The sequence below is a fragment of the Dasypus novemcinctus genome, chromosome 12, assembly GCF_030445035.2.
Source record: "Dasypus novemcinctus isolate mDasNov1 chromosome 12, mDasNov1.1.hap2, whole genome shotgun sequence".
Classification (NCBI taxonomy): Eukaryota; Metazoa; Chordata; class Mammalia; order Cingulata; family Dasypodidae; genus Dasypus; species Dasypus novemcinctus.
The window spans coordinates 32310318-32379271 of NC_080684.1; the positions used below are offsets into that span (position 1 = coordinate 32310318).

Below are 68954 nucleotides of genomic sequence, written 5' to 3' on the forward strand. Positions count from 1 at the left end.
AACGGTCTGTAACTCCTGGGGAGAGGGGGGCGGAGAGGGGGGAAATGCGGGAGAGAGGGAAAGAGCTAGACAACTCAACTCGGGGCTCAAAACAGTCAAATTCAAATTAAAAGGTCAAGACACGATTCAGGTACTTCTTTCCCTCCCCTCCCCTTTCCTTTTTCTTCTCCTCGCACCCCCTCCCTCCCCGCTTCTTCCCCCCCGGGGTGGGAGTGGGGGGAGGTTTTGCGGGGTGCTTCGGTGAGCAGAGAAAGGGAGAAAAGTTAAGGAATTCCAAACAGGATGAAAGTTTCTGCGCCTGCCTCCTGGTGCCTGGCTTGGCCCTTGCGCCTGGGCACCCCGTGGACCGCCTGTCTCGAAGGTCGGTTGAGTTGCAAGTTGACGGTGGGGGGTGGCGGGAAAACTCCAGAAGCAGGGGTCGACCAGTGAGGGGGGTCACGGTCACTTTAGGGTTGCCCGGGGAAAGAGGTTCCGAGCGGATTTAGGGGCCGGGGACGAGAAGCCCGGTGACCAGAGGCGTCAGCTCTCAGACCACTGGACCCGTGGCCTGGGCCTGGCTTGGTGGGCGGCTCCTGGGCCATCTCAGGGGTGGGCAGGCTTTGGCCTTGGAGCCCGTTCAGCGGCTTTGCCCCAGGCCGCAGTGGCCCTCTCTTTCCGCTTGACCTTGTCCCCACTAAAACGGGGAATATTTCCTGGAGAGAATGTGGGAATCCGCCTGGCCCCGGCTGGTTTGGGAGAGCCACGTTAACGCACGGGAAATCGGGACCAGAGATGGACCAAATTCGACCCAGAGAAGGGTCCTTTACAGAGCGAACAGGTCGGGGGCATTTTTTAAAGGAGAAAAGTGGTCAGTCTATTTTTGTTGTTGTTATCGTTTAATAAAGGGAAGCGAGAAATAAGGGGAAACGTGTGCTCCAAAGAGGTTTTTTTTTTTCCCTTTCCGTTTCTCCATCGCCCTACTCTCCAAGCGAACTAAACTCTCCACCCCTTCCTCAGGAAACGGAATCTGGAGAATAAGTTGTCTTTCCGGTCGCTCCTCATTTTTCCCGGGACCGAGCCTACGGTTTGGACTTTCGGAAGGGCAGGAGCCTGGCTGGGAAAAGACCGGAGCTCCAGGCGCCCTGGCTGGAGGCTGAGGAGGCTGGACCGCAGCTAGAGAAGCCCAAGCCGGCAGTTGCTAGAAGGGGACCGCAGAGAGAAATCCGCCGAATCCCCCCCCTCACCCCACCCAGGGGACAAGAGAGAAGGCGGAGGGCTCCCCGAACCCCGGGAAAACTGGAAGGAAACGCGGCGCGCGCGTGTGACTTGCTTGCAGGGCGGGCCAGGGGAGATTCGAAATGGTTTTGTGTTTTCATTTGCAGGGGTCGCCGCGGGCTCCGCATGGGGGGTTGGCCTGGACAAGGTTAGGCTGCTTAGGCCCCGAGACGCGGCTTGGGACAGCCCCGGCAGCAGCAGCCAAGCCGGGGAGCCATTTGTCCCACCGCCCACCCCGCGGGAAGCGGCTGAGACTTTATGGCCATTCTGTTTGTATTATCTGCATAAGTCTTTCCCTACCAGTTTGATCGAAACCCTTCGCTTTTACGAGGACCCAACGAAAATTCCCCATCATATTTATCAGCCGGGGATAAAAATTTAGTATGGGAACTGATATTTCCTCATTTATGGGGCGATGAAATTAAAGACCAAAGCAATTGAGAATTATATGGCTTTAGGGGGTTCCCTCCCCCCTCTTTTCTCATCTCCTTTATTTTCCTGCTTGGTGTGCCTGGCCCTGGAGTTTGGCCAACCAGTCCCCTGCTCTTGCCCCCAGCCCCGTTTGGGGGTCTGGTGGGCCCTCTCCCCCATCGCTAGGTGCCGTCTGGCCACCTCAGTGGCTCCTGGCTAGTCTGTCCTTGTTGGTAGCTGGGGGCCAGGGCGGTGCGACCGGAGCCTCCGCCGAGGTCAGACGGGGCCCGGGCTGGGGGGCTGGCCGGCCGGGGAGAGCCGCACAGGGGACGAGGCTGAGTGGAGCCTGGGAGAGGTGGGGGAGGCAGCGGAGGAGGTTAAGGAGACAAACTCCAGATTACTCCTTGAAAACAACCAGTCGGGAGGCTTAACCTCGGCAACCAGCAGGAGAGGACAGGAGCCACGCGGCCTTGGGGCCTGTCTCCCCTTCCCAGCCCACCCCCTGCTCCAAGCCTACCCCTCACCTCAGCGATGAGAAGGGATGGAGTCTCTTCAGAATCCTTGTCATTTTGATGGCAATAATTCTCCCCCCCCCCGCCCCCCCGGGTGAAGGAGCCTTCCGCCTTGACTCCCACCTCCTCACAAGAACAAATAGTGTTTAAAGTTGAAATAATTAGAAGTATGATAAACACGGCCCATTAATGAAAAAAGAAATCAAATTCATCAGCCTAAGTGGGACCCCCGGTGGGACAAATGTTTGCCTCTAATTACGCAGGATAAACGCAAACCCGGCGCCGTTAAACGAGAGCCAGAGCGACCACAGACTTGAATAACTTGTTGGTTTTTCGCAGACTTTGGATTCTGCCCGCAGCGAAGGTAAAAAGAAGGAAGTGAGCCTGCAGACCGCGCGAGGGGCGCCCTGGTGCTGGTCCTGGAAAATCCGGCTGGGCCTGGGTCCCAGCCCTGCCCCCTTGGGCTCGGTCTTTTCCGAGGCCATGAGCAAAGGGCCATTTCAGTCCTATTGTCCCGACCTGGCGTTCAAAGGCACGCGGTCCACCCGGGCCACCCCGCCTGCCACCGCTGCCAGGAGCCCAGAGGCCCTGCCCCACAGAGCCGAGAGCCTCCCTCCTGCACCCCTGCGGTACCTGGATGGGGTCCCGGGGGGACGTCTTTGTGTTGCTAGGATCACCCCCTTACGTTCGGACCCTGTTAAGCTATTTCCCCAACTCTCCGTGGGGCCGAGAAAACTGCGCCTCCGCCTGGCTCCGGGGCTCCCCTTCATGCATCAATCTGGGAATGTGAAAATTCAAGGTTTGCTGGGCCATAGAGGGGCTCAGGCAACACCTAGGTCTGGACAATCCCAGTCACCCCAGGAGTCCTTGCCGGTTGCACCCTTCCTTCCGCTCCTATAGGGACCCAGGGCAGCAGGGAGGAGGCCCGGCCTGCTGCCGCTGGGAGGGCTGAGAGGGCAGAGAGGAGACGCCGCTCCCGGGGTCCGGGCGCTCCTGGCAGGCTTCAAGAGAATTCGGTGGGTTTGCAGAGGGCTTGCGGGGGGCATGCAGGGGTGGGGGCGCGAGGGGTCCCTGAGTGAAAGCAGAAGAAGGAAACTGTGGTACTCCACAAACAGGAAGCTCGGCTGATTTTGATTTTCTTTTTGGGGGTGGGTGGGTGGGCTGTTACCCTCAAAGTACCCCCAGAAGCACCCAGATTTCTCCATCGAAAATTAGCGTAGTGACCCCATGAGGTTAAGGAAGCCAAATGAGAAATTCCAAAGATGAAGTGAAAAAGGAAGAGTGTCTCTGCCTCTTCCTTTGAGGTTAGATAATAAAATAAAATAATAATCAAGTGTGTATCGATATCTCTTCAAGCGAATAGGGAAACAAAATCACACCAGTGGTGGAAATTGCAGAAAATTCTCCCCTCTCGTTTTGGAGGCCCAGATAAATCAAGCTTTTCTCAAAACTTGAAAGAAAGATTTGCTTCTTTTCTTCACCAGCACTGGGCTGTGCTGCGGCCGAATCGAAAGCGGGGAGCTCCCAGGCGAAATGCAGTGTGCTCGGAGGGTCGCATAAAAAGATTTTTTAACAGGTAGAAGAGGGAGCGGGAGGCACCGACGCTCGGAGTGCCTCCTGGGTCTACTCTGGATCTTGCAGGCACGCCGGCAGCCCCACCCGCCTAGGCGGCTATCACAGCCGGACTTTGCACACACTTGCACCCAGACAGTCTGGAGTTGTGCATGTGTCTAGCTGGCACTTAATTGTGTGTACACGGCCACACATATTCACTTTTACCCAAAGCGCTCCCTAAGATAAGATCTCGGCAACCCGAGGTCCGAGATCCCACCCCAGCCCGACTGCTTCCTGGCTCGGCCGAAGCCCGCCAGTTATTTAACTTTTGCCTCCTGAATCGAAACCAGAAAGCAGACACCTCAAAGAGAAGCTTTGGGAGGGGGAGATGGGTGGGAGGATATCTTGGGGGCTGAGGGGGGAGGCTTCTGCTCCCCACTTTGATGGTTTGCGTCCAAGTGGCCGCAGTAGGCTGGGTTTCTGGCCGTGATGGGGGCCGCGGCTGCACTGGCTGGCTGTGGCGGAAAACCCGCTCCTCCTTCACCGGCTGAATTCCTTTCAGGAGATCCAGGGACCTAGCCAGGCGCCTCAGCGCAGCACTTCCCTGCTTCCTACCGCCTTTCTTTCTTTCTCATTTCTCTCTTCCTCATCCCCTCTCTTTATTTGCTTCTTTCTCTTTCTGTTTCTTTCCTTCTTCCTTTTTTTTTTTAAATTCTTTTTTCTTCTCTTTTCCGGATCTCTTCTCTTTTCTTTCTTAATTTGTTGTCTTCCTTATTTCCCTCTTTCCTCTTTTCCTTCCTTCTTTCTTTATTATACAATTTACTCTTTGATCTTTTCTTTCTTCCCCACTTTCCCCCTTCCTCTCGGCTGTCCTGTTTTTCTCTGTTGTGTTGGGCTCGGCGAGGGGAAAGCACCAGGCTCAGCGGCATTGCTTCCAGTCCTGCTGCTGAGGCTTGGAGTTGACCTTCCCCGGGCCTCCAGCCTCCGCTCGGGTCCTCACAAGGCGAAGTGGAGGGCTGTCGGCCTCTGGCAGCCAGGCCTCAGCAGTCGCCATTAGAAGGGAAGAAGCGGGGGCTCTGGGGCTCTTCCCACTGACACCGGTGGCTCCCTGAAGCTCCGGGTGCCAAGGGTGACGTATCTCCAGTTCCTTTGCCCCAAAGGAGCCTCGTCCCACAGGCCTGCCTTCGGAGAAGCCGCCCGGTCTGTGTCCGAACTTCCAGAGTCAAACACTCAGTTGGCCCCAATTTGAGCCCAGCTGGTGCCCCCAAGGCTGGAGTTAGGGGAAAAGAGGGGAGTGGGATTCTTTGGGTGCCAGGTGGAGGCAGGCCCACAGGTCCTGGTGAGCTTGGTGGCCCAATGCTCTACTGCCTCTCGGGCACCTTTGTTGTGGATCCCGTCTGCAGCCTGCCAGCCCTCTCTCCCTCACTCCTGCAGCCAGGAGTTTCTTAGCGTTTAGGACTCTGCCTGTCTTCAAACCCGTTGTTGACTTCGCATGCAGAGGGGATGCAGGGCTGTGTGCGCAGACCCTCTCAAACTGGCGGTCTGGGTCAAGGTTATGGGTCTCCACTTTGTGCAGTGGATTGGGAGTGTGCAGTGGATTGAGAGAGAGAGAGAGCATGGTGCGTGGATGAGGACAAGAGGGTGTGATGGGAGGAGTCTGGCCATGCTGATGTAGAGTCTTTTTCATTCTTAGGCAACCCTAAACTTTGGGGGCCCTCAGAGCGCATCTCAAGGGCAAAGTCGACAGGAATCTCCCGAGGTCTGCAGCCCCTGCCAGCTGGTGACCCCCGAAAGCTGAGTTCAAAGTGGGCCTCTCGAAGGACTGATCCCAACCTTCAAACCTTGTTTGCCTTAGGCAGAAAGAAGCAGCCTCAGACCCCCTCTGGGCCCCAGAGCTCCTCTTTCCCCTCCTTCCCAAAGATCCTGAGATTTCATTCCGTGGCAGGACCAAATTTTTATGTCAAAAAAAAAAAAAAAAAAAAAGAAGAAGGGGGAGTCTTGTAAAACTTTTATGCCAAACAAAGTTATAAAAACTTGCCAAGCATTGCCTTTTTCCAAAGGTTTATATGAATAATAAAGAGTGCGGTCGCGTGTTCACGGCTCTGGCAGGCTCTGAGCAGGAGGGGTGCCGCAGAGTTAGCCTTCCCCAGGGCACCAGGAATCCTCAGGGGCCGCCCCCTGCAGGGAATTCTCGCCCAGAAGGGAATTGTCCTACAGATTCCAGAGAAGGGCGGAGAGAGGAAAGGGGAGGCGCCCTTGACTCCCTTGAAGTTCAAAGTTTTTCTTTGCCTGGGTGAGGAAAACCCTCTCTGCTCTCAGCCCACTCGAGAAATTAGCCCAAGGGAGTTCCTTCCCCTCTGCTGGATCTAGCTATCCCCAATTCAGCTCACTTTGCAGATACCTGGACTGGACCTTTCTGGCTTCCCTCAAAGCAGGGTTCCCCTATCCCCTCCATCTAGGACACCCAAGACCTGTGGGCTTTCTCTCAGATGCTCAGTGGGGGCTGAGAGCCTTCTTCCAAGAGGCCTTTGCATTGCCCTTCCCTGGCAACCTAGGGGTCTGAGAGACAAAGAAACCCCAAGCATAACGCTTCCCCCCACCGATTTATCCTTTCAAGTCCTCCAGGTTCCCCTGTACCCCCAAAGCCCATCGAGGGAGGGGAGGGGCGCAGGACGCACTCTCTCAGCCCACACCACTTAATACCCTTGTAAAGTCCCACGTGCGCTATAAACTTGGATTTTTACAACCAGCATTCCTCCTTAGCTCCAGGAAACTTTGAACTCGGCCTCGGGTTTATTTACTGGGGGTGGGGGGCGGGTTGGGGAGGTTGGGGAGCTGGGAGCTGAGAAAGGCGGGAGGAGAAGAAGGGAAATACGGGGCAAGGGTGGGGGTCCCGGGTGTGCTGGGGGAACCAAGACCGTCCACTGCAGATTTGTTTACTATTTAGGGCGGAAGCGTTTTCTAACACAGGCCAGACTGGGTCGTTAAGGGCGAAATGAAACTGGGTTTAGAGGCGCGGGGGGGAGGGGGGGCGCTTTATGGCGGCGTCTAGACGAGGTTCTTTTGTTCCCGGGCAGCGCCGCGGCTGGAGGGGATTACCCAGAAAGGCTGAGCCCAAGGCAAGGGGGGTTGGACATCCTAGGGACCAGAAGGTGGGTTTGTTTGGGGGACAGAGACCCCTTTTTTCTCCTTTTCAGAGGGTCGCTCAGGACTGGCAAGTTGCTGGGCCTGGGTCACAGAAGCCTTTGTTTTACCCTCAAGATGACCCCCCACTCCTTCCAAAACCCATCCTGGGGGCTGCACAGGGCAGGGAAAGTGATAACTGCGGGGCTTCAATATTTTTTTTTTCCAAAATCAGGAGTCAGCTGGAGATTAATATTTTGCTTTATAAACTGCTCCGGTCTACAAAACTATCTCCTATTTTGCAAGAAACATAGCTGGCAGGCCAATGTTCCCCATTCAGGCCGGTGGATACAGATACCCAGAGAATTGTCACACACACAACACACACGCACACACGCACACGCTATTCACTTGCATTCCTGCAGGCGATGGTCACCCAGGCCGGAGGGCATAAGCCGCAGTTGTGCATGTGTTCAGATTTACTCCACATCATAGGCAAAAGTGTGCAAAGAATATTCCTTCTCACGTGCACCCATAGGCACATGGACTGAAAGAAACCGGGAGAGCGCATGGGGAAATTGTGGGGCCACGTATACACACCCTGGTTTGTGTATCTTGTCTGGAAACCCACATTTGCACATTAGGGATTCAGACACGAACCGCGGGATCCTGGCCATTGAAAACGATGAAACCCAGATGCAACAGCCAATGGTGCGTTTATCTTTCATCTGACAGAGTTATATTGACAAAAACATTTTCTGTGAATGACACAAGAACAGTTCTCAAGAGAGGGAAACAATGAGAGACCTGGTCCCTAAGCCCTGCCCCCAAATAACGAATTCGGTAACGCCACCGCCCAAGTCCCCTTCCTGAAGCACAGAAAGGACCACAGGTACAGAAGAAACATGCAGTGAGGATAGATGGGTGTGGCAGCTGTGACAGGGGCCACCTCCTCCCCAGGCCAACCCCTACAAAACGAATCTCTGGGGTTTGCTCCTCCAGGACACCCAGTGTATAAACATCGCGGCGCCCCCAGCCCAGGCGTCTGCCTGTGTCTGGAGGAGCCTGGCCATTTGTGCCGGAGGGGAAGGGCCTGGCCCCACCTTCCCACCCCCAGGGGCCTCCGGGAGGAAAAGGAGGGGGCTGGCTTCTCCTCCTCTCCCCTCCTTCCTTCAGAACTGTATATTAAAATTCCAATACAGCCATCTCATCGAGAGAAAAAAAAAAACAGGAGAGCCCTCTCCTCAGCCCTACGCATTTAACAGGGACAGACGGAGACATCTGGCAGGAGGGCGGTGGAGCCAAGAAAATTCCTATAAATTTAAATTCGATGATGGTTACAATTAACTCCACAACAAACGTGTACTTAAACGGAAAGCGTCGCCCGGGCGTTTGGACACAGCTCGAGCTGCACGTGAGAAAGGCGAGCGGAGCTGCGGGACGCCCTCAGCCCGGGAGCGGCAGGCAGGCTCCGCCCGGCCCCGGCCCCGGCCCCGGCCCCGCGGGCGGCGAGGTGCTGCAGGCCGGCCGGCGGGGCCTCCCTCACCTCCTCGGGCCCGTCCTCGCCGCCCGCCCCTGCCCGCCCGCCTTCTCCTCCGCCTTGGGAGCACCCAGGGTTTTAAGAGGAGAAGGGCTAATAAAAGGGTCAAATAAAATAATAATATTGAACAGAATGAAATATCTTTATTTGCCACCAAAAAAAAAAAATTCACAGCAATCCCTCTGGGACGGGAGCAGGATAGGGATTGCACACGGACACACTCACTCACGCCCACGGAGAGAGGTGGGCGATTGGAATCTCCCTCCGGGCGCGGCCTTCCCCCACCCCACCCCCATCCCCTTTGGGTAGAAAGAAATGCTCCGTGAAAAATATTTACAAATCCTCAGGCCCCAGCATGGGGGAGGCGCCCAAACCCAACTCCCTATAGCTTCCTCCACCCAGGACTTTTTTTTTCCTTAAAAAAAAAAAAAAAAGGAGGTAACAACTGCATAGACTATAGCTATGATCCCGTGGAGTGGGGCACGGCTTGGGAAAAGGTCAGGAAACCTCAGTGCACCAGTTAAGAAATTTCCAAGGAGGGCTCTACACGTTTACGGGGGAAAACAACCAGGCACGGGCGGAGGTAGGACACGGACTTTGCACACCAAACATCAGGTCGAAGGTACAGAAATTTCACAGCAAGGCAGGATCACATTTAGCTGCCCCCTAGCAGCGGGGCGAGGTGGGGTAGGGGGGGAGCCCGAGAGAGGTCTTCGCTCGCAGACCCCGTGTCCCAGCGAGCCTCTCCCCTTGGGCCAGCGGAGGCTGTTAGTTCAAGGGTGGCGGGTCTCCGGCGCCCACTGCGCTCGCCCCTCCCCCACCCAATTCGAGCAGCAAGACATTGTCGCGAGGTGTGTTTCCTGTTAAATAGAGAGTCTCGGCCTCGGCGCCAACGGTGTCCACTCGCCGTGGGTCAGGCACTTCCCTTCACCGCCTTCAGAGCTGGTCCCTGTCCCACAGTGAGAGTGAGCCCGGAGGTGAAGGAGTTCCCGGGAAGAAGTGCCGGCCCGGAGAGCGGGGGCCAGGCCGGGCCACAGTCTGGGTTTCCACCCGCGGAAAGAAGGCGAGTTAGGAAATAAAAATAAAAATAAAAAATAAAATAAAATAATCTCCCCCCTCTCCCCCCCCTCTCCCCCGAAAAAGGGCCCGGTCTGCGGTTACAGCAGAGGGTTTCCCGAGAAATACTGCAGCCGGTCTCTGCTCAGTTTTTTTTCTTTCATCCTTCTGTTCTGAAACCAAATTTTCACTTGTCGGTCCGTCAGGTTCAGCATCCGCGACAGCTGCAGCCGTTTCTCTTTGTTGATATACACGTTGAAGAAAAACTCGCGCTCCAGTTCCCGGATCTGGAATTTCGAATAAGGACAGCGCTTCTTGCGGGTGCGGGGGGCGTCTGGAGGGAGGGGAGGGGGCAAGTGCGAGGAGAGGGGGAGAGAGACACGTGAGACCCGGGCGACCCCAGCCCGCCGAGCGCTCAGCGGCCCTTCTCCCCGCCCGCGCGCCGGGCAGCCCTCCCGCCAGGCCGGCCTGGGCTCCTCCGCGGGCCCGCAGCGCTCGGGGCAGCCGCGACCACCCTGGCAGGGCCAGCCCACCCCAGGCCCGGGCGGCTGCGGGACCCGCGCCCCCCTTCGGTCCCGCGCGCCGTGGCCGGCGGGGTCTGGGGGAGAAGGCGAGCCGCCGGGGCCACGTGCGCGCCGTGGGCCCCCTGCCTGCCGCCCTCCCGGTGGCTCCGGAGACCAGCCACCCCCCAGAAATCCGGGGGAACCGCGGAGAACGGGCGCGAAGAAGTGAGAGCTGGAGCAAGCAGTGGGGAGCCCGGGGAGGAAGCGAGCGCACAGACACCAAAGACCCCCCGAGAGCCGCTTCCGGGGGCCCCGGCGCGCCCTGGGCCTCGGGCCCGGCCGCTCCTGCCGCGCCGCCGGCCTAGGCCAGCGCCGAGGCGCGGGACCCCGGAGAACCGCTGAACCCCGGCCTGGAGCCGAGGGGCCGCCGAGCCCCGGGCCCCAGGCGCCGCCGACCCCCAGGCTGCTTGGGTTTCTGGTGAAGGACCCGCGGACACACAGTTTGAACATTTTCAAAAATGGCTTTTAAAAGCAGCAGAGCGGCCCTGGCTCGCCTCGCCGGCCGCAGGTTCTGCTCCGTCGCCTCTCCCCCACCTCTCCCCCTCTCTGGGCTTCTCCCTGTGTCTTTCCCTCGCCCTCCCCTTTCTCCCCCTCCACCCCTCCCCTCCCTCCCACCCACCCCACGGCAGCCCGGCTCCCCATCCTTCCTTAAATGCTCCTCTAAGTTCACGATCAAAGTTAATATCGCCCGCGATGGCGGCGCTTTAAAAAATTTCACAGACCGAGGGACATAACGGGGGAGGGGGGTTCACCCGGCTTTTCCAAAGAGCCCCTTTCCCTCCCTCCCCACCCCTTCTCCATCGTAAAAAGTCGAGTCGTTGGGAGAGAGGGCTTTGTAGGTTATAATAAAATCCTTTGAATGCTTATAAAACTCCACATAAAATCGGACTGACCCAAAACACGAGGCCGTCCCCACTCCCCTCGCCTCCCCCCTACTTTCGCCCTCCCTCCCCGGCTCCCTCCCTCGCTGCCCGCCGGCTCCCGGGGCCGCGGCTACCTACTGGGGGCGGCTCCCTTGACCGGCTCCTTGGCGGCGGAGTGGGCTGACCCGGACGAGCTGGGATTCGTGTTCTCCTCCTCGGCGTCGGCACCCGCCTCGGCCCGGGACGCCAGTCCCGAGGCCGGGGGCGCCTCGGGCTCCCCCTTGGCCTCGCCCTTGCCGGAGCAGGGGGGCTCGGCGGGCGCGTCGCCGCCGCCGCAGTAGGCGTTGTCGAAGAAGCGGTCGAAAGCTTGAGGCAGGACGCTGTTCTTGTTGACCGAGGAGTAGAAGCCGGCGGGGGCGGCGTGCGGGGCGCTGGGGTGGTGGTGGCCGCCGTAGGAACCCTCGTTTTTCATGAGGATCTCGGTGACGGTGGAGGGAGGCAGGCACTCCCGGTGCATGAGCTCGTCGGCCGCCGCATAGCAGGAGGAGTAGCTGTTCCGGTGGTGCCACTTGCCGGAGGGCTCCAGGCCGTAGGAGACCTCCCGGACCGGGGGCACTTGGGCCGAGTAGGGATAGGAGATCTGACGAGAGGGGGCCTGGGGCAGGAAGGAGGAGACCGTGGAGAACTCGGGCACGTAGTAAGTGCAACTGGGCAGATAGAGATTGGAGGCGCAGCTCCCTCGCTCGCCGAAATCGGCGCCCCTTTCCTTGCGCGACGGCGAGCAGAAGTTGCCCAGGTTGACCGAGTTAAACATCGTTCTCCTCTCCTGCCGGCTCCGGATGGAGGTTTTGGACCCGGTCTAGCGAGGGGGGAAAATTTGGGAAGGCGAGATGACGCGTTATCCGTCTTAGTCTCTCTCCCCGAGCACGTGATCCAAAGTAGATATTGTCATATATCAGTTCGGAGCACTTCGCAGACGTAGGAGGGGTTCTCTCTTAGGTAAGATCGGGGACGTTCAGGCGATTGGTTTGCAAACACCGCAGAAACATTATGAAAATCAATTGCAGATTTGTATTCGTTTTTCTTACCTCACTCCCCTCCTCTCCATTCCACAGAGCGAGCAAAGGAGGAGAGAGAGGGTTGGGGTGGGGTGGGCGGTGGGATGGGCGGGGGCGGCGGCTGGGAGGGGGTAATTGTAATTTTTTTCCTAGCTGCTGCTCTCTCTCCTTTTTCCAGGATTGGGGGAAGGAGGGGAGCGCTCAGATATGGGGGGGTCTTGCCTCCTCCCAGTGATCAGCTCCCTACTGGGGTGGGGGCGAGGACTTCTTTCCCCTCTGCCTGAATCCTTATCTCCCCATCCCAAGTCTCAGGGTCTCTTACCCCTCCGGTCGTGCAGAGGAGGGTCAGTGTCTGTTTACAAGAGTTTCGAGCCGGTTCTTCTCCAGGCTGCGCTGGTGTCAAGACTCCCCTGTCTCTTTGAGGAGACTCCCTGGGAAGAGTATCTGAAGTTTCCCAAAGGTGAGGCAGCCCAGCTGCAAGCCAGTGTCCCAACTTTGCCTGGCTGGCTGTGCTGCCGCCAGCCAGGGACTCCGAATTAGTCATAAACCAGTTGTGAGCAGTGCGCCAGCCGCCCAGCCGGTGCCTGGCGAAGTCTGGGAAAAACCTTCTCTAATGTTGTGTTAAATATTTAGTATGAGAGAGTGGCCCTGGGTGAATATTTCATGCCTGCCTTTATTGTCAATCAATGTGCAGAAAGCTACATCCACTGTGGATTTTAAAATCCCAAGCCCCAGAGAAAAAGATTGGAACCAGAGCTATGTATCTTTTCTGTGGGGGCCCTGTGGGTTGGGGGCTCAGCCTCAGTCGATGGGCTGAAAAGGAGCCTGGGGTCCTGACCCAGGGAGGGGATGGTGGAGGAACTTGGTTTGAGACTCCCGTTCTTCGCTGATTTGGGGACTATGCGATGAGCAGTGGGGCCAGGACTGGGTCTCCAGGACAGACCAGCAGGGCAGTAGAAGAACACTGTGGACCCTGGGTAGGCAGGGCAGGGCCAGGGGCCACCCCCTCGTGAAAGCCCCCAGATCAGCTCCCTAAAGGTGCAGCTGCTCCCCGGTGCCTCCTTCCTGTCACTCGGCCCTATCCTGCCCTTCTCCACATCTGCCTGCCTCCTGGATGGCTGTAGCCCAAGCGGTGGACTCTGGTCCTGCCCTCCCTTGCTCCCCATCCCTCTGGGCACCGCAGGACACAGCTGGACAGCTGAAAGTCACTCTATTGAAAGGCTTCGCACAGAGTCCAAGGAGCCAGGGCAACCAGCACAAGCAAAAAACAACCTTGGATCCAAGGAGGAGCCGCTCGGGCACAATTTGTTTGGGAAGGAGGGGAGGAACTGAGGCCCCCAGTGACTGCCCTAGTGCTCCCAGGGAAAGCAAAAAATGGCCCAAACCCTCCTTATAGTTCTAACTCTTGGTTAAAATTGGTTTCCACTTTCAAATTTGTATTTGGGTTTGATTTTTCTTGCCGAAAGCAGTAGGGGGTGCCGAGGCCCCAAGACCACAGAGGGAGGGCACAAAAAATGGTATCTTGTCTTGTCTCCAAAGGCAACCCTCCAAATTCATTCCTCCTCAATGCTTCTGCCTCCCAAAACTTGATTGTCCTTTAGAGCAACAGCTAGGGTGGAGTTTCCCTTGGCCGTGGGGCCCCATCCTTGGGGAGGAAGAGGCACCTCAGAGCCGCTTGGGGATACCTGGAGATGGGCCTCTCTGACCCCCCTCTGTCCACTCAGTACAGGGCGCTGCTTCCCAAGCCCTTCCTTACTTAACTGAAGGCATAGAGGAATGAGTTTAGGGGTTGCTCAAGTGTGGGACTGTCAGCTGGGAAGGGGCCTCGAGAAGAAAAATTGGTTGCTTGTCCTCCTTCCTCTAGTCCTTTTTATAGGGTGAGCTGGGGCCAGCATTTTAAATTATAATGGTGGGGAACTATGGACCGTGCCTTTTATGGGGTTCACACTGACCTCATTAAACTCGAGTGTATTGGAGGCGAAATGTTCCCCAAACAGTGATATGAATCAGCAAGAGGGAGGTGAGCGATACCCCCATCCCTTGCAGAGGTGTGTGTGGGGCTCTAGAGTCTCAGCTCCTGCTTTTCCCACGTGCCACCCGAGGCCCTCCTTCCTTCCCCCTCCCGCCTCAGGGCCACGGAGGGCTCAAGCCCCCTGGGTGAATTCTACCCAGCCAGGGCCGACGGTTGGTGGGGGGGGGGCTTCCTGTGAGGAGACAGCTGTGGGCCTGAGCACTTGAATTTGACCACCAAAGTTTATTCCAGGGCCACCATAAAAGTGACCCGGGCAGCTGCAAGGAGCTGCTGGCGGCTCTGTTTCCTTGAAACAAAAAGAAAGGGAAGAAAGAATGTCAAAGATGCTGATATCCAGGAAACTCTGAGATCTCCCAACTGAGGCTTCTGGGAAATGGTATTCTTTCCCCCTAAAGTAAGGCAGAGTTTAATTTTTTTTTCTATTTTGGTCTAACTTAAATTTTCAACAACTTTAAGGAATTCCAGCCACTGGCGGTTCCTGCTGGGGTCAAGAAGAGAAAGCCCTGGCTGCTGAGGTCAGCGAGGTGTTGATTGGCAAAAATGCCGGTGGTGTGGGGTAGCGGCCTCCCCGCCAGGTACGAGGTCCAGGCCACCGCGAAGCATTGGCTGAGCTGCCTGCCCCAGGCTGCACCCTCTCACAGCCGCATCTGTCTGCATCTGTCCAGGGCATCATGCCTCCCCTGACATGGGACCCATCTATGGCCCCTCCAAATTCCTCCCCAAGAGCCAGGGAAGCTCCCACTCCCTAGAGTGGAGGTGGTTGCTTTTTGCTTTGATTTCACTTCCTTGGGCCTCAGGCCCCTCCAAGCGCCTGGAGTCACAGCCCTCACCTGAAATCCGCCGCGGCAGGACCATCCTGCCTGCCCTACTGACTCTTGGTGGCCTCGGACAGCACACCCGCCTGCTCTGCCGCTAGCAGGCGGTTGTGGTCTGGGTGGCTGCCGTGTGAGTCTGTCCAGAGCCACGATGGACTCCAGAACCCTTGCCCCCCCCCCCCCCCCACACCAGGGGCGGCTTGCGAAGGGGTCAGTGTTTCCTGAATTCCGGCTTGGGTGGTTCCCAGCGCAGCCTCCCGCACACAGCTCTGGAGCCGCCTTGCAAACGCTCTACCTCCTCCCTCTGCTCTGGGTTCTAGAAAGCAGATCTTGGTAGAGAAAGGGGCCCACCCCATAGACCACGAGCTGGGAGGAAAACTCCGGGACAAGGAAGGGGCTGTTAGAGCCCCCGAAGGCTTGGGCTGCAGGTTCAGCCCCTGCATGGAGTCAATAAAAAGATAAGTAGAGAGAGTCCCAGGCTCAGGCGCTCTCAGCGGTGAAGAAGCTGGGGGGTGAACCTGCGTTAGAAATCGGCTTGCACCTTTTTGCGAATATTTCTCTCCCTCGGGGAATTACCCTTGCGATTAGTAATCCCTTTAGTAGGCCTGGGGATTTTCAGGCCAGAGGTTTATCCTGCCTTTGGGACACTGCCGGCTCTCAGTCGGTTCGAGGCCCCCACCTCTCTTTGGCCCTGGTCCCTGGTCATGGTTCCAAGTCTGAGGCCCCCTAGGCAGACCACCTAAGCCGGTGGGCCGAGCGTCCAGGTTCCCCCGGCCCCTGGCCGGGCTGAGGGGTGGGGGGAAACCACAGCTACTCCGCCCCCGTGGCCCCACCTAGCGTCCTCCGCAGAGGGACTGTCCCAGGAGGCTAGCAAGCGTCCCCATTTCTCCCCATAAAAAAAAAAAATTTACGAGCCAGTTTCATTGGCCCCCTCGCCAAATGCTCTAAAAAGAAGGAACTGTCTTTGAAACGGTCTGAAAACAGAGCCGCGATCACTGGGCCTCGGTTCCCAAACCCGGCTGGAGCAGCACAAGCAGCACAGAAAATGCCTTTTCCCGGCGGGTTTGCCTCGCTGGGCCACCCGGATCTCCCGCCTGGCCGGGGCCGGATCGGGGCCCGCTTGGCCCGAGCCGCCATTCCCAGGCTTTAGCGCCTACTTAGGCTCGGACCCAGTCTGAGCTGATCAAAGTGAGCTCGCGGCATTTTTATGAGATCAACTTCAGTGCCTCTTTAGTTGTAATCAGACGCCTGCGTCGAAAATGCAAAAGGGAACAGCCCATCAATCCAAAAAGGAAAAGGGGGAGAGAGAGCGAGAGAGACATGGGGTGAAAAAATTCAGGTGACACATAGTAAGAAGATCTCCGGTCAGCAACCAAAAAGACCCCTTGCGCCCAGCAAGAACGGTTTCTGAGTCTGTCCCCGTCTCCGGTGTCTGCCGTCCGCCTGTACATTTCACCCTGATTTCCTGCCGGGAGCCTGGAAGCCAGGGCCGGCAGGCAGCCGGGAGCCCTGGCTCGTCTGTCTTCTGAGGTCCGAGTCGAAAGCTTCCACAGTGTGGAGGCGCCCCGAGGTGTGAGCGGCCGAGTGGGGCCGCCTGCGCTAGCCCCCGCGGGGAAGGCGTCTCTGCTCCCGATTTAAAAGTCTCCCCCATGTCGCTGCTTTCCTCTCTGCGGTCTCCGCGGATCTCTCGTCACTACAGCCAGAAGTTGAGTTACAGGAAGGAAGATTCGCCAGAGATTTATCGCCCAGCCCCAAACTTGGAGAGCCTCGTTGTCATAAACAGCCATCTATTGTCTAGACTTTTATCTCCGGGTATGGATCTGGGTGTATTAGCTAGGCTCCGGAGACCCGGGCCTGGCTCTGTGGGGCGTGCCTGCAGGGGATGCCCCCCCCCCCCGGCCCCGGGGATTCTGGGGGTAGGGTTAGGGGACTGCACAGATGTGCGTGTGCTCTCGGTGGGCAGGTACACCTGAGGGCCCCTGGGTGGAGGCCTGAGGTGGGGAAGGTCTCTGGTGCCTGGGAACATTTTGGTGCATGGCCTTGTGTGCTGGGTGAGAATTTGTCACGGTGGGCTTTGTTTCTGGGCATTTTAAGTGTTCCTGTCTGGGCTTTTGCGGGGTTTTATGAACCTGCATCCGCTGGGCCTGTTTATATCCCTTGGAAGCAGATCATCTGGTGTTTTTCAATATGGGGGTCCATTGTGTCTGGCCTTCTCTGAGGAAATGGTTTTGAGTGATACCTTGCCAGCCTTGCCCCCTCAGATCCCCCTAGCCCACCCTGGATCACACCTCAGCCTCTGCCTTCTCTAGGGTGTCTGCCCCACTCCCTGCAAATCCCCAAATCTCCCAAGTGGCTGACAATCTTCCCCCCACTCCCACCCCCCGCCCCAGACACCAGCATATTTTTTGTAGGGTGAGGTCTGGCTGTGTCTGTCTTTCCCACACTAGGGGGAAGCTCCCTAGCTCCGAAGCCCCCTCACTCCCAGGCTTGAGGGGGCATCAGAGTGTCTCCCCAGTCCATTCTGACCTTTTAGAATACTCTCCATGGAAGTCTCAGTGCTGCCAAAGAGGGCCTGCCGCGTTCTCCAGGTGGGGGGGGTAGGCTTCTTGGCAGCAAGTGCCCCCACACTGGTCACCCTTTTAGCCCCTTGAGCCTGGAGCAGTAGGATGTAAGTGGTACTTCTCCCAGATTAGATGTCTGCAGGAGAGAAGCGCCTCACCTTCTTTGAAAGCCAGGAACCTTTCACATCAACAGAAATCATCAAATCCTCCCCTTTGTTTTTCATTAGCAGGACACGAGGTGGGAGGGCACCAGGCATCGAGGCCTGGGAGCTCCCCTGTCCACCCCTGCTGCTCCTGACTACTCCCTCCTGGGCCCAGGGCACACCTCAGGTCCAGGCGACCCTCGGGCCAGGTAGGTAAAGTGGGAGGGGTCTGATCTCAGAGGCCAGGTTTCCAGTGGGGGAGGGCGGAGGTGACCACAATTAGAGGCTGGCGGATCTTCAGATTTAACCAGGAGCCCCGATCATTGCTTACTGAGCACCCCTCCCTTTCCCTGTCATTAAAATTCCAATTAAAAAAAAAAAAGAAGCAATAACCAGGCCTAAAAAGGGCTCCGCGGGCAAAGAGGAGGCGAAAACAAGCTGTGAGGGCGAGGAGAAAGGTGAGTGCTCTGCAAATACCCCCTCCCCAGTTGGTCTCTGACTCTCCCCGTCTCTCTCGCTCGCTCCCACTGCACGCCGCCCCCGGCCCGGCCCTGGGCTAACCTGGAGGGAAGGGATCCCAGCGCAGGCTCCTTCCCGCAGCGCCTTCCCGCAGCCGACCCGCTGCCCGCCGCCCGCCGCCGCCGCCCGGGAGCTCGCCAGCCCGCTGCGGCGCGGCCGGGCTCTCGGTCTCCCCAGCCCCCCCCCCCCCCACGCCTCCACCCTCTTCTCAGACTAACAAACATTTAATACACTGGTTGCTCGTACCCCAGGCCTCCGCTGAGCCCGCCCATCGCTCGGGGCCGGCGGCTGCCTTGGGGGACCCTGCGCCGTCGCGCTGCGCTCCCGGCCCCACAGGCTGCAGCCTTCTGGTTTTTTGCGAGTTGCCGCTTTAAAACGCTTGCCTGCTTCCGCCCTTTTCCTGTCGGCCTCTGGATCTGAGAGATAAATATATCCGAGTCTGCTGTCAGGCCAGCCCTCCCCGCCCCTGCGGCCTCACTCCTGCTCCTCCTTACCGAGTGGACCGCCTCGATTTCGGAAGGAAACCGTAATATTCAGACATGTAAGCTGTACATGAACTTTTCTGTATGACGTTTAATTTTCTCTTCGATCCTTACGTCCCGTTCTGCTTCGCGGTGGAATGGAACGACTTAGAAGTTTGCGGCAGGGGAAGGAAGGAAGTGGAGAGACCGAGTGGCGAGAGACACGGAAGACCGGGAGACACAGGGAGAAAAAGAGGCGTTGAGGTGGGGAGGAGGGAAGGAGGGAGGGGGGCCCAGCTGGCGGGGAGCGGAGCCAGAGAGAGAGAGAGAGAGAAAAGTTTCCTGGAGTCTTCATTAGCCGACTTCTCTGTCCGCCACTTCCCCCAGCCCGCCGAGCTCACCCGCAATAAAGGAAGGAGGGGGTCTTTATTTTAAGACCCCAAAGAGTCCGGTATTTACAAGCCCAGAAATGCCACGGCCACGTCCTGGCGGAGGGAAAGGCTGAAATGGAGGACCGACGCCTTCCTTATAAGGTACGATGCTAACTTGACCTTCACTTTGTCATGGCGACCCCCCCCCTCCCCGCCCACCCAGACTGCAGCAGGCAGCCGGGCAGAGCCAGCTCCACCGCCGACGCTCGCCCCTGCCTGCCTCCTTCCCTCTGTCTTTCTCGCTCAATCTTTCTCTCTCCTTTCCCCTTTTCCATTCCCTCCCGTGTCCCGTCTTTTTCTTCCTTTTCCCCCTCCAAACCTTTTTACATTCCTCTTCCTGTCTCTTTTCTTTCACGCCTTCGTTTCACTCTGGCCTCCTGTTTCTTTCTCGCCTGGCTCTCTGGCATTGCCTCAATCTCAATCTCTTTCTTTCGCTCTCTCCCACAACCTTCTGTGGTCTAAAATCCCAGAAACAAGAAAAAATATTTCCAAGACTTCTCCGCCCCCAGCTGACCCCCTCGGCCCCAGTATGTCTTCTAACCCCATCAAGGGACCCTGGGGAGGAGGCTCGGTGGAAGAAGGCGATCTGGCACCCTGGACCCAGTGCCCACTTAGGGAGACAGAGAAGACCCTGTCTCTCCCTTTGTGGCTTCACCTACCTAAGCTCTGTGACCCCACGGGTGCCCTTGGACTGGGGTAAAGCCTTCAATCATGGGGGGGCCTGGGAAGAACAGAGCTCTGAGACTAAGGGGGGCGGGATACAAGTCCCAAACTCTTGTTTGCCCTTTTCTGGGCTCACAGTCCTTAAAATCCTAGAGAGTTTCCTTAAGGCATTTGGGAGGGGGATCTAGAAAATTAGGGATTTCTGAAGAGTCACGCACATATAAAAATAGGAAAGAGAAAGACTATCGGGGGCCTCTCTACCTTGAACTCCAAGGCCCTTTGCTGCCTCCCGGGCTCCAACATTAACACTAATCATATCTTGTGTGGCTATAAAATAATACTATCGACACCCCTATAATTATCTATTATCCGCTTACTTAAGATGATTACAATACTAGAGGAGGCATGTCTCTGCCGATAAAGTAAAGCCAAGCAAATATCCTACGGAATGAAACGGAAGCAATTAGGTCTCCAAAATCGCTTGCCCTTTCTTTGGTATGTCCCAAAATCTGTTAACTCTGGCCTAGGCCTCCTTGATTTAGGAAAGCCATTTTGTAAGGAGAAGGGTGGTCTTGGGAGACCCTGCCACCTCCTGTTCCTCTGTATCCATATGCCCCTGCTCCTCCTCTGCACAGACACCAGAGTCAGGCAATCCCAGGGAAATGCTTGCTCTCCCCCTACAATTATCCGGATAATTGCACGAATCCTTCTTGAATACCGCTACGCCTTCAAATTGAGATTTCAGCAGGAAGTGAAGGGGACAGGCTACCAAACAGGGGAAGCTAAGAGAGTCCTGCGTCCTTGCATTCCCAGACTTTATAGTTCGGTCTAGTGTTACATTGTTTCTTCAGGCGAAGATCTTTGTTCCCCCTCCCCGATCTTTCTCTCTCCCTCTCCCCCTTTTTGGTCCCTTTAAAGGAGACTCAGATCATCTTCTGCTCTTAATAGATGACTATAAAAGTAAAATTAATTCCCCTCTGCCCTTTAATATCAATATCTCTCAGTTAAGTATGCACATTGGCAAGAATAAACAGAATTAAGTGCTGCGACCCAAACCAGCAATTACATTCAAGGTTTATTTATTTATTTTTATTTTAATTTCATTGGGTCTGGCTTATCTGGGGTGTTCAAACCGCTGAGAGATAACCAGGGCTGTTTTTTTTTTTTTTTTTTTTTACAAGCTCGTCGGGAACTGAACCAGGGCCGACCTGGTAGAAAAAGCAACCAGAAGCCAGGGAGAGCCCAAGGAGGGAAGAAAGCACCAAAAAGAGATGAAAGGGAGCCACACAGAGAAATGCAGGGAGGAGAGGAGCACAGCGACGGGTTCTGGACCAAACTGGGCAAGTAGGGCAAGGCAAGGCACTCATGGACTCAGGTTTATGTATTTTCATATATCATTTTTTAAATCTCCTGGAAAAAAAAGTGTGTGTGTGTGGGGGGAGAGTTAGGGGAGAGGAATGATCTAGGTCCTCAGTCGCAGCATGAACGTGCCACAAGGGGAGAGAACCCTGGATAAACTCGAGCCCAAGCCAGGTCGACACCCGGCTCCAGCGGGCCTCTGCCCAGGCAGGCTGGCAGGTTGGGCCCTCAAAGCCCCCCTCCAGCCCCGGGGCTTGCTCGTCGCCTTATCATCTCCATCTTTATGACGAGGCTTGTTAACAAGACCAGCGAGCTGGCCACGCACATCTATCTCAGCAGCCGCGCGCTCAGCCGAGCAGCGGCGGTAGGGGAACTGGCGGCGAGGCGCTAATTAATTGATTCCTTTGGACAGTAAAATATGGCCGCGTCTACACGGAACCCATTGACTCATAAACAATATCTCTGCCGGGTGTGAGGGCACAGTCTCTCAAGAAATTTTTCCTCAGACAATCGGGGAGACCCAATTTTTAGCCCCGAGTGGGACTAATTTTTAGGGGGTCAAAACAGAATTAGCTCAGCGCCAGAAAAATGTTTTCTGTTATTACTGCCTCTCAAAAAGCACTGGGAGTGGGCTTTATAGGGGAAACTTAGGGCAATGGGATCACCTTTCCCTGCTACTTTGTGTCAAAGTCGGGTAAAGATGGGAGCCAGGTCTGAGTAGGCCGGAAGCCTCTGTGGGCTGTGGGGACTGGGGTATAGGGCTGCTCCCCTGCTTGGCAGGGAGGTAGACTACAAAGCTCAGCCTTTGCTTCTGGGTGCTCCCTTGACTTGGGATTAAAACATATGTTTTTACATTTAAAAATAAACATTCACTGTCGGGGAGTTCCTGAGCACCCAGCACACACCGGGAATCACCTGCCTGTTGCACCCTCCTAACTCGTGGCACAGAATAACTCCAAAACATAGTTACATTAGGTCTAGAAGGAGGGGTCCTGAGAAGCGTGGGGGCACCTAGTTGTCTAAGGCTGACTCCATCGAGGCCTGATGATGCAGGCAGTCTGACACCACTTCTGCAAAGAGGATTCAGGGCTCTACATAGAGACTCCAACTTCAGGTACGAATGCCACGGGCAAACAGAGGAGACCCCACTTATGTGAAGAATCCATGTAGACGTAGAGGGGGCTTTAAAAGATGGAACTAAATGGCAGCAATACAGAAGGACAAGGACGAGGCTCAGCAGATGGAGATTGCCACTGCAAATGCCTGAGCTTCCTCCTGCTACTGTTTTAATGGTACCAGAGAAATGCGTATTATCAATACAATAATATGTTGATCCGAAGCATGTACTTTCAATGTATTTAGTAGATGCACACCATGTACGTAGACAGAATTTAAAGAACATATTTTTCACACACTGGTTGGATATGCACTTTGTGGATATGTAAATAATAGAATGTATTTCCATGTAGTCTTTTCTGTGCGTATATTAATATCTGGATGCATTTTCCATGCGTTGATTTTTATATGCCCTGTGGAGTGTATAAGCACGTGTAACTGAATAGTACATTCCCTGTGTAAAATATATGCAAGTGTACTGTTTATATATGTGAATGAATTTTTACATGTGGTGAAAGAAATCCATATGTGTAATCTTTTCCCAGTAGATTGCTTTCCCACACAATAGATAAGTGTCTCTGTATTTTCTTTTTGGTAGAGAAACATTTTCCATGCCCAGAATGTGCATGCAACATGGATATCTATGCATTTTAGAATGCATTTCAACATGCTGGTAGTGGCGGCACTACAGCGGATGTGTATTTTCGGAACATCTTTTCCGTGCTCCTTCGGACTGTGCGCCTTTAACAAGGAGCTTTCCCAGCAAGGGCTGCCGGTAGGTTTTTTTTTTTTCTGCACAGACCTGTCCTTTGAAGGAGGTTCTCGACTTTCCTTCATGGAAACTGACAAAGTGAAGGCTGGTCTCCGAGTCCCCAGGAAGCCGCCGACTTCATCTCAGAGGGGGCAGTCACCCACCGGCCAGCGGCTGGGGTCAGCTGGCGCAAGGTCCGGTTGTGTTTGCCTCCTGGAAGCGCCGTTCCCCGGCTCCCTTGCCGCGCTCCCTGCGGCGGCCCAGGCCCGAGGAGCCTCTGGCGGCGGAGCTGCCGGCCGGGAGACGCGGGGTGGGCCGGGGACCGCTGCTGTGGGGCCGCCGAGGCCCGGCAGAGAGCGGACGCCTAGGAGAGAGGCCCGAGCGCGCCCACCAATTCCCGGGACGGCCCCGGGGCGCGCAGGGCTGGCGGCTGGGAGGGTCCGAGCGGGGCCTCGGCGCGGCAGCCTCCACCGCTCCGGCCAGCAGGGGTCATCCCGTCCTTTGCGGGGGCCTGCAGGCCCTCGGGCGGCGACAGAGCGGCGGGCGCGGCCGGGCGGGGAGCTGCGGTGCGGCCGGGCCTGGGAGGCGCCCTGCTTTCATCTGCCCTGAACCTTCGGGCGGCCCGGAACCCGGCGGGCAATCGGACAGGGTGCCAGGGCCCTCTCCCCCGGCCCCGCACGGGAGGGCTCCAGGCGCGGGGCGGGGAGCGGCTGGCGCCCACGTCATCCATCGGCGGCCTAAGCGCCTTTGTGCCCGGGGCCTCGGCTCGAGCGGCCGCCGCGAGTGCGCGGCTGCGGTGGTGGGGGAGCGGGGAAGACCCGGGCGGCCCGCAGGCTTCTCCGCGGATCACCGGCCACTCCGCCTTGAGGAGGACAGACACAGAACGGCGGCCACCCGGGCCTAAGGCTTGTCCTCCGCGCGGCTGGGGAATCCCGGGCCTGCAGCCCATCTCGGCGCTGAATTACCCCAGAACCTTGGGCGCCTCTCTGTGCCCTCTGCACTCTAGAGAGGCCTGGGGGCCCCAGGGTGCGTTTCCTCCCGCGGCTGCTGGGCCCTAAAAGCTGCTCCTGCTTTCTCGAACAAGGCGGGGAGAGGAGGTGGAGGCTAAGGACTGGCCGGAACCCACCGTCCCCGGGGCTTGCTTTGTTCTCGGATGAGGCACGGCGGTCCCCGCTCCACTCCGGGTCTGAGCCATCGATCTGCCCGGGTTTCCGGCTGCATTAGCATCCACAGAACCCAGGCTGCCGGGCCCATCTCCTGTCAGCTCGGGATGGCTTTAAATAACCTGAAGGCGGCTGGCTATGCAAGTCAGAGCCAAGTGGAACAATTGGGTGGATAACCCGGGCCAAGTACGCAACCCATTTGGATGACCTAAGTGTACACAGCACACCACCAGAATTATTTTCTACCTAAGTCATCTAGATAACAGCTCCCCTTTCCCTTGCTCCTCAAGGCCCAGTTGGAGACATGGAGTGCTTTGTCTTTTTGTAGTTTGGGGACTTAAACCAGACAAAGACTTGCAAAATATATGCAGTCCTCGCCCAGAGCCAGGTATCAGCCTCCTGGCCAGTATTTGGGTAGTGGCTCCAACCATGAGCTCCTCTTTGATGAAGACCCAAAGCTTGTTTTTCAGCCCAGTCTCAGAAGTCTATTAGTGACTTTCCACCTCTGACAGGTTCTCCCACTCTCAGGGCCTGGCAGACCAAGAAGGTGCCTTCCCTTCGATCAGACTGTCCCCGGAAATAAATCCAGGACTCCCCTAAATCCCCTCCTTCCTTTTTAGCCATAAATGCCTCCTCAGTTGGCCCTTCCTGTGTACACACGTCTTAAGAAGCAAATAGCCTCTTGCCTAGGTTTACGGGGGCTCTCCTGGCTGCCAACCCCTCTTCATTCAGACCAGGAGCTGCCACCGGGCCCTTCCTCCAGCCCAGGGCAACTGGAAGCTGTGGGCACCCTAGCCTCGTGTGCAATCTGTGGGGTGTTTATAGGAGTACCCGCAGGGTGGCTGGGGATTAAGGGCGAAGGGAGAACAGGATTTGGTCTAAGTATGTTAGTTTCTTTAGCTGCAGGGGTAAGGGAAGCCAGGGAGCCAGAAAGATTTCAGGGCAGGAGGCGTGGCTAAGGGGCTGGGCTCAGTGGGGCCCCTGGTATTCTGGCTGGGGAGGGTGGAGGAGGAACTTGGAGGCGACTCAGTGACTGGAACCAGGCGGCAAGAAAGGAAAACTTGGGGGTGGGGGGGAGCAGAGGCGCCAGGGTGAGGCAGAGGGAAGACTTCCACCCGGAAGGAAGAGGCAGGGTGAAGGTGCTGATGGCTTTTGGGCACAGCTGCACCCCTCCACTGGCCTGGACCTGGGCCTGTCCTGGTTCTGACCTGGAGAGGGTGGCAGGCTGTGAGAGGCGGAGCCTATTTCACCAGCCCCAAGGGGTCTTTCGTCCCCTAACCACTCTTCTTGCAATGCGCAAAATATCCTCTCAGACTGGAGCTGTGGGATTCTAGGACCAGGGAGTTGGAACTCCTGGCCACCCATTCAAGTCCCTGGGGGCACTCTCACCGCCTCTAAATCACAGCCTAGACCCACCCCCACCTTACTTGGGCTACTCATCTTCAAGCCCTGCTGCGCCGCCGACCCCCTTTCCTGGCCCTGAAGGTGATATCAGTCTCCATCCCGCTGTCCACATTATTTTTTACAGCCCCACAACTCCTCAGTTCTCCCTTTTCTTCCCCAGTCGGCTGCCCCCTACTTTTCTCGCTGCTGGTTAATGCTGGGGACTGAAGATGCCTGCCCAGTAAGAGATCTTGGTGGCTCTTACATTTTTGTTGCCCCTGTGATTGCCCTTCCATTATTATTATACATTTATTACTTTTTATAATTCACCTGAACTGGAGAAAACAAAGCGGGGGACAGCCGGGAAGCTGGGGTCCCCATTCTTTCTGGGTAGAGGACACTGTGTATGGGGACCCATTAAAAATTGTTCCCAAAAAAATCACATCACCATAATTCATGTTTTAATTATTATTAATATTAATATAATGAAGCAACTCTGTACAAGGACTCTATAAAGGGAAAACGTGCTACTGACAGACATTTGAATAGGAGGGCCCACTACAGAGCTGGGGAAGGAATAAGAGAGGGACGACTAACCACAGGGACTAGACTAGGTACTAGTGACAGACACAGAGAACAGGACACAGCTTGACAGAGAAGCTCATAGAGGTCAAGTTTAAAGCAACGGGAAGAGAATATTGCATATCTTTGTCCCCCCCCACCCACCCTTTTTGGAGTGTTCTGGTCTCTCTTTTCTGCGTGGTTGTGAGAGTCAGGCTCGAATCCAGCACCCCAGACCCCACAAAGTCTCAGAAGGAGCTGCAGAAAGGGGTACAGTGGGAGACCAGGCAAGGGTGTGTGGGGGGGTGCCTCACCCCTGGTCCAGCCCATCGGGTACTCTGTGGGCAGCTGGAATAGCCGTGATTTCTGAGAACTTACACATGGGCAGAGCAAGTGTGCATAGGTGGGGAAGCGTGTCAGGTGCCCAGTGGGGGTGGGAAGTTTGTGCCACCACTGTGCAGGATTGCATGGGGGGTATGAGGCTGCCTGCCTGCAAGTGCAGTGGGGAGAGTGGGGTGTGCCCAGGGGTGTGTGTGATGTCTTGCCAGAGTCTCTGCACTGATCCGTACAGGGACTTGAAGCTGTGTGCTGAGGGGAGAGTGGAAGGCTGAGTTAGGGGAGAGCCTCCCCAGGTGGGAAGAACTCTTAAGCTAGCAGCTGAGTTTCACGCTGTCCACGCTGCACTGAATTCCCAGCAGTCCCCTGCTTCTCACCCTTCTTGCTCCAGGCAAGGGCTGGACAGCAGATGGAGGGTGGGGAACTGTCACCTAGAAAGATTAAAACGGATTACAGGGAGACCCGTGGCTCTTTCACTGCTCCATTCTCCCCAAGCCAGCCGGGATCCATCCGGCTGGGGCTGGAGCCTAGAGGGGCCGATGGAAAAAGTCCTCCCTGGTGCTTGAAGTTACTCTCTGGCCTCTAACCGGTCCTAGGGATGTACCCCTTTCTCTTCCCCGGTCCTTGTACTCGGTGGCTGGCAGGGGCAAAGGAGTGGCAGGCGGGCCTGAGACAAAGGGCGACGTTGGGGGCGGGTGGGGCGGCGGTAGGGGAAAGAGAAAGGAGGGGCGGGGGCGCAGCGCCCCCCTCTTTCATTGTCACCAGCCTGGGAAACTGGGCCTGAGCGGGCCTCCGAGGCGGGTAGTCCCTTTAAGGGCGAGTTCTCCTCCCGCCTCGTAAATTACACCAGTCCAGCCTCTGGCCGTGACCGTGAACGCCAGCGGGGAAGGGAGAATCGGTGGCTGCCACCACCTCTCCCGGCCAGTCAGTCCCCCGCTCTGCAGTCTCTTCCACAGCCTCTTGCTCTTCTGCAGCCCCCGAGAGTCAGGTGGGGGTTCCTGGGTGGCTCCTGAATCTGAGGCTGCGTCCGCCGGGTTCTCAATTCCTCTTTGACCGTTTCCGGTCTGCAGCCGCCCAGGCGGCAGGAAGAGTGGATGGCAGCACACCTGTGAGCGGGTGTTCGTCCAGGGCGGACAGGGGCTTGGGAGAGAACTGGGGACCAGGACACGCTCAGGCAACTCGTCCGAGAGGGAGATAAGGCTGATGTCACCCTGTCCGCAGCCGGGTCTGCCAGACGCCTGCACCTCGGCCTCGGTGTCCAGGCCTGGAGGAGCCAGACCGGTGGGCCTCGCTGATCATCCTCTAGTGTCCCAAACAGCACTTCTTGCTTGGTTTCCCACTTCTGCCTGCCCGCCGGAGCGACCCAATCCCCCCTCCTCTTTCTTCCCTTAGCCTCCACTCTCCCTCCCTCACCCCAGCCTCTCCTCATCCCACCAACTGCCTTTGGGGACCCTTTGGTTCCGCTGTTCCCACACTCGCTTGCTCCTGCAGGCAGAGACTTGAGACCTCGGAAGGGAAGTGGTGGGAAAGGGGGCGCCCGAGCCGCGGCTCCGGCAGGCGCTCGGCAGCGGGGCGCAGCGCCCCGACCCACTTCAAATAAAGGAGCCTCTCCGCAGCGCCGCAGCCTTCCTTATCCCTATCACGCGGCTCAGAGCTGTGGGCCCCCTCTCTCCCTGGCTGGGATTTCCCCCCTTCTCTCTGGGACCTGGCGGGGTCTTCGGGGTGTGTGTGGGAAGGAACCACGAACAAAACAGACAAGAGGGACGTCCAGAGAGGGCCTGCCCGAGATGCCTGGCGTTCTAAGCGGGGCCGGTGTCCCAGGCGGCGCCCCCTCTTGCTGTCTGCCGGGACCAGGCTCAGTCTGGGGCTGGCTTCCGTTCCCGACCCCTAAAAGAAAGAGAGGGCTTGCTCCCTCAACAGAAGTCTTTTCTTTTTCATTCTTCGGTTCTGAAACCAGATCTTGACCTGCTGGTCACTAAGATTCAAGCGGTCCGAGAGTTCTCTCCGGCGCTGGCGTGTGATGAACTCGTTCACGAGAAACTCGCCCTCCAGCTCCGCCAGCTGCAACTTCGAATAGGGCTTGCGCTTCTTCCGTGATCGGCTGTGGATCGGGTACCAGGGCGCGCCTGGGTGGAGACGAACCGTACATTGGCTGGTGGCCCAAGGGGTGACCAGCCCAGTGCCCTCGGCCCTTCCCCAGCCCCTTTCACCTTGGCCTCATGCCAGACCCCAGGCCCTTCTCAGGCATCCCATAGCCTCTTCCACCCAGAACCCCATCCCCATCAACTCCCTAATCTTCCTCACCCTCTTTTCCCCCTGGTTCCTCCCTCCCATTGCTTCCTTAACCCTGCCCTCCTGCCGCAGTGTCTCTGGTCCTTCTGTGTTCCTACCCCCTCACCTCTCCTCAAATCTCTTTCCCCTTCCTTTCCCCCAGTGTCCTACCCCCTTCCTCCCACATCCTCCAGGACTCGGCGCTTGAATAGTTAGAACAGATCTGGGCCAATGGCAAAGAATAAACCCTGTGCCCTCCTGCTTTTCTTAAAAGAGAATGTAGGTAATGGGGGCCTATGGATGGCGGAGGAAGAGCCGCGGGAGAGGGCAGGCACCAGGCTTTCCCTGCCCCTGCCCGCGCCCAGGCCAGGGGAAGTCCCCGCCAGGATCCCCCTTCCCAGAGCTCCCTGCCCCCTCCAGCCGCAGGCTGGTGAAAAGTTCTTTTATGGGGATATTTACATGTTTATAGGTCTCCCACCCCCCACCGCATCACTTTTTAAAGAAGCGTGGCCTCACCACACATTCTGTCATCCCAGGCGGCCCTAGAGCAGCGCTCCCCTGCCTGCCCTGGTAAGAGGTACCGTCCTGGGTGTGCTACCCGCGTGGGACCGGCTCCTTACCGCTGGCCGAGAGTCCGCCGCCGGGGTTCAGTGGCGACACCAAGCTGCCGGGGTCGCTTGCGCCGGCGCCCTTGTTACCCTCGTTTAGCAGGGACGAACTAGAATCGGATTCCAGCGACTGGCACGAGGGCGGATCGTGCGGGGGTCCCGCGCCGCCCTCGCCACCGCCGCCACCCGCCGCGTAGTCGTACTTGAAACCGAGCGCCGGCGGCCCCGACGGCTCCAGGGGCAGCAGCGCTGTCCCAGGCCCGGCCCCCGGGACCGGGTCGCGCCCGCGCTCCTCTCGCTTCAGGCCCCCGCCCGCGCCCTCGGCGCACGGCTCGCGGTAGTAACTCTTGCTGTCCTCCACGCGCGCCAGCTCGCACGTGCGGCCGAAGGGCGGGTTGAGCGACACTGGGCTGCCGAGATAGGGCTGCGGGTAGCCATTGCACGGCTCCGCCGACGGCCAGGGCAGCGAGCACACGTTGTCGCGACGCGGGTAGGACAGCGAAGGCAGCCCGGGCAGCTGCGCCCCAGACGTGCGGAAGTTGGGGAAGTAGAAGGTGTCTCCAGTGTGGATGTTCACCAGCGGCCCCACAAACCCAGGATTCAGGAGATTATGCTCGCCCATTTCCGCGGGGCCCGACCGGCAGCTTCTACTTTATTGCTATCTGACATTAAACATAGTTAAACCTGCACCAGTCACCCATTGGCTGCCCGGCTCACGTGGGCGCCGCCGCCAGGGGGAGGGGTGGGGACAGCGGATCCCCCCTACCCCCCACTCCGCGCCAACTCCAACTTCCCCCTTCCCCGTTGTGGGGGGGGGGGGGGGAGGACGACGAGGAAGGGAGGGGGCAAGTTTATTCGCTGGATTCTGGTTTTTAGAAAATCATATGAAACCCAAGGCAGAAAGCGAGGCGATCGCCCGACCCGGGGCTCGAGAAAAAGAGAAAAGCCACACCAAAAATACCCGGACGTAACACCCCTGCACCCCACACCCTCCAGATGTATTCTATGCTCGCCAACAGCTGGCCCAGCGCAGCCCGCCCCTCTTTAATTAGCTCCTTTATTAACTAAAACCGTTGGAATTTACAATATCTCCCCAATAAATTACTATTAGATATTGTGTCATATAAAGTTTACTGGCTGTTTAAGGAGACGGATGAGCCCTTTGGCTCGGGGTTTATTTACAGTAGAGGCGAAGCCGGGGTATATGGACAGGTTTCCCTGCCGCTGCCTGTCTCCACCCTGCGGCTCCATCTCTTGTCTTCCTCGGTTCTATCTCCTCCTTAATTTTGGGAGACAGCAGGGGTCCTCTTGCCCAGAAAGGACTGAGGGAGAATTGGTAATGCCTGGTCTTACCCCAAGCAAAGAGGCGTCCCAGCCTCACACCTCCACTTACTGTTAGAAGAGGGATGCAGGAAGGAGGCAGAAGAAGCAGAGAAAGGAGGCACTCGGCTCCCCATGGACCAGTCTGCTTGCACGCGAAACTCTGGGGGTGGGAGACTCAAACTACTCTTCCGCTGGGACTTCCTAGGGCCTGAGGGGCGGCTGGGGTTCCCTAGTGGTTTTTTCCTGGCAGGAGGCTCTGGGATCCCCGTTGGGCTTGGCTGGACTGAGAGGCACCTGATGCCCACAGGAGGAGACATCCCCACCCTAGAACCTGCCCAGCCTACTTCTGGGACCACCAGATAGGGACACAAAAGCCAGCAGGAGGTTACTTCCTGCGCTGGGCTGAAGTGAGGGAGAGAACACCCCTGGAGAATTGTTCTGCTAGGGATTTTAAATGATGTTTACGGTGCTAACCTCAGCAGCTCCTTCTGGAGAAGGCTCAGAACCCTGGACTGCCTGTTGGCCAGATTAGTTGACATGTGCGAAACCACAGTCTCATCTCAATTAGGTCCACGGAACATAGCAGGCAGATTAAAATGAAAATCGAATAAAAACAAAACAAAAATCCTCCAAAGCGAGCTGTATCTCATCGGGTCTAGTAGATAAAATTCTCGGATTTGTCTGTGATTATTTCCGACCTCAAGTAATACAAGGTTAAAGAAATGGTCCAGCAAGTGGTTAAATATGAGGAAATGATGGAAGAGCTACAGAAAACTGAAGCTAGCACGAGAAAAAAGAAAGCCATGTAGGTGAAAGTTAAATATCTGAGAATAAGCTGAAGCTACAAAGGCAGACCGAAGCAGAGAAGATTCTCTCATCTCCCTCTTTTTCTTTTCTCTCCCCTCCCTTCACTCCTCTGCAGGACGGGGCACCGAGAAACACAGATTCTTCGAATTCCACCGCTCCCCGGGGCGATTTCATATCCCAAACCATAGCTGCTCACTTCGACAGAAACGTGTCCCCGCGGGCGTCCAGCGGCAGAGCTCAGCGCTCGGCGCCCGCCCCTCGCCGCGCCTGGCCGCTTCCCCTTCCCCGCCCTGGCCCTCCAGGCTGCCCCGGCCGGGCCCCTCCTGCCCCAGGAGCGCGCCCAGCGCTCGGCCCACATGCCCGAGCCGAGGCGAGTGGTGGGGTGCCAGCCCCGCGCGAGCACCTCGGGTCAAAGCCGCGAGAGCCGGGGCGCGGAGGAACCGGCCAGAGACCCGCCTTTTTGTGCCTAATTAAGGGGCTGCGCAGATGCCGGCAGGAGCATCCTTCAGCTGCAAATTCCAGACCGCAGCATCTCCGGCATCTTATTTATTTCCCCTTTTTAAGATGTACTAATCAATGCCACTGAAAATTTAGGCTGTTTTTTCTTTTTAATTATTTCGCAGTTCTTTTGGCCATAAAGATAAAGAGGGTGTGACGTTGAATATGTTACTGATTTCAGTCAGAACACTGTCGCCAGCGAGGTCTCCGCCCTGGCTCTCCAGGCCTCGGCTCTCAGCCGCTATTGTTGGAGGGAGGGATGCCGAGCCGGGCTGCCCCGGCCCTTGTGGGAAGGGGGCTTCTTTCCGCTCTCTTTTTCCCTCTCAGATGACTCGAATCTCCTAAAAGGGGGACCCCAGGAGGGAGGGCCTCCGCCTCTCGCCAAGACTCTCCAGTGCACAGACCTCAGGCTGGAGCTCGGCTCGCTGCCCTCCCAGGCCAGGCCGCTGAGCGCGCAGAGCGGCCACAGGGCGGCAGAGGCAACGCCGGGAAAATGAGGATGGGATGAGGGCTTCCTTTTTGCAGAGATGCAATTCTCCGACTCCAATTGGCAGCGGCAAAACAGTCCATTTCCCCCCAAGTTTCGGACTCCGGACACAGACACGTACACACGCACAGGAACCCCCTCTCCCCGCCGTGCAGTAGATCCCGAGATCGCCCCGGGAGAGCTGCGAGAACCCTCAGCAGCCCCCCGCCCCCGCCCCGCCGGCCGAGGCCCGCTGTAAACGCAGGAGTCTCCCCGGACCCAGGCGTGGACCCAGGCAATCTAAGCGCTTCTCCCCGGGCATCCCCGCAGCTCTGACTGCCTTTGAGGAACAAGCGCTGCTCACGCGCCCCCGTCTCAGTCGGACGCGGACTCGCAGGCCCCTGGAGCGCCGCTCCCAGCCTGGGTCGCCGGGGCCGGCGGGAGGCTCGGGTGTGAAGCTTCACCTCGAAATCCAGCCTCGGCCGTGAGCTGCTCGCCGGGAGCCGGCAGGGGCTGGGCGAGAAGCCTGGGAGGAACTCGCTGCCCAAGGGGCTGCGTAGCAGCGTCTAGTGGGGGATTAATCTGCCCGCACCTCACTGCCCGCAAGCCAAGCTGTAATTGGGCCGAGGCTCTGGAAGCGCGGAGCCGTGGGTGCGCCCACTCTCACGCACATTCATCAAAGGGGCGCCTGCCTTCCGGTCCCTGGACCACGGGTACCCGCCGCAGATGGCCGGGCTCAATCCTGCCCGGTCATTAACTCGGGGGTTAATTAAAGCTGAAGGCAAGGATGCGGTCCAAGGCTCTCCTGGAAGACCCGCGGCAGCCCGCGTCCTTCCGCGCATCCACCAGCTGGCCGCCTCGCCGCCTCTCCCGCGCCTGCTCTCGTCTCCATCCCTCCCGCATCCTCGCGGTCTCTGCGCTGGGCCTCGAGTCCTCGCCGCGGCCGAGCCTGGCGGAAGGAGGTCATTTTAAAATCGACGCCGGCTCTGGTGGCAAGGGCAAAGGGGCTGCGGGAGGCCAAGGCCGCGGCCGAGCCGCTGGGAACCGCCGCGTTCCCGCTTCCGGCCGACCCCAGCGCGGAATCAGGCGGCGCGGAACTGTCTTCTTCCTGGTCCACCGAGAGGCCGCGACGGCCCAGTTCAAGGTCACTGTCTAGTCTGCAGAAAGTGGTTCTGCCGTGTATGCAAATGAGGCAGGACCTGGGCTCTGGAAGGTATGTGAGCAGGAATTGGGCGGGCTGGAGGCAGCGCAGATGAGACGCGGAGGCTGCGGAGGCCGCGGAGGCCCTGGGCCCGCGATCAACTCGCTAGCCCTCGCTTTTCCGTCCCTTTGGGGAGCTTAGGCTTGGGACGGATCAGTGTCGGGTCCAGGCGAGGCTGAGGGGCGAGGTGGGGATGGGCTCTGTCTCCTCTTTCTTGGCTTCACAGACTCCTCCAGGGGTAGGAGCTCACCGCCCCGGCTGTCTGAGGGCGCTAGCACTTTAGGAGAAGATCGGGAGACCCCGTCCCTTCTTTCCAGGGCTTCTGTAGCCCGGGGGAGGGGGGCCTTGGACAATTGCTAGGGCGAAGGGGGCAGCCGGCTTTCAGGTTCAAGGCAGCGGCCTGGGACCAGCGGCGTCCGGCCCGCCTCCACCTCTCCTGCAGCTCCTCTGGGTCCCGCCTACCACCAGACCCCCATCCAGGTTGCAACTCAGAAGTGGGGAGGGGTCTTCCAGGCCCGGCAACTGGGAGACCTTCTTTCTACCTCCCACCCGAACGTCCCCAAATGGCTCCCATTTTCTCCCTCCTTCAGGCGCGCTAACCGATGTAAATAATCCTGCGGCTCTGACATTTTCTCCCTCCGCCAGCAGAGGATCTCCTCCACCTAGTGAATTACTGAGCTCAGGAAAGGTGTGGGGACCAAGTTAAAAAAGCAACCGCCTCCAACGCCACACCCACGGCCGCCGGCAACGTACCGGGCGGGGGGGGGGGGGGGGGGGGCCCTGGGCCGGGTCTTCCCCGGCCAGGAAGCTTGGTGGGGGTTGAGGATATCCTGGGTGCCCTCTCGGCTCCAGTCCGGCCTGCTGGCAATGACCATGGCCTCTGGCCAGGCCCAGCTCTGAGGAGGGCCTGAGATCTACTTGGGTTCTGCTCGACCCAGCAACCCAGCTGCTTCCCAAACCCAGGCCCTGCCGGGGGCCGAAAGGTGCCGAGGGATCCGGGTGGGGCAGCCGGCCCAGGAGGCCGCTGCTGGTGGTGAGGACAGAGCGCCAAACCAAAGGCTGGCTGGGCCAGGGGCGAGAGGCGTCCACTTACCTTTGGAGACCGAAGGGTGCGGGGCAGGGGTTTCCAGCCTCTAGAATCCCTCTGGGTGCCCCCTCCCCAAGGCGGTGTGCAGGCCCAGCCGAGGTATCCGAGGAGGGCGGGGCGGGGGAGGCGGAGGGAGCGGCCAGGGGCAGGCGCCGGAGAGCTGAGTTGCCGGGCATCTCTGGAGAGGCCGCCTTTTATGGGCGTTATTAGCGCCCCTGTCTAGACTGGAGACGACACCTCCTCTGTGTGTAAACAGAGGCGGCGGGCTCGGCGGGAAGGGGGCTGGCGCGTCAAGGGGGCGAGCGGCCCTCCCCTTCGCTGGCCACCGGAAGATCAAGGCCTTTTCCACCCTCCCCCCTTCCCTGTGCTCCCTGTGATGTCAAGGTCAGAAAGACCTAGTCACGGTCAAGGCTAAAAGAGGAAGAGCCTGGTTGGTTGCAAGAGCCTCTGGCCCCCTCCTCCTCCTCCCAGAAGCCCCTGGCTCCCCAGGGCCCCTCAATCTTCCACCAGCCCCGGGTCTGGATACACATCTGCCTGAACAGGCACTTGGAGTTTTGGGGGTGTGGGTTCCAACACCATCCAAAACCGACCCAGGCGGATCTTGAAGTGGGCAGTTCTCTTTTGAACAGGATGGATCCACAGAAGGGGCTGCTGCAGACTCCCCAGCTGCCAGCTGGCTCTTGCCCAGGGGGCCTGCCTCCTGCCTCCTGCTCACACCTGCCTGCTGACCCAGCCACCGGTTGTTCAGCCTCAGGAGCAGAAGGTCTTCGAGATGGCGGAGGAGGGATCTCTGGAGAACCTCTGGACTTGCCCCCTCAGGTGGGTTCCCTGCTGCCATGGGACTAATGGCTGAAAGGCCCGCCCTGCTGGCCCTGGGTCTGGGGGCTAAGGTGAGGGAGAGAAAGGGTTTTTCCCCTCAGCTCAGGAAAGGGTCCAGCTGAGCCCTCGCAGGCAGCCTGGGAGAACGACCTCTGGATGGAGAGCCTTGCGGAGCCCCAGCTCACTCGGATTACGAGAAGGGACAGCAGGAGCCCCAGTCCAAGGGGAGAAGGGCCGATTGTCTGTTTCTAGGTGAATGCTCCGGGCTCACAACCCCTCACACCCTCCTGCCCCCCTGCCCCCTGGCGGCTGCCCTCACAGGCAGATCGCTCTCACAAACACCAGGAGACTAGCCTTGGAGGGAAGGGCTTTTTAATAGGGTTGGATGAAGAGGAGAAACACATTTCACACCCTGAAACGGGTGTTCTTGCTTACACATTCACACACATGCAGGTAGGAAAGGCAAGGACGTTCTCTGCTGGTCAAAAGTTCTTCTCCCTTACAGCCCCCTGCCTCCCTTCACAGGAGGACCTAGGAATTTTCCAAGGAGAATGCCGACGCTGGGGGGTGGGGGGGGTGGGCAGGGAGAGATGAAGGTAAAGGGCCAATGCAATCAAGGAAATTATTATGCACTTCCCAATTTTGCCTCCCCAGAACACACACTCACACACACACTCAATACTTCTGGCACACAGGAACTTCCAATCACATTCTTGTTTATCTTTACGGGAGAGGCATCTTAAAAATCAGTCCAGGCATCGTGAACCCAGGGCACCCTGGCACACTGGACGCACAGGGACTCAGAGGCGCTGCAAACCACACTTGGATTACGGGTGTCCCGGCGTGCCCCCAGTGAACCTGCACAAGTATTCCTCGTCTCCTTTCCATTGCCTCCTTCTGGGCCCTCAGGGTGGGTCCCTCACTAAGGCACGGTTTACCCTCCCATCTGAATAAGTGTGGGTTTGTGTGCCGAAGCGGAGGGGTCCCTCGGAGAAGTATGGACTTCTTTTCCCACTGAGCTCCCAACTCCCACATGTCCATGGTAATGTCAGATGAGTACCCAGTGTTCTCTCAAGTCAAGATGGGTGGGGACCAGTACCATTGTCCACTCAAGTTCATTTTCTGACCAAACACGCACATTTAGTCTCTAGCCCTTTCTGCCTCAGGGAAGACTAAGGGAGTTTTGGCGAAAGGTAGGGGTAGAGGGTGGGGAGAGAACGGGGAGACAGAACTAAGAATGAACCTTATTCATGGGAGGTTCACCCATTTGCTCTCAAATCCCCACTGCCCAGTGTGTGTGTCTTGGTAGTTAACCCGGAGGTGAGACCAAGGAGAACAGGACTGGCAGCCAGATCAGCAGCGAAGCCTCTGCAGACGGTGAATTCTTCAGGCTCTTTGTCTCTCAGACACCATGTGTGCGCGCGCATTTCACGCCCCCCCACCAGAAACATTTATTTAAATGAGATTTTAAAAAGCTTCAACCATCAGGCAAAGGGAGATGGGAGAACTCTGATTTCCAGCCTCCGGTCTTTCTGCGTCTCGGGAGAGGAAAAATATTATATATAAATAAAAATTGCTGCAGTAAAGATTTAATCTGAGATAACATTGTTTTAGGCTATATTGCTTTTTAAAAGTCTCTTAACCTGACAACTTAACGATCTCATTAACTCTGCCAGATAGGGAGATAGGCAGGACGCGACGGGGAAAACAAATTAGTGGTAGAGTCTACATGGGCTCCTGATTGCTGGAAGACTGGGGCTCCCTGGAAGCTGAAGAGTAAAAGTGGGGGTGATTTGGCAGCGTAGGGATGCAAGGGGTTCTAGCAGTCTGCTCTCTCTGCATAGATGGATGGACGAAGACATGAGAGCAGTGAGAGGGGGAATACAGAGTTCAGGCTGTGCCGCCCCCAGCCCAGGCCCAGCCCCTAACTGGCAGGAGGGACTCAGGGCTCTCTGGGAGCAGTGGCATCCTAGAACTGGAGCTAGGATGCTGCCTTCTCAGCACCCAGATCCAGCTCAAAGCCCCAGCTATTAATGGAAGTGAATGGCAAGATACTTTTCTAACTTACCTGCTCCCCGGCCTTTCAGGTCGCGGATAGCATCCTCCACCATCAATACACGTGCATCCAGGCAGGCTTCAGGATGGGAAGGAGTTTTCTCTTGCAGTGTCAACGACCCAAACAACTCCCTCAAAAAACTTAAGTGGCGCAACACCTTGGTTTGGGATTTACCCTGCTGAGAGTTATGTGTATACTCTCCCCCCTGCCCACACTGGCAGAGTCAAGGGGTCTGAGACTGCCCTGAAGAGCCGTTGGCTAGAAGGGGCTTCAGAAGGAATCTGAGCGATAAAATCAAGGCCCCCCCAAAAAGATACTTTATTTTAAAAACAGTTTTGTGGGGTTTTTTTTCTTTTTGCATTCAGTACATTGCCATTCTGACATCACAATACTATATACAGATACACAACATTAAAAAAAAGAGAGAGAGAGAGAGCCTATTTCAGATGGACATTTCCAAAAAACACTGTTTTGTAATGCGCCAGTGGGAAGCCGGGAGGTGAGCCCCCCACCCCCCAGCACCAAGTCGGCCTTTGAGGAGGGAAATGTTAGGCAGCATCTATCCTAGCTGGGTAACCGGAGACCAGTCATTCTACCCTCCTGGTGGAAAACTGCTTTCGCCTGGACAATCAGTAAAAGCGAAAGCGTGAGGCCTCTGAGGAGCCCCGTTGCCTTGGTAGAGATCAAATGAAAGGGGATACTGGAGAGACTCTGCTGAGGGACCCACTCTCCATCCCTTCGGAGGAGAAATTTGTCTTTTCCTTAGAAAAAAGAAAGTTCTGCTTCTGTGCCTGGCCTATTACCCAGCCTTACCACCATGAGAAAGCGTGAGTGAGAGAGAAGGAGGGAGGAAAGGAGAGAGAGAGGAGAGGAGAGGTAAGAGGTCCTCAGCCGCGTGGTGCTGTCTTCCCTGGATTTCTACTGTGGACTTGGAGAGCAGAACTGGGGAGACAGTAGGGGCAACGCGGAGAAAGTCAGCCTTTCTTGGTGGGGACGGGCGTAGAGACTCTGATGATTCCAGCTTTTGTCGAAACAGATAGGAAAGAAAGAATTTCAAATCACGCTGCCAGATCCCTAACAAGTATTATTAATATTAACGTGACTTTAAAGATACGCACAGAATACCTTAACTGTAAATCTCGCCTAAGGAGTGCAGGAGGGAAGGGAGGAGTAGAAGGAGCTGGAAGGGCAGTGTGAACCCGCCAGCCCTGCCTCCAGGCCGCTAGCTCAGGAGGCTCTTCTCTCCTGGGCGAAGAAGGAGGCAAGAATCGGGGTTATTCCGGGCTCCCCAATCCCACTTTGGCTGGAAAGATTGGGCTCTTCGCTGCCACTCAGCTTTCTGGCTCGGCAAGGGGTGAGGGCGATGGAAGGGAGGCCAGACAGCCCTTCTCCCATTGCCTACCCGGACCCATGTCCACAGCTGTTTTGAAGCCGGGTGGGTTCCTCTGGGTGGGGGTGGGGAAAGGGGAGTGGGGAGTAGGGAGCAAAAGAGCTCAACCCCGGTCCTCTCCGCCTCCCGGCACGCGGTTCCTCTTTTTTGTTAATATTAAATATTCGTCTGCACCGGCGAAGGGTCCTTCGATGGGTTCCGTTATGGTACAAAGCGGTGACATAAATAGACGGGGCGGGCGGCCGCGTGGCGGTCAGGTGGAGTGAAGGTGAGGCGCTTTCGACTTGCTGACCACCTTTTTCTCTTTGACCCGCCGGTTCTGGAACCAGATGGTGACCTGGCGCTCCGAGAGGTTCGTGGTGGCGGAGATGCGCCGGCGCTTCTCTTTGGTGATGAACTTGCTGGCCGCGTACTCCTTCTCGAGCTCCTTCAGCTGCACCTTAGTGTAGGGCACGCGTTTCTTGCGACCGCGCCGATAGCTGCTCACCTCGGGCTGCAGGGGGACCACATCTGTGGAGGAGAGAGAGGCCCGGCCGGGGTTAGGGACCCGCAGGCTGCCGAGGCGCTGGGAGCGGCGCAGGCGCTGGAAGGGGACCCGCCGACCGCGCAGCCTGGCGACGCCCTGGGTTCCTTTGCAAGGCCACCACGAGGCTGAGGCCAGTGAGGCGTTTTCTCGGGTGCGCCGCCAAAAAAACACAAAACAAACTGAACCCCCTCAGTAATCAAGGTAAATAACATTTTGATGCCATGGTTTTAAACATGGAAATGAATGCCAAAAAAAAAAAAAATCAACGATGAAGAAAATATCAAAATTCAAAATAAACACAGGCCCAGTATCACGGATAACTTTTTGCCTCGGCCTCCAATATGACTCTGAGCAGCACAGGTTAGGGGGACCCACAGACCCTTGGAGGAGCCCCCCCAAATTCTACCCTGGCTGGTGGCCCTTGCAGGATTACAGGCATGCAGAAAACCCCTCTTCCCTGCAGTTAGACTATTTGGATGCCCATCATTGTGTACTCTGCCCCATGGTCGGGGAAAGCGTTTGGTTGTATGTCTGGGGGAGAGCATGGCCCAGCCGGGACAGCTTCAGTGGGCACTGACCACCAAGTAGGTCCTCCAGCCTTTGGACACTGCCTCTGCACCACCAACAGAGAGAAGAAAAGTGGGTGAAGCCAGACTGCCTGGGGGGCAAACACTCTAGGACTTGGGGCCCAGTGCCACCTCACAGCACTCATGGTGAAGGATCTGTGCACTGAAATGTAGGGAATCAAGTCCCCGGAAGGAGAAGATCCATACCCCAGTGCCTGTCCCTCAGTGGAGGCTCCAGGGGCACCCTTCTTGAGTTAAGGTCAGCTTTTTGCATAAATCTTCTATAAAATGAACTCCTCCCCTACCCCCACCAATTCCCACCCATCAAAGCAGAGCAAATTCTCCTCCAGCTCCTCCCTTCTTCATTCCTGCCAGGCTGAAGGAAACTGTCTCTACCCCATGAGCCAGTCCTAATCCTAAACCCTGACTATCTTGTCATCCCAATTATTACCACTCTAATCTCTCCTTTCTCTGAGGATTTCACAGGAACTAAAACATCTCTCTAGGGGGGGGGGGATTTAAGTGATATATACACATATATCCACACTCACCTCTTATCAATAAAAGGTCCTAGCATCGCTTTCAATGGGAAATGAAGAATTGTAGATATTATTTGAATAAATCATCCCTCAATTGTTTTCATGTTAGACTTCTTCAGGAGGAAGCTAATGAGGAGTGCAGAATACCTGGGTTTCCCCCCTTCATTCTTATTACTCTTTGGAAGTATAGACACAGCCCAGAGTGAAGACAGAGCTCTTCCTGAAATGCTTGTTCCCATCCCACCGGCACAAAACACCTTTCCTACACCTTCCCCCAATGGGTCTGCTCTCCTGCAGAAACCTCTGTCTATACAGGATGGAGAGAGAAGTCACAATTAAGTGCAGGATGAAATAAAATACTTAGGAAGAGAGTGGGAGAGAGGGGGTTCCAATGGCCTGATTTGGCTGTCTTCATGGTGACAATTTCTCAGGAAAAATTTTGGACTTATCATTTCTCTCTGCCTCTGAATGAATAGGTCAAGGATTTTTTTTTTAAACCCGAAAAGCAAAATAACTCAGATTCTTTAGGTTAAAAAGAATTTTTAAATACAAGATAATTTTTAAAAAATCCCTCAGTTCTCACATTTGTTTTACTCTTATAGATGTAAATACAACTTGAGAAGCTGATGATTTGGGAACAAAAGTAAAAAGAAGAGAGTAAGTGATACCACAAGTTTCCTCTCCCCTTCAGAACATTTCTTCAGGCTTATTTTCTTAAACCCATTTTACACGATCAGGAAGGGGAGGCTCAAAGTGGGTAAAATAACTTAAATGGCAGAACCAGATTTTAAACCCGGATTTTCTGACTCTAAACATAATGATACAGTAGATTTAAAAATGGAAACAATCCACCTACTACAATCCAGCTTCAAAACACTTCTTTTTCCTTCAACAGCAAAGCAGGATAAAGTTGGGTTAGGGTTCCTGAAAATTGTCTCTAATTTTTTTTTTTTACTTCTCTTTCTGGAAACTTTCCCAATTACTTCCCCAGTTTTGGGTCTCCTGAACCCCAATTCTAAATTTCAAATGAGGCTTGACATGACCTTATTTTTTTTTTTAAAAATCAGTGAACAAATAGACAGCTGATCTAAACTGGTTATTTTTCTTTACAGGTTGCCAAGGGTTTATCTGGCCAAGTTTTCCCTGGACCAGACCAAACTACTGGTTGTTTTGGCCTTCTGGGTAAACAGCTCCAGTCTTGCCTTCTCTGAGAAGTCACTTTTCATTGTCTGGTACCTCTTCTGGAAAGGAAGTGGGATCTACAAATATGGAAACATCTGATAGCTTAGACCCCGGGTTGTGTCTGCACTGCCTAAAGTGAGTGGGGATTTGGCTATTAATTTTACAGTCATCTCTTCCGCCAAAATATACACACAAACCACTCCATTCGTGGGAATCTAGTAGACACCTTTGAGGAGTGAAGGAAAACGGGATCAATGCTTAGCCGTAGCTTTCTCTTGGGGCTGAGTGTCCTCTGTGTACAGTCCCCCACAGCCCACCCGCTCTTGCCCACCCACCCCTACAGTCTGGCTCTGGACTCTGAAGAGGTCATTGTTTCGGTCCATTTGGGCGAGAAATTCTAGCTGCTCTTCTCTACCTAAACCCAAAGGCTGGTCAGGAGGGACTTTCGGAAAGGCCCAAAGAGTCTCTATTGCTCTTTCCCCAATCTCCCCTCAGATATTCTCTTGGAATTTATGCCTGTCTGTCAAAAAAAAAAAAAAAAAAAAAAAAAGAATGTCTACACTCACCACAGGAGGGAGAAGACAAAAAAAAAAAAAAAAGAAATCTCAAAGAAATCAACCATCTTGGCCCTTATTATTTGGCTCTTTCTGAACAATTGCCTCCATCTCTCACACCATTTCAGACTGCCATAGATGAGGTTTCTCAGAGCCAGAGGCGCTGATGAAAGACAGTAATGTTTATGTGTGTATGCTGCTGACAAAAACCACAATTGCATAGACAGTGTTATCTGGTTATCTGGAAATCTCACTATCTCTAAAGGATCTCTGTGTGGGTAGAAAGATGGAGGGTGTCTGAAGATCATTTCTTTTCATCTACCTCTTGCTTGGACCTCTCTCCTCATTGAGATGCACCAACCTGATTCTATTTCCACACAGGGAGTGTGTAAGCACATAGCTGCTGAGACATACTGGGTTTTATATCCATTTCCATGCCATAATTTGCAAGTGTTTTAAATCTCCATTGGCCAGTATTTTTTAATTTCAAAGATATTTTTTCTCTAGGAGGCTGTGATCAAGAAGTGTTTATTTTTAGCAGGTTTTTTTTTCTCCCTGGGAATCTATGAGATATTTATTTCACCCAAAGATGTTTATGAGCTTGTCTCTAGTCTTTCATTTCACCCCATGCCACATACACACACAGGGATGCCAGAGCAGCTTCCCCCCTTCTCCCTCCTCACACTTAACCCATTGCTCTAGGCCTGTGCCCCCACCCACAGTGGACCTGGCGGGCACCTGCTTCCTTGCTCCTCAGCCTCTTGACTCCTTGGTCACTCGGCCCCTTGGCAGGACCCACCCAGCTTCCCTTACTCCAGGAATTCCTGCTGGACCCCCATCTCCCCAGGAGCTTTCCATTTGGGTGAGAGAGGAATTAAACCCTTCTCTTTATAATTCACTATTATATACCTACATGCAAATTGCCGACCTTCTAGGAATGTGTTATTATTTCATATTAGGTAGTTACAACAGGAACCACATATTATATTACAGCCAATGCAGAGTAGGTGGTGCACAATACCATGTACTAAAATCCTATCATCCTTAAATTTTCTGGCAGCTAGAAGTGGGGTACCTAGTGTGGGTCCCACCCTAGTGTTAAGTAATTTCATAATATTTATAAGAATCCTATTTGCTACACTCTCTAACACCATTCAGGGATTTTTCACTGTCTGCCTCCCCCTCTTGAGCCCGGATGCAGAGGAATTTGAGGCCCACCCTTAAGAGGTCTTCAAGTCTATACTTTCCAATGAAAATGTCGCTGGGCCTAGCATGTGGAACTAGAGGCTGCGAACAGCATGGAGAGACATCTGTGGCAGCTCCGGGCCCCCAGGACTCCTTTGGTACCAGAAGGGAGGATCCAGTCAACCCTCTCTCACTGCACTTAGCCGCAAGAGCAGACTCAACTCTAGCTGGGATTTCTCAGCGCGACGCTGAAGCCGGGGCTCCGATGAGATCTGGGGAGACCTGGACTGGCCTTTTCCCCTTGGAGAGCCTGTTCAGAAATAGCCTCAACAGGAGAGGGCACAGGGCATCCGTGAACCCTCCTGTGCGCAGCCAGACAAGACCAAGGGGTGCCCAGCCAGCCTCGCCCCAGAACAGGGCCTTGCTTCCCCACCGCTCATCCTCGCTCCTCTCCGTCTGGGGCAGGGTTAACTAACTCTTTTTTTGCCCAAAATTCGGGGAAATGGCTGTGGGAAAGTCCACTGATGAGCTCAATATACCAGAGTAGAAAGAAAATCTTGTATTCCAGGAGAGGGATGCAAACCCCTTCCCTCCACACCCCCTCCTGAGATTTTAGCTCTCCTGCTTCCTCAACAACCAGGAAATTTGTGGTTGAATTTTTAAAAATAAATCAAGAAAAGAAAAAAAGAAAGCATCCTGCATTTCTGTGGAGCCCCAGAAAATTAGGTCTTTAATTAAAAAAAAAAACCTGTCTATCCTAAAAATGCAGGCGAAGAAGTGTTTGGGGTTCTGATTCCCCCTCCCCTCAGTTACTCGGTAGGTGGAGGGTTTTGTCCTGGAGGTGGGGGATTCCACAGCTCCGAGGCCCACCCGACCCCCACTCCTGGCTGGAAGCGGGTTTCGGGGCCGCGAGCCACACGTGAGGCTGGAGCGGGCAGGGAGAGGAGGCGGCGAGCTCCCGACCCCAGTCGAGCCAGCAGCCTGGCGCTCGGGCGCCTACGATTGCTTCACTCTCCGCCGGGCAGCTCCGGGGAACGTGTCGGAGCAGATTTCTTCCCCGGCGCATTCCTCAGCGCAGCTCGCCCGGCCGGCTCCTTCGGCGGCACAGCCGAGCGGGCGCGCCGGGGCCAGACAGCGGGGGTGGCTGGGGCGCGGAGCCCCGGGGCAGGCAGGGTGGGGAGGGTCCCCGGCGGCGGCGGCGGCGGCGGCCGGGCCCCTTCCTTACCTGGGAAGGGAGACTTCCAGAGGTGGGCGGACTGCGACTGCTCCTTGGAGCAGTACACCTGACTGTCCCAGCCGTTGGAGAGAGCCCAGTGCTGGTAGCCTTCGACCGGGATGAGCGCGTCGTGGCGCGGCTCCGGGTGCCCGCTGATTCCGGGCACCACCGACACGTCCAGGTAGCCGGGCATCGCCTGGTAAGAGCTGGCGAAGCTGGGGTAGAAGGCGAACTCCTTGGCCCTGGACGACAGATCGTCGCCCGGCAGGGCGCCCGACGGCTCCGGGTACTTCTCCCCCGGGTGGTAGGCGCAAGGCTTCTGCTGCAGGTTCACGTTGTGTGACAGGCGGCAGCCGTAGTAGCTGCCCCCGAACGGGTAGCCGTAGCCCAGGGTGGCGCTGGACGAGGTGGGGGGCGCCGGCGGAGGGGCGCACTGGCGCGCCGCCTCCGGGGCCGGGATGTCCGTGTAGACCGCGCTCTGCGGGGCGCCCAGGGGCGCGGGCGGGCGGCCGAGCACGGGGTGCGGCAGCAGGTCGCGGCAGTGGCTGGCCGGGCAGCTGCCGCCCAGCCCGTCCATGCTCGGGGCTTTGCCGGGGCTCGCCCCGCTGCAGCCGCCCCCCGCGCCGCCCGCGCCGCCGCCGCCGCTCTCCGCCGCGCTGTCCTCATAGACGTACATAAGGCTCTCCGGCCAGCGCGGACGCAGGAGCAGCGAAGTCGTCATGACATGATCTGCGCGAGCTTTTTAAAAACTCCACTTGCCAGAGGCAGCGGGCTGGGGAGACACCTCGCTCTCTCCCCCTCCCCTCCCCTCCCCTCCACCCCTCCTCCTCCTCCTCCCGAGGCTTCCACCTCCTTCCCCAGATTCCCTCTGCGCATGCGGAGACACTTCATTAAGAAATCCTCCGGCTCCCGCCGGCCTCCCCTCCGCCCCCCCCCGCGCTCACGTGACGCGCCCGGCCCACGTGACGCACTGGCCTGGTCCCCGGGGGTTTCCTCCTCTCCGAGTGGGGCGGGGCGAAAGGGGAAGAGGACTCTGCTGATTGGCTCTTAGGAGGGGCAGAGAGGAGGGAGCTGGGAGATTTAAAGGGACAGGGCGACGCCCCCTGCCCGGCCCCCGGGAGGGAGAGGGAAGAGGGGGCATCCACATTTGGCCGACGCAAAGGGGTCTGGGGAGGCGAGGGCTGTTCCCAGGCACCTCCCTCTAGGCTTAGGATGTGTGTGAGGGGAGACGGACCCCTACCTAAAAGTCCTTCGCTGTTTTGACTGCCTGAGTCTCAGGTTTGGGATTTGGGGCTTAGGGTGGAGAAGAAAGCGGATTTAAAAAAAAATAAATAAATGGGGAAACTGGAAAATGGGCAGGGGCGCGCGAACCGGGCGTGGGGAGCTTTGGCTCCGGCACCCGCAGAGTCCCCTCTAGCCCGCTGCTGGAAGGAACGCCGCGCAGCCAGCCTTTGATGCAGAGATTGTATTTCCATTTTCGACCTTTCCCCAAAGCCCTAGTTGTCTGAGATGGACCCATTCCTCTCCTCACCCTTAGTTCTTCCTCAAGGGGAGCGGAGGGAGCTGGGGGGGACGTGATAGCCCCCAAACACACGGTGAAGGGTGTGTGTGTGCGGAAAGCAATGGCATACTCTCAGCAAGAAATGGAGAAGGAATAAAAGGAGGAGACTAGAACAGATTGCTCTTTCAAAATACAATAGAAATAAAGGTCTCAGTGAGATTTTTCAAAGAAAAAGGGGAAAATAGATTAATTCTAGGGAAGTTAAAAAGTCCTGGATGAGGACGAGGAAACGTGGAGAATGGAAGGACCCTTCCCGGAGGCAACTCGGGGGGCCCCAGCCTGCGGGACCTCAGCTCTGCGGGGTCCGCCTCTGCCCTTAGCGACCTGGGCCGGCCCGGACGGAGGAGGGCCGAGGGGCCCGGCGGAGCCCAGCCCCACGCCCTGTCCAGCTGAACAACACAGCGCGCTCCTACAGCTTTCTTAGGGTCACTCCTTTTTAATGTAGAGTGTTTTCATGCTCTAAAACTGCCCCCCCCCCTTTTAAAGCAAAAATTAACAACTTACTGATTTCTGAAAAGCCCTCCCTCTTCTTGCCCAGGCACCCGACTTTTCGGGCCTCCTGTGCCTCCATAGAGTCTCCCTTTTAGGGGTGCATCTCGGCGGAATTGAGGCAAGTACTCTTTCAGCACAGGGCCTCCCTGAGAAGAGATAACAGAGAAAAAAGAGGGGAAAGAGGCTTCCGCTTTCCTGCCTCTGCCACTGCTTTTAAATACTGGGTGCTCAACAACCAGCGGCGCCCAGCCGTGGCCACACAGCTGCCCCCAGCCAAGCCGGACCCACCGGGCCCTTAGGACCTAAGAGCAAATGGCCTGGTCTGCGCTGGGACCAGGCCCACGGGCTCCCCCCTCCTCCCTGAAGGGGGAAGGGGGTGTTTTACCACGAGGGCACCCCGGCGACTAGGAGTTAGGATGCCTGATCTTCAGAAACGTAATTAATTCTTATCAGTGCGATCTTCATCCGGAAGGGTCAGTTCAAAGTTCAGAAAGCAGGCCGCGGGCTGGGCCGGCAGTAGGAGGAAAATACAGCAGAGGTTTGAAACTTAATCAGGCCAGCGTGGGTGTGTGTTGAGCACAATTATCGGGAGGCGAGAAGAGAAGGGCCGGGGAGAAGGTGGGGTCTTGCTGGGAGTGGGCTCTTAGCTTGGAAACAGGCTTCCCAGCCGCCGGCAGTCCAAGGTCAAGGTAAAGGGAGGAGAGCAAACACAACCTTGGCCCCTGGGTCTGCCAGCCGCGGGGCTGGTCAGGAGAAGGTCTTGGGCTTTTGAGCCGCGGATCATAGAGGCGGTGTGGAGCCCCAGCCGCCCCTCTAGTGAAGTGCCAGGCCCGCGGGGAGAACCCGGGGCGGTGTGGACCCGGCGGGTGGGGCCGCCCGGACGAACAAAGGAGCTGAAACTTCCACCCCATTCCTGCGGCTCCCTCCCGGGCCCTTAACTCTCCAGCCCTAAGTACCCCCGGGCCCTTAACTCTCCAGCCCTAAGTACCCCCAAAGCCTAGACCCAACGACACGGCGGCCCCTAGCCTTTAAAGCTGGAACAGAACACCGGGAAGGATCTGGGTGCAGAGCGGCCCAGCAATAAATAAAATTAATAGTATGTTCTTTTCCAGGTTTATACAAGGGCATTAACTATTCCGCTTGCAATGAGATATAGATTTAATTAACCCGGCAACTTTACAATTCCATTTATTAGGGGCACCGTGCGGCCAAAATTTAGCGGCAAGAGGAAAGAGAGGGAGCCTAAGTTCCCTCCATCCAGAAGGCCAGCCCGAGAGGTGGGATCCCCAGAGCGCCTGGGGGAGAGGGAAGTCTGGGTGGGAAAGTCAGGGGCGAAGGGCGCTGGGGAAGTGCTCGCATGCTCTGCGCTATCTTCCTTCTTTCCTTCGGTTCCCCAAGACCTTCCGCTCGGGCAATGGCGGGCTCCAGGCTGGGGCGCTCCGGGAGCGGGAGGGAGGCACGGAAGGAAGAGCCTGCGGGCAAGCGGAGGAAGTAAAACCTTGTTGCTTAATTAACTTTAAGCCTGTGGTCGCTTCTCCCACCTCCCTCGGAAAAAAAAAAAAAAAGTGGATCTCGCTGAGACACAAATAAAACCAAATTAAACACTCCAGGAGAATATGCGCCACTGGAAACATGGTAATTACCCCTCCCGGGCGATCCCGCCCTAGAAAGCCGGGCGCCGAAACCCTCAGCGGCGGCGCGCTCCCCCCCACCACGCGGCCACACCTCGCCCCGCCGGGCTTCGGGGATGGATGGGACTGTGGGGCTTGGCTATGCATGAAGTTTACAGAAAATCAGGAGAAATGAGAAGGAAGGTGGCTCCTTGGTCCCTGCTGGTGTGAAGAAAAGGTCGGAGCGTTTAATTATACCGAAGGAAAATGGAAAATGGCCCCTCAGCCCGATCTGAAAGCCCCGGCTCTGCTTCGGGCTGCGTTTCCAAAGGGACGGTCGCGAAGAGTCGATGAGGCTGGCAGGGGACCGCTCTGTCTTCATCTTCCTCCCGGGAGCCCGGAGCCGAGTTCCTGGCTAAGCTGAACTCTGAAATTCTTCCTTTCAAAGGCTCCCACAGATAAAGGAGAGATTCAGTGTGCCTTATCATTGGAAGTGTGTGCGCGCGCGTGTGTGTGCGTCCGTGCCGGTGGGTTTGGGGACGTGTGCAGGCTGCACGCCGCACGCCGCGTCCCAGCTCCGGCCCTTAGTGCACACCAGCCCAAGTACGTTCATTAAGATACCGGCTTTCAGCGGATACCCTACCCTCTACATGTAAATAAAGATCTGGGCTTGTCTGCTTCTCTCTCTGTCTGTGCATTTAATGGACATTTCCATGGTCCCTACTTACAAAGCTATCCCCCAGGAAAATGTTTGAGAAATAAAGGGGCTGATGCCTGTATCTTTCTGAAGTTGAGTGGTGGAATTCCTGGCCCAACTATTAGAGATGAAAGTCAGAGGTGTAAGTTAGCAGCATTTGCAGCAGGAGGGTGCAAACTGATGCACACTTGAGGGCTGGGTGTAGCTCGGTTACCAGACCAGGCAGAAGGATGAGAGAAACGAGGCCCCTGTTCAGCTCCCAGATTCCCTGCTCTGGAGATTAAGCATTAATTGGTTTCCTTTCCTCTGTTTTCCTCCATATTCCCTAGGAAAAAATCTCTGAAGCTCCTGCCCCCCCCTTTTTTATGGGAGAAATTCCAGTTTAAAAAAAAAAAGGAGGGGGTGGGTTGAGACTGCAAGAGAACAAAGAGCCTCACCACCATGGGGTCTGGATTCTGGCCCAGACTTGGGGCCTTGGTGGGCAGACGGGCATGGAGTTTGGGGAGCCCTTTCCTGTGCAGGATCCCTGCCACAGGACGAGAGAGATTTGTGGAGGACAGGGACCCTGGGACCTGAGCTATCCAGGAGAGAAAGGGGTGTTTGAGATTGAGAAGGATCACATGCAAGGAGGAGCTGGGGTTCAGGGAGAACCTATGAGGGGGCACACCTTGAGAGAGTATTTGAGTAGGGAGACCCTCCCACACACTCAGATGAAATTCCTGGTGGGCTGTAAAAGGCGTTATTGGTGGGAAAGAAAAGAAAAGGGGCTGATCTTGGGGCTCCCTGGCCCTGCCCAGTCCCTTCCCCCCTTCATTCCGTCTACCTCTCCAGGCTCAGCAAGGTGGGGGTAGCCTCAGGAGCGTGTCGCTACCTCCCAGGCTCCGCTCTCCCTCTGGAACCTGCGCTCCTTTGCTCTCCACCCCACAGCCCAGCCTCGCTTCCCGGCCTGGGACTCACCTCCTGGACAGTGGTGCCATCCTGGCGTCTTCCACCATTGTTGTTCTCCCTCCTTCAGCCCCCACCTTAAGGGAAGATGGGATCAGTGTGCTGAGGCATCACTTTGCTCTTTGTTTCAGAGTTTTCCACTCTCAGATCCAAACTTCTCTTCCTCCGGACCCCACTCATTTCGCCCTTCTGGACATCAGGGAAATCCACTCCTGTCTGCTGCGCTGGGCTCCGCAGGGATCCATTTTGGGGTCTGGGTTTAGGCTGTTGTTGCCAGTTCTCTCCTGGCTTCCCTTGCAGTCTGCGCCTACTCACAGACTGCACTGGGTTTGGTCGGGGAGGTCCGGTGCTCCCTTCCATGGGTGACTCTCAGGAAGCCTCCTCCAGGGGCCTCTGGGGTCCTCACCCCCAGCCCCTTTTCTTCCACAGTTTTAATGCCCTCTTAGCCCCTCCACGCTCATCACAGAGCCCCTTCCCCAACCCTCCTGATCTCCTTCCCCAGTCTTTTCCCAGGTCTAATCCCCACCCTTCCTATCTCCTTTTTTCCCCCTGCAGCATCTCAATCTGTCACTTGGCCCCCTACCCTCACCTCCCATTGAAGAAGTTCAGGGAATAAATGCAGAGTTAAGAAATTAGCAAAGTATCTCCTCCGCCTCCTCTCTGCTGCACAACCCCTACCCCCGCCCCATCTTCTGCTTGGGGAGTGGGCTGTCTGTCCCCCTCCCATCCCCCCAGAACACCTCCCCTTTTTAGGAAGCCCTTAGAAACAGACAAATAAAATCTCTCCTGGTTTTAGGGCCTGTCTGAGAGAGAAGTCCAAGTTCATTTTCAAGTTAGACAAGGGAGCTGAGGGGGGTTGGGGGAGAGGTGGAGGAGTGTAGGCTGGGGGCTGGATTTGGCTTCCTCTCAGCCATCTAACAAAGACTCCTTTTGGTCAGAAAGCTAACAAACTGAATGCCTGGTAAAGGTATTTATCACTTTCAATCATTTCCTCCATTTTTTAAAGTTTAAGTTTGGGGCTCCTAGCAGGGAGGCAGACCAGCCACTCCCCTCTCCCTTTTTAAAGATTTTCAGTTATTTTGAAAGAGGATATGGAAAATGACATTTTCCCCTCAGGACAGGGGGGAGTTGTGGACCTCAGTATAGCATTCTTCTGGGTAAAAGTGGACTGTTCAACCTGTCCCCAAGAATGAATAAAATTAAGAAGGGCTGAGCATTTCATCTCTAAGTATACGAGGGAAGAGGTGTCACTCTGAGGCTGGCAACTAGAGTTTGGTGAAACTGTACAAGGCAGATGGTGGAGGCAGTATGTAAATTTTATCATGGGGGAAGAAGGGAAATTACTACCTCAGTGGGTCACAGTCAGTCTCCTCCATGACCAGATACCCTCAGCAGTCACAGCAGAAAGCACATTCTAATCACTCTAATTGGAAAATCATTGAGCAGGACGGACACAAGAAATTAAAGGACCTTCTGAAGATGCCTCACCAAGAGAAAGAACATTTAATTTCCCCATCTCCAAGAAAGAGGGGAGAGAAGAGACCAGGCACAACTAAAGGAGAAAAAGAATCTGCTTTTTGCTAAAATGACCACTTCCGGTTGGCATCTATGGAACAGAATGGCAGGAGGGAGCTTGTGTGTCTGGGACTAGATTCCTGCTGATGATAATTTTAATTAATCTTCTTAAAAGTGATATAGTTGTTGCAGTTTTAGTGGCTGGAGGGCAGCAATCACTCTGCTCTCCTTGGGTGGAGGTTGGGGGACTGTCAGACTTTCTACCTCATTGCTTCTGCCCTCCCACCCAAATTGCCTCTTCTTTAGGGAGGATTTAGAGGCACTTTCCCCCTTAGCTTACATATGGCAAAACTGATGACATTTAAAAAGCCAGAAATAGAGGATGGGCTCATCCGTTTTCCCTCTCCCTAAAGATTATTCCACTCACTTGCATAGTCAGAGAAATTCAACTCAGAGAAGAGGAAATACATTTCAAGGTACACATGGAGACCAACCCAGGCTCCTTGTGCTTGATGGCCTTCTGCATTTCCAAGATGCATAATTGTTGTGTCCTGGTGTTTGGAGACTGCTGGACAGTGCACATGCTGGGAACACACATTGTGGTAGGTGTGCATTGCGCTTGTGTAGCTTGGAGAGATTTGTCGGTCGGTCTTGACAAGGGTGCTGGTTGGGGCAGGCTGATGGGATGGGCGGGGGGGGGGGGGTGAAAGAAAAGGAAACATTGTCAAGATGTGAGCTAGGGGGAGACCCTGTGAGTCCCCAAACTTCGCTGTCTCCAGAGGCAGTCATCTGTTGCCTATGCGAGTTACCGTAAGCGCATAAGCAAATGCACAGGAGGAAAAGGCCATCCTCAAATGCTGCAGAGATGCAATTTTTAAGGCTGGGGAGGAGATAGTTTGTGCAATTTGTCTCCTACTCTGAGCTCTTAGGAAGATCTTTTTCTGCTAGACTCTGCATTTGTGACTTAAAACACTTGTAACTCCTTTCAGTGCTTGGCTTATTAATGAATTTATCTTCAAGGAATTAAAACAGATTTATTTCTCTCTCATTTATTATAGACATTGTCTCTAGACAAATAAGTATGTAAAATATGCTTTGCTAAGTGTTAAGGGAACGTTAGGTAAATATTAATATATGATATGTGCCTTCGGATACCCATAACTATATAATTAGATAATCTTTTAAAAATATTTTGTTTTTTAAAAGTTATATATCCCTTGAATATTACAATATACTTGTGTTTAATTAAAAATTAAAAATCTTCAAGTGTCTTTATGTCCATGTAAAACGTGTGTGTGTGAGGGAGGGGGAATTGGTGGACCGGTAGCTCTATGGCTGTCCCAGATAAGTTTTCCACCCTGACAATACTTAGCTATTAGGAAGAAAGGGTATTCAGGCACACTTAGCGTAGAGAAATATTTTTTAAAAAATTATTTTTAGTAGAGAAGAAAAAGACACGAGCTTCGAGGTTATCCAGGAGCAACTTTACGTGTGTAATTTTCAAATCCCCCCCCCCCCCCCCACCTTAGCGGAATTGTGAGCCTGAAAACAACTTGCCATCTCTCCAAATTTGGCCATATCCTGTCGTTGGCATTGCTCTTTCAGCGCTGTTTTCTTCCACGGATTTGGGGAGATTCGGGTCACTTCCGGAGAACCGGTGGTGATTTTCTCCCGCCTGGCTCCTCCAGGAGAGGGGCGCCGGCATCTCACTGCTGCTCGCTCTTTCTCTTTGGATTGCCCCTGATCCTGGAGACTCTAAGCTCCTCGGTTTTACTTCAATAGACCGATTAAAAAAAATAACCAAGTGTGGAAATGATTTACTATTTAATTTCCATCATCTCGACCAAGCCGAAGCTTGGGGAAGCCGCTTGCACACAGGACAATGCCTGGCCGAGCCGGGGAGCCAGCGGGAGGAGTGTCCGCCCGGGGAAGCGCCCGCCCCACTCCCCGCCGCGCCGGAGCTGCGAGCGACCCCGCACCGCCACGCACGCAATCCCGACGCACTCGTGTGCGCTCTAGGGCCCTCGGCAGCTGAGCACACAGGTGGGTGCGTTTATCTGTGAGGGAGCCAAGACGCCAGTGCGATCCGATCCGCGAGCGCCGCTCCGCCAGTGCCCGGGCATTCACGGGCGCGTCTGTGTGAACAGAGAGGGTGGGGAGTTGGGTCCCTGAGCCTCCGAGGCCCCTGTGCTTATTATCCACAGGGCGCCTCCTGATCAAGGATTTCTGTTCGCAACCTCCACTGCCAAGACCAAGAGGCAGCTAGCTTCCCGTTCCTGCGAGAAGGACACCTTCCGAATGGGGAAAGAAAAAATACAACCGATTTTCTGTTCTCTGTGCCCGGTCATGGGGGAGGGAAGTGGCTTTTGAAAAAACAAACATAAAACCATACTTCTACAAAGATTTCTCAGAAAAGGTTGGGAGAATTCCTGGCTCGAAAAAAAACCTTAATTTAAGAAATGGGGGAGAGTTAAGGGCTGCGGGGGGGGGGGGGGGAGAAGGAAGTTGGGAAAAAGGCAGTCGGAACAGACTTTGAAAAAACCTGCATAAATTAGCTGTATAACGGTAAAGCAGGAAGGCAAATCATTCAGAAGTTAGTAATCTCAGTATTAATTTCTGTGTGGCTGTGTATTCGTTGCCGTTTGCTGCATGTAATAAATAGGAAGCAGCAAGGTCAGGTTTTCTAGAGAAGCCCACGCGGTCGAGGTCCACCTACAGCTGTACTTGTTTCAAATCTCCTTCAAAACCTGATGCACTGTGAGTCTACGTATTTCCTATAGTAAATGTTTTCTTTAGTATACCCCACACTTTAAATAAAGGGATAGGACCATAAACATATTGTCTGTAAGGAAAACGGACTCACTACCTTTCAAAGCTACCCTCACCCTTGAGAAAAGGTTTCCAGATGGGATTTATCCTGGAAAGATAAGAAAGCCCAAACCCGACCCCTCTCCCCTCCAAGATGACTGCTCTGGCTGCTTGCTGGGTCCTCAGGGGTCCAGCGTCTGGGTGCAGCCCTTAGGAGTGCCAGGTCCAGAGAATCCCCGCCCCCCCCCCCCCCCCCACTGGCTGGCTTGGTAGCGTTCACTCTTTAGGCTCTGACACACACCGGGGTTCTCAGATGCTCTGCACTGTGTGCCTGGGACACGGGTCTGAATCTGCTGTTTCAAGCAGGTTTTTCACCTGAAGGCTGTGTGGGCTGACACCCCAACTTCACTCTGCAGATGCTTATAAAGCCCAAGGAGGATGGGGAGGGGCTGGTCCTGCCACCCAGCTTTTACCATCTTGGAAAAACTGGAAGACATATAGTCCCTCCAGAAAATAAGTTTTCCATAGACGCAAGCAGGGAACGCTTTCACATATGTGCATTTTGATCATTTTATCTAGTTTAAGGTCTGTTATCCCAACACAAACAATATCTTCCCAGGATCTGATGCTCCCAGGAAGACAGACTCTTGTCTTTTTACACCAGGAAAATGCACGAAGGACCCATTCCTTCATCTCGGGGGACACTGCACCAGTGTCGATTAGAGTTGTTGTTGTTTTTTCCTCTTTTCCCTCTTCAGTGATGAGTCTCCACCAGCAATTAGAATTCGCCTATTTCTGAAGTAAGAAAAGTTGTCCGAGCTCTTCGACTGTTTTACGTTGAGAGTGTTTCTTGGAAAGCTGGCATATCCCGCTCCCCCCCCCCCCCCCTTCCTCGATGCCATGGAGAAGCTTAGGGGCTGTGACCTGCCCTCACACAGTGGCGATTGCAGAGAGAAGTCCACGCTATTTGAACGTGGAACAAATGGGCAAGAACCTCAGCATCCTCCTCGGTCGCAGTCACCCAAGACACTGGGGAAAACAGCCTCAGCACCCTCTCTCCACCAAGTCTTGAACCGTTACTTCAAACTTAGCTTCGGCATCAAGAATCCAAAGCTGCGGGGGGACAGTCCCCTTTCTCAAGGCCAAAAAGACTCCTTCTCCTGCTCTAGGGAGGAACCAGCCCAATCCTGCAGGCTCCGCAGAAAAGCCAGTGGGGCCGCAATCTCACTGCAGATCTTCACTGTAGCGACGTCGTCGCATCAGTGTTTCTCCCTCCCAGGGCCGTTCAAAGAACCCAGGAATATCGCCTTCCTATCTAATTCCTCAAAGGGTCCTGTTCCGCGCCCCCAAACCGACCACCTCCTCCAGCAGAAATCAGGCGGTGGGAATCGCAGAAACTGCCCTGGAAGCTGTCGGCTGAGGTCTGCTTCCCGCTCCACAGCCGCGTGCGTTAGACTCCCGCGCGCTGGGCGGCGGCGCCTCGGGGTGCGTTAGAGCTCTTTCTCTACACCGCTTCTACGTCGAGGTGGGCTCCGGGGTCCCAACGCGGCCTCCACGGAGCCTTCCCCAGGCTTTGGACAGGCTGAGGGAGCGCTCTCCTCGGAGGGAACCCCAGACGGTTTGCACGGTTCAGAGACAGATTTCCCACGCTCCCAGCCTGGGTCGCAGTGACCCAGATTTTTTCAACCTGAATCAAACGAAATCTCCATCAGCCGCGAACCTGAACCCCAGCTCCCAGACCTCGTGGCGCCTGTCTTCTGTCCAAATCTTTTTTTTTTTTTTTTTTGAAGGTAATAGATTAAAAGGAAAAAACCCTCCGAATCCGGAAGAAACTTGTGTTTTCAAACATTTCTAGAGGAACAAGTGCGTCTCGGCGCCACTCTGGAGCCGGGCCTCCGCCCAGCGCCACCCCGCCCTCCCCGGGAGCTTGGTCTCGCTGAAATGTCTCCACTTTAGCGGGCGGGAAGTCACTTTCTCGCATTCTCTCTACCCGGCTCGACAGTCCTCAGAAGCCGTTTTTTTGAGAGAAGCGGTCCCCTCTCCAGAAGTCGAGGCCAGCGCGGCGGGCGGGCGGTGGCGAGGGTACGCGGCGCCCGGCAAGGCGACCCCCGGATGTCGCGACGTCGGGGCGCAGCGCGGGTCCAGCAGACGTTGGAAGGCTCCGCGTGGGCCGGCGGCAAGGGTCGCGGGAGCGGGAGGCGCACGGGTCGCTGACTCCCTTGGCCCCCAAAGACCGCGCGCCTAGCCTCCTGACCCTCAACTGCACCAGCGGAAAGGCGTCTGCTGGGCCCTTCCTAATTATGGTATTGGAGGGAGGGGGGAGTGATTTCAACTCCTGGGGGTCTATGCTAACGGGCTGTTTCATCCAAAGTCCTTTTCATTTACTTAGGAAGCTCTTGACGGCGCTTTGCTTTGAGATTTGACGCCCCGCGCCCCATTTTGTTTTCCCAGCGTGGGTTCCAGCGCCTCTCGAGCAGTGGGGCGGGGGAGAGCGCTTAGAACAAAACCCCAGTGAAAACTGAACAAGAAAATACTCACTTCGAACTGTTGCTGCAGAACGATACATTTGGGGGGAGAATGGAGACGCCCTTTTATTTTGAATAGCGAACTAGAGGCCAGGGATATAGGTAACGGGGTTGGAGCTGCCGGACGCTTTGCCTTCCGCGACCCATCCAGCGAAGCTGTTTGCTCTCCCCCACGAGTGAGACTCTGAGGGGGGCTGGTGTCTTTTGTTGTAAATATCCAGACCCCTCTTGGGATGGCCTCATTCCTGCCAGATGTGTCTATTGGCCCTACTGGAATGAAGCACTTTAAAAAAAATTAAATCCAGTTTTGGAATTAATCCAACATAAGCTATGTTTATTTTGTGGAAGAGACAGGGAATTCTTCTGCCTTCGTGAATTTTATTGGTTTCTGCGTCCAAAGGCAAATTTTACTGGATTCTTTTTAGCCAAAAATAAAAGTGTTTTGTTGTTGTTTTAGAGTCCCGTCCCATTCGAAGCTCCCTGCACCCAGAGGTTTCAGTCACATCTTCACTGTGCAAGAGGCCAGAGGTTCCGTGGGGAAAGAACCAGGCTTCTCAAGTGGAAGGTCTCAGTGGTCAAGCTGTAGGAACCTTGTCCACCTTTGTGGAGCAGCTGGTCATGCCCCCTCTGCTCCTGGTATTCCAAGGGAATCCTCTCCTTTCCTCCACCATTCCCTTTTTACTCCCTCTCTCCATCCATACTACCATCTGGAGAAAAATCCCTTTGGGGAGTGATGATCTTCCTTCTGAAGAAGATAATTATCTTGTAAACTCTATATTGGTTGGACCATTGTCTTCCATGAAGATCCTCCAGGCTGGTCTCCACAGCATCTTCTGCTCCCCAAATCGGCTAAACCCACAGGTAGACTACATCTCCCAGCATCCTCTGCAGTTTGATATGGCCATGTGACTAAGTTTTAGTCAATGGACTGTATGTGTCATTTCCCAGAAGGCATTTGACAAGCACATTCATCCCCATTCCGCTCACGCATGGTCTCTGTTCCCTTCCTCCCCATCATCTCCCCTGAATGTGGACATACTCTTAGGAAATGAATTTCTGTTGTTAGGCCCCTTATGGAAATCACAGGCAGCTGTCTGATAGGCTGCCGACCAGATTCTTTGGCTCTTTTAAGACACTGGCATCTCATTTCATAACCAGTGCTTGTTTATATCAGCCTTGGGGTATCAGGCAGGCATAAGGCCTATCCAGCCTAGCAGGCCACGTGAAGAAAAGATGGATTATTGATGCTGTTAACTTTATCCATGGATGGTGCTCAACGACAAGATTCTAGGGCTACCTACATGCTGGCAAAAGGAAAACTTCAATCATCCTAAGCTTATTTCCAAATATCCCGTTATAGGGTAGCACGTGGATGGGTTAACCAGGCAACAATTCCCTCCTGCTTACAACCAGTTGCACAGCATTACATAGCCTCTGATTGAGTGGCACCAGCACTTGCTGAGCCTGGGCAGAGCTATAGAGTGGGATGTGGGCAGGCAAAATGCATTGAAATCTGAGGGTGACACTAATCAAAACTTGAAAACCTGCTTGTCATTGTGAGCCAGGAGAGATTTTGAAAGTCCACTGTTAATAGCTAAATCTGTCTGGAAATTACTCTGATCTTTGGAAAGAATAGAGATTGGCTTTAACATTGAATTTCCACCAATTGGCCCACTTTCCCTGGATGATTTTCAGTCTTCTAATTCACCTTTTCAAGTGGATAGTGGGTTATACTCACCATCATCCACTTTCTGGGAACAACATTCAAAAGGAGAAGTTGTGGGTCCATATAATGAAACATTCTGACAGTGAGGTCTGCCAGATAATAGAATGAGAATTGAAGAGTGGGACATCCACCTCCCTTTTGTAGCACTTTGAATATTAAATTTTTTCTAATTTACCTGAATAGAAATGAATGGGTACTAGACTGTAGGCAGGGGCATGTCCAAAATGATCTCTCAAGGCCTTTTTTTTTTTTTGCCTTTGGCTTCTGTAATTTTCTGACAGCAGCTGTACCTGTAAAATGTGTCAGATTCAGCAGCAGGTCAGGGGCTGCTGTCACTTGGCAGACTTCAACAACATGACCCTGGCGAAGACTTTGGAATAAAAACATCAGGAAAATAAACATTCAATGCTCCATAGCCAGAGGACCGGCTGGGAGCTGTCAGGTTGAAATACTAGTCTATTTGGGTAGGGAAGGAAACGGAGCAAGGCCTCAGACACTCTTCTGCCTCCTAGAAAATATCCGTCCAGCTGCAGAGTTGATGCCAAACACATCAAATTAATTAAGAAAAGAGATAGGGGATGTATTAAGGCTGCAGCTTTTGCTCCAGCCAGTCTGTCAATCAACACCCTGTCAGGAACAAGGAGCTGCCTAGGTGGGAGGAGGTGAGCACTACAAACAAGAGATAAGGCCAGTCCCCGTGTTTGGGGAACCGTCACCCCATCTCGGTGGGGAGAGGAATCATAGAACCAGGACCCAGACAAAAAAGTTAGATGAGACCACTGACAAGAGAAGTGAGAGATATCCCTGCAGGGGAAGAAGCAGGAGCTACGGCAGAGGCTGAGGGAATCAGACAAGACAGTGATCCTAAGGTGGGGAGGAGAGCTGAAATGGGGTTTAGGGGAGAAGTGGAAAAAGAACTTGTGTCCCAAGTTGGGCAATGGTTTGGGAGTTTAGAGACTGGAGAGGACAAGGTATGTATTGGGAGAGAGCGTGCAGGAGTACAGTCAAACATTCTGCGTCAGAAAGTCACAAGAGAAGAGTCTGGGAAGCTGAGGAATCATAAAGCTGGTACGAAAAGGTGAAGCCAAACACAAGCTTCTGGGAAAAGGTGTTTCAGGCAAAAAAAAAAAAAAATAGTTCACAGGGAAGAAGACTTTCCATTTGGCTACCTTTTAGAAAAGAGGGAAGTCTAAGCCAGTGAGGTGGGTGCAGCCGTCTCTGGTCAGCTGCATAGGGCAGACACAGAACCATCAAATGGCTTCTCTGGTTGCAGTCTGAAATGGCCATAAGATCTGGCCAGCTGCAGCAGAAGTGTCCAGGGAAGAGCTGTGGAATGTGTGGTAGCCAAGTGTCTGTCTATTTGTCTGTGTGTGTACTTGTGTGTCTAAGACAGCAGGTCCGTGGGTTCTGGGTTTCTCTTTAAACACTTTAGAGAAGTGTTCAAAAGATGCACCAACAAAAGACCAGTACGTTAAATTAGTAGGTAGACTGATGATTGAGTTTAAGTAACATACCCTTGGAGGAAACATAAATACTCACCCCTACACACACACACCCTACAAACATGTTGAATACGTGTATATATTAGAAATGCAGATGTACATAGTTACTCCATTTATCATATGGATAAGGACACAAGTGCAGTTGAGTGACTGCTGTTCATTTCACAGGTATGCTATCAAAAAGATGGAGAAGACAATAGACTTAAAAAAGTATTAATTCGGTGATTAAAAACTTTTGGTAATGGATGGTGGCACACATTGTAAATGGAATTAATAGCACTGATTTGTACACTTAAAAATGGATAAAAGAATACATTTTATGTTATGTATATGTTACCACAATAAAAAGGGATTTAAATAATCTTGTCTCAGCAACTACAAGCAACATAACACCTTGTTTTCTGAAAGAACTACAGAAAATTAATGCCAGTCTCTAGCTCCTACTATCATGTGTACTATAAAGGAAAGAGCACTGAGTCAAGAATCAAAAGATATGGATTATTAGTCCACATCTGTTCTTAATAGCAGAGTACCAGAGTGTCTTTCCGTAAGTCATTTTCTCTCTGACGCCGTTTCCTCATGTATTGAAAGCCAATGTTGACTATGAAATCTAAGGTCTTCCAGCTACACAACCTGTGAAATAATCTTGGAATTTTTATATACCTGTATATGCATATTATATACACTGTTCTCTCTCTCTGTATATGTACTTTGTGTGTATGACACACATACACGCATACATATGAGAAGTTTCCAGAAGTTTTTGGTGGGAAAGAAAATTAGAAAGATGACCATAGCTGTCTACAAAATGCCCAAACAACTTTTCAGTTCTATTACCTAATGAAAAACCTCCAAATATATTCTTTGACATTGTGAGGACTAACAGGTTATTTAGTGACTGAAATATTCACCTCCAATAAGGAAAAACCTCCAAATATGTTCTTTGACATTGTGAGGACTAACAGGTTATTTAGTGACTGAAATATTCACCTCCTATGAGTTGAGGTGGTGTCGTGCAGAGAGTGAACCTGAGAATGAACAGGTCTGTAGTCATCTGTACTACATACTTGTTGGAATTGGGTCCTTTGATTATTACTGTAGTTATACAAAACAAAAGGATGATTTAGTCACGTTAGTGAAAATAATTAGTTATATTGGTCATTTGGCATTGGGTAGTCAAAACAATAAAAAAAAAAAACATTTTGTGCTGACCCAGTCTTTGTCTGTTCTGGGTGTGTGTCCATCTTCTCCACGACAGGAGCTTGGGCCCTCTTCACGCTCCACCTTCACTCCCAATGCCCAACATGGAGGGCTTTTTTTAGGGCTTCTGGGGTACCCACGTTCTGAAAGCCTATTGGTCTATATGTGTGTGCATTAAAGAGCAAACAGATCATCGAAGAATAGTTTTATCTCTTTTGAAGGTTCCTACTAGAGGATTGGCATTCACCACAATATTCCATTGCAAAAAAAAAAGAACAAATCTGCAGCTGATGAATTTCATCCTGAATGTCAACAGAGGGCTGATCCCAGAACACAACTGCCTGAGATAAGCTATATCACAAAGCCAAGCTTGCCTGTGATTACTTAACATTTATATAGCACTTTATCTGGTTCCTGTATGTCAGCATCATTAATGGGAGATAACTCACCAGGAGTTATAGCTGAGAAGAAAAATTCATGACCTAAAAGGAAGAAAGAAAGGGAAGCTTAAACGATCTGTTAAGTCTAAAGAAGCTTGTGGTTACTCAGTAATGGGGAAGGGGAGAAAAAATTATTTAAAGAGGACAAAGAAAGCTCTTTTATCTCTCCCCTGTGAACAGGACTGGCTGAAGGTACAGAAAGAGAGATCAATTCAGATTTAAGGAGGGAAAACTCTGTCAGGGAAGTCCACCAGGCCTAAGAATTTGACTATGGGATTTTATAGGGTGTCTTCTCTAGGACCCTATGCTTCAGGGAAATTATTATCCAGCAAAAAGATTTCAGGAAAGGTTGGAGTGTGGTTCTGTGTGGAGGCAAAGGAGGGACAAGATACCCTTTCAAAGTGACTTCCAAGCCTAAAAGTCCATTAAAAAAATAGAATATTCAGAAATTCATCAGTGTCATTGTAGCGTTTTGGTAAAGTCTAAATTAACTCAAATCTCTGTTTTAATAGGTAAGAATGCAATCAGCTAATTAGCTGGAAGTATGCAAATGATCACAGTAATATCAGGACATTGAGAGTAACAGGGACTTCCTAGTTGTGGTTCAATGCTAAAAGCATGAGTTTTAGAGACAAAAGATTTTGGTTTGAAATTTGATTCTACCACTTGTTATCTGCGTGAGCTTGGGAAATTATTTAACCTCTATGGGCCTTAATTTTCTCATTTAGTAAATGGATTTTTTTCAGTAAATACTAATGAGATGGATATTCATTTCCAGTGCTATAGAAATTAAAATGCTTTCCTATAAAACACCTAGAAATGCTGGATAAAATATAAAATATTCTTTTAAATTCATAGCTGAGCTTGCTAGGAAGAAAAAAAAACTCCCAAGGGACCAAAAATAAGAAGACAACTGAAAAACCCACAACAGTAAGTGTGAGAGCTGATACTAGAGCTTCCCTGGGATACATTTACGGGTAGTTGTTGATCTTTAGCAACCAAGGGGATTGGGTTTTAATGGTCAGGTAGGAAGAGGAACCAAGCTCAGCCCCAAAAGGAAGAATAGGAAAAATATCTGCCCATAGGTAAAGGGAAAGGACAGAAAAGCTTATCTTTCTTGGTCTGTGTTTCAATTGAAAAAGAACTCCAACAAATCAAAGTACAATCCCCTATGAGAATTTTTGGCTACATTCATTCCAGTTTGGGGCTGAAAATTATATCATATGCATAGAGTAGGTATGCCTTAGCTGAGAAGTTAATATTAAAAGTGATCCCAACTGGGTTGCCTGGGAGAAGCAACATACAAAACCTCTCTAAATGAGACATCATTAACCTGGTCACTGAGGATTCCTGCAGATAAATTCTTGCTTAAGATAAACTCATGAATCAAAATTACAAAGGCACAAGGAAACCATCCAAAGGAACAAATGCCAGCAGGCACAGCAAAAAACAGATTTGGACTCTTAAGAACTTAAGGTAATACATTATCAGGTAAGGTTATAAAATAAGTAAATATGATTAAATATAAGCTTATATTATTAAAAATATAAAGAAAGAAAAATAAGAAAAAAATACTACCAAAAAAGACTAGAAAATTTTGAAAAAGAACCTAATATAATTTTTACACATGGAAACGATGCCATATTTCATTAATTTAAAAATATATTTCACATTTTACCTTCTCTGAAATCAAGATGTCTCCCAAAAATAATGTTTTTGGCAGTCCTTGTGATATATTTGTCATTGCACAGCTCATGTGCTTCGAAATTTGCAGTGTGGGTGATAGTGACTTTGAAAAGTGTCCTGGAGGCACTCTTTTAAAGAAATTTTGTATCACTAATACTCTTGATATCACAGAGGGTATCAGTGTGTGGAAAAGCATGGAATTTAAGTCATTCAGAAGAGTTGGACTCTGAAATGGGAAGAAGTTTTAGGAGTGCTCCAACTAATTTATTTCACTTATATTTTCTTTTCTTATAAATGCACAAGAGTCATAAATGTTAAGACTCATGTCTAAAGGCTGAAATAGTTCTTTAAATAAGTACAATAAAAATAAGCAGGGAAAAATGTTGAGAAAGCATTTGTCATAGTTTAATAGGCAGCAGTGGCTTTCTAAGGGCCGGTAAAATAGTGTGTCTTACCTTACATAGCATCTTAGAGCCTATGAAATTCAATAGTCATATCAGTCAGGGTTCAGGATTGGAGAGAAACCTCTCTAGGCATTTTAAGCAGGAAGGAAGGAGGAGGAAGCTAGGTGCTTAAAAAAGCATTGGATGGGCTGGAAGAGTGGAAGTCAAGGGTAGCTGAAGGTATTTATCACTCTTACCTTTTGCATTGGCAAAGAAAGATGTAGCACTGAAAGTTGTAGAGGGGAGAGAATGAAGAGAATTGGGGAAGGCAATATTCAAATAGATTATGGCTGAGAATTTACCAGAATTAATGAAAGACATGAATCCTCAGGTTCAGAAAGCACAAGTCCTCAGCAGAATCAATTAAACTAAATCCATACCCAGATTTGTTACAATGAACTGAAGAATTCCAAATACAATCAGAAGAACTAAACCAGAGGGAAAAAATACATTACCTTCAAAGGAACAATGATTAGACTTACAGCAGACTTTCCAAAAGCAACAATGGAGAACAGATGGTGATGAATATAAGCAATATATTCAAAGTGCTAAGAAAACAACTTCATCAAGAATTCTCTATTAAGCTATACTATTATTCAAGGAGGATGATATAAATTTTCAGGCAAATAAAAACAGATTACTTACCATAAACAGACCTAACACTAATGAAATTTTCTTCAGAGAATTTCCCAAAGAAAGCTTCAATCCAGAAGGACGTAAGATAAAAATAGGAATTGTGAGAATAGTAATGGTGAGTAAAGAAATTGGAAAACATGTCAATATCTCTAAATAAGCATTGATTATGTAGAAAATAATAATAGTGACTAATCTAAGGATATAAAAATAAGGTGGTGCTGTAATACTGGACAACAATAACATAAAGTGAGGTGCGATCAGATTGGAGATAAAGTATGCCAAGTCTCTTGCATTATTTGGGAGCATAATAGAGAAATTGATTAAACCAGTATATTATTTTAAACATTAAGGTAATCATGAAAAGAATAGAAATAGAATGTATAGCTTTCAAATAAGTGAAGGAGGAAAGGTGAATTTAAAAATACTTTTTTTTCAATTCAATACAAAACAGGAAAAGAGAAAAGAGACACACAGAAAAGGCATGGAAAATCTAAGCACAAAATAAGATGGTAGATATGAAAAAATTATCAGTAAACTCAATAAATGTTCATGGACTAAATTCACCAGTTAAAAGTTTGTAAGATTGGATTTAAAACTTTAGTTATGTGCTGTTATAAGCTATAATGCTGCAGAATGGCTGAGAATAAAATAATGGGAAAAGATACAAAAAATGCTGGTATTGTATTTATATGAGACAAAATAAACTTTAAGACAAAAAAATGTACACACTACAAAATCATAAAAGGAACAGTTCACCAGAAAGATATAGCAATTCTTTATTTTTATATAATCACTTGAAATACATAAAAAACAATCTAAAAGGAAATGGATGAATTTACCATAAATATTGAAGATTTAAAAAACATAATTTTTATAAATTGTCAGACAACGGTAAAGGTATAGATTTGAATAATACAATTAACAAGCATGTTCTGTTGGATATATGTAGAACCTTTTATGCAACAACTAGAGAATACATTTTTTTTTTTAAAGATTTATTTTTATTTATTTAATTCCCCTCCCCTCCCCCGGTTGTCTGTCTTCTGTGTCTTTTTGCTGCGTCTTGTTTCTTTGTCCGCTTCTGTTGTCGTTAGCGGCACGGGAAGTGTGGGCGGCGCCATTCCTCGGCAGGCTGCTCCCTCCTTCGCGCTGGGCGGCTCTCCTTATGGGTGCACTCCTTGCGTGTGGGGCTCCCCTACGCGTGGGACACCCCTGTGTAGCACGGCACTCCTTGCGCGCATCAGCACTGAGCTCGGGCCAGCTCCACCCGGGTCAAGGAGGCCTGGGGCTTGAACCGCCGACCTCCCATGTGGTAGACGGACGCCCTAACCACTGGGCCAAAGTCCGTTTCCCTACATTTGTTTTAAGAACATATAAGAAGATTTCAAAAATTAACCACACACTGGGCCACTAAACAAATCTATAAAAAGAATCTGTTTTATAGAGGCCACAATTCTCTAAACACAAGCAATCAATTTAGATATCAATAACATAAAGATAAAATTACCATATTCTTGGAAATTTAATAACATACCTCAAAGAACAACTACTAATAGAAATGAAATAATATCATAACTGAAATGATAAAAAAAAACATGTGGGATGCAGGTATAGTATCATTAGAGAAGGATTTATAGCCTTAAGTTAATACATTAGAAAATAAAAAAGAAAGGCAAAGAGCTTAGTTCCCAACTCAAGAAGTTATTAAAAAAAGACTGTCACAAGACCCTCAAAAAGCACATGGAAAAAAATAAATGTAAGAGTAAGACTTAAAAAATGAAGACACAATGGGGAGAATCAACAAAACTACAAAGTGGTAATGCACACTCACCAAAGGGCACTGATAGTTCAATAATCAGGTAGACAAGATGACCGGGTTTTGTAAATGCCAGTAAGGCTTTTTACCCAGCCACACAGGGCTTGCTAAAAGGGCTCATTAACACAGTAGCTATAATGGTAACTTTGGAAATTATGCATGGGCTCAACAACACTGAGTTCCTTTTACCAAGGCAGATCTGGCTATCATAACTGCTGAGGGACTACCTGCCGACAGCAGAGACCAATAATGAGCCATATAGTATCATACCCTAGGGAGCCAGATGAGGCATTTTCACTATAGTGACCCCCTCCATCAAGATGCAGGCAGTGCTTTGTCTGCCTTTTGTTTGTCCAGGTACTTTTTCTGGATCTGGACTTGTCTTTCTTTGCCCACAATGCTTCTGTCAATATCAATATCCATGGTCTTACTACATGCCATATTCACCATCATGGTATCCCACACAATGTTTTTTTCTATCCAAAATTCTCATTTTACAGCAAAAGGAGTTAAGTCAGTGGGCTCGTGCTCACAGAATTTAATAGTCTGGCATCTATCATGGGCAACTGACTTTATGGAATGGAGGAATGACTTAACAGAGACTCTGTTACAGCCTGCTCAGAGACTATACCTTGTGTGGTTGGGGTGTTATCTTACAGGACCGATCCAGTGAACAGTATTTAGAAATATGTTTCCCATAACCAGACTGCATGGAGTATATGTAAGAACGACTCCTTTCATTGTTTTACATGATGACCAACTTTAACATCTTTCTTGTGGTCCTTTCTTTTAACTTCAGATTCTTCTGGTTTAGAGGGATTAGTTCCTAGAAGAGGATTGCAGCCTCTTTGCCATTTTGTTTTTTTGTTGTTTTTTTTTTTTAAGATTTATTTATTTATTTAATTTCCCCCCCTCCCCTGGTTGTCTGTTCTCTGTGTCTATTTGCTGCGTCTTGTTTCTTTGTCCGCTTCTGTTGTCAGCGGCACGGGAAGTGTGGGCGGCGCCATTCCTGGGCAGGCTGCACTTTCTTTTCACGCTGGGCGGCTTTCCTCACGGGCGCACTCCTTGCGCGTGGGGCTCCCCCTTACATGGCACGGCACTCCTTGCGCGCATCAGCACTGCGCATGGCCAGCTCCACACGGGTCAAGGAGGCCCGGGGTTTGAACCGCGGACCTCCCATATGGTAGACGGACGCCCTAACCACTGGGCCAAAGTCCGTTTCCCTCTTTGCCATTTTGGACTCTTCATTACACTGAACCAACTAGCAAAGGGGTTCCTGTACCAACTGTGGTGGTGAGACAGGGTGGCTGCCTTGCAATGAGGAATCCTCTGGGGTGCCTCATGGCTCTTCCATGCCTGGGTGTAAAGCTAATGGAAGATTAAAGCAACCCAATGCAGGCACCATTAAAGGCTTAGAACCTTTAGGGATAAATGTTTGTGTCTCTCCACCAGGAACCCAAATTAGCTGAGGTACTGACAGAGAGCAAAGTGAACATGCAATAGGTAGCTGAGAAAGAAAGTTATGAATATTGACTTCAGCCTTGTTCTCAGAAGCTTTGGGGCATGTAGAGGCAGTGCTGGTCACTGCAATGGCTGGAGCAGCAGCAGCTTCATGGCCTCTGGATCACAACTATCGTAGTGTGTTCTTCAACTTACTGGTTTAGTGAGTCGCCTTCTGGCTTATGGTCTTTCAGCCTTCCTAGCAATTTTGTAAGTACTGACTTCCCTGTAGTAAATTCTTTTCTTCTTGAAACACCTGGAGTGGTTTCTGTTCTTGTACTAATAATCTCTGACTAAAACATCTAATGATTATATAGTGTGGTATGTGCACAGGGATAGTTAAATTGACCAATTTGAAAGAATAAACTGGAAGATAAACCTGAGGGAATATAATAGTATGCAGCACAGAGAGACAGAGATATGGAAAACATAAAATCGAGGTTGAGAGGCAAGAAGGATAAACATATCCAAATTTCAGAGGAAGAAAATCAAGTGAGAGGGAAATGGATGTGGCTCGAGTGATTGGGCTCCTGTCTACCATATGGGAGGCCCCGAGTTTGTTTCTCAGGGCCTGGTGGTGAAGGCAAGCTGGACAGAGAGCTGGCAGCCTGCACCGTGGAGTGCTGAGCTGGCACAACAAGATGACACAATAAAGGGAGATGCCTAAGAGAGACAATGAGAGACACCAGCAGACCAGGGAGCTGAGGTGGCTTAAGTGATGGGGTGCCTCTCTCCCATGTTGGATGACCCAGGATCAGTTCCTAGTGCCTTCTAAAGAGAAGACAAGAAGAGAAGACAAGCTGACACTGAAGAATGTTCAGCAAATGGACACAGAGAGCAAATGGCAAGTGCAGGCATCAAGGGGAGGGGGGAGTAAAATAAAATAAATCTTTTTAAAAAATAAAATGAGAGGGAAACATTTAAATTTGTAATGGTTCAGATTTTTACAAAATTGATGAAAGATATGAAGTCTCAGACTCAGGAAGTGGACAAAATCCTAAGCAGTATAGGAAAAACTATACTTGATAGTGAAATTCCCGAACACTAAAGCAAAAGAATAATTCTTAAAAGCAACAAGAGAGAAAGAAAAGGTATTATTCTTATTATTTAAAAAGAAAAGATAGCTATAATGACAACAGATATGTCAAAAGCAACAACAGGTGTCAATAAACATGAAAAGATGCCCAACACCTTAAGGATCAGGGAAGTGCAAACTAAAATGAGATATAATTTTTACCACTATTTTGGTAAAAAATAAAGCATGACAAATTTCAAACTAAAAAGAGAATGTGAAGAAATTGAAATGTTGAAAATGTAAATTCCCTTACCT

The 68954-nt window shown here is 53.0% G+C and overlaps 3 protein-coding genes and 1 long non-coding RNA gene across 5 annotated transcripts; 1 reads left to right on the forward strand and 3 right to left on the reverse strand.

The window, feature by feature from the left end:
* Positions 1 to 9468: 9468 nt before the first annotated feature.
* On the reverse strand, positions 9469 to 11813 carry HOXC11 (homeobox C11). The gene is made up of 2 exons (XM_058309226.1): positions 11015 to 11813; positions 9469 to 9784 (listed from the first exon to the last, which is right to left on the reverse strand). Exons 1-2 carry the CDS (start codon positions 11688 to 11690, stop codon positions 9552 to 9554), a joined length of 909 nt encoding a protein of 302 aa, XP_058165209.1. The 5' UTR covers positions 11691 to 11813; the 3' UTR covers positions 9469 to 9551.
* Positions 11814 to 18260: 6447 nt separating this feature from the next.
* Positions 18261 to 22595, forward strand: LOC131280576 (uncharacterized). 2 transcript variants are annotated; one of them, XR_009188222.1, is made up of 3 exons: positions 18261 to 18729; positions 18853 to 18998; positions 20741 to 22595. It is a non-coding gene; the product is annotated as an uncharacterized lncRNA (long non-coding RNA). The 2 variants fall into 2 exon arrangements; XR_009188223.1 differs by having other exon boundaries at positions 18261 to 18545.
* A 5520-nt stretch (positions 22596 to 28115) lies between these two features.
* HOXC12 (homeobox C12) lies at positions 28116 to 29729 on the reverse strand. The gene is made up of 2 exons (XM_004467465.3): positions 29120 to 29729; positions 28116 to 28354 (listed from the first exon to the last, which is right to left on the reverse strand). The coding sequence occupies exons 1-2, from the start codon at positions 29727 to 29729 to the stop codon at positions 28116 to 28118; spliced, it is 849 nt and encodes a 282-aa protein (XP_004467522.3).
* Positions 29730 to 38064: 8335 nt separating this feature from the next.
* HOXC13 (homeobox C13) lies at positions 38065 to 45272 on the reverse strand. Its single transcript, XM_058309227.2, has 2 exons — positions 44532 to 45272; positions 38065 to 39264 (listed from the first exon to the last, which is right to left on the reverse strand). The coding sequence occupies exons 1-2, from the start codon at positions 45241 to 45243 to the stop codon at positions 39008 to 39010; spliced, it is 969 nt and encodes a 322-aa protein (XP_058165210.1). The 5' UTR covers positions 45244 to 45272; the 3' UTR covers positions 38065 to 39007.
* Between the last annotated feature and the right edge of the window lie 23682 nt (positions 45273 to 68954).

Coding starts and splice junctions, on each gene's coding strand:
- HOXC11 (XM_058309226.1), bottom strand. CDS start 11,690: ATGTTTAACTCGGTCAACCTGGGCAACTTCTGCTCGCCGTCGCGCAAG. Junction 9,785..11,014: donor GGTCAAGGGAGCCGCCCCCA/GTAGGTAGCCGC, acceptor CCCTCCCTCCAG/ACGCCCCCCGCACCCGCAAG.
- HOXC12 (XM_004467465.3), bottom strand. CDS start 29,729: ATGGGCGAGCATAATCTCCTGAATCCTGGGTTTGTGGGGCCGCTGGTG. Junction 28,355..29,119: donor CGGCGGACTCTCGGCCAGCG/GTAAGGAGCCGG, acceptor GTCTCCACCCAG/GCGCGCCCTGGTACCCGATC.
- HOXC13 (XM_058309227.2), bottom strand. CDS start 45,243: ATGACGACTTCGCTGCTCCTGCGTCCGCGCTGGCCGGAGAGCCTTATG. Junction 39,265..44,531: donor CTGGAAGTCTCCCTTCCCAG/GTAAGGAAGGGG, acceptor TCTCCTCCACAG/ATGTGGTCCCCCTGCAGCCC.